Source organism: Triturus cristatus, chromosome 7 (genome assembly GCF_964204655.1).
Source record: "Triturus cristatus chromosome 7, aTriCri1.1, whole genome shotgun sequence".
NCBI classification, from domain to species: Eukaryota; Metazoa; Chordata; class Amphibia; order Caudata; family Salamandridae; genus Triturus; species Triturus cristatus.
Genome location: NC_140590.1, coordinates 217,224,969 through 217,297,057, shown reverse-complemented (window position 1 = coordinate 217,297,057; position 72,089 = coordinate 217,224,969). Strand labels below are relative to the sequence as shown.

At 46.0% G+C, this 72,089-nt stretch overlaps 1 protein-coding gene across 1 annotated transcript; it reads left to right on the top strand.

Annotated features, from left to right (window-relative positions):
• Positions 1-54,447: 54,447 nt before the first annotated feature.
• On the top strand, positions 54,448-70,457 carry LOC146809254 (alpha-tectorin-like). Its single transcript, XM_085616078.1, has 4 exons — positions 54,448-54,560; positions 57,440-57,497; positions 57,578-57,628; positions 69,947-70,457. The coding sequence occupies exons 2-4, from the start codon at positions 57,458-57,460 to the stop codon at positions 70,318-70,320; spliced, it is 465 nt and encodes a 154-aa protein (XP_085472204.1). The 5' UTR covers positions 54,448-54,560; positions 57,440-57,457; the 3' UTR covers positions 70,321-70,457.
• The last annotated feature ends 1,632 nt before the right edge of the window (positions 70,458-72,089 follow it).

The window sequence follows — 72,089 nt, the reverse complement described above, 5'->3', positions numbered from 1 at the left end:
ACAGTGCAACACGGAAGGCGCCAATGCATGGCTTGCCACACCTGCCCACTCCACTGCTGACTGCAGTCACAATTGACGCAGCAAGTAAGACTGTGTCACACATAGGTAAAGTCTCAAAAGCTGTGGACAAGGGACATACTCATGCACAAGTGCACTGTGAGTGGAATGCAAGACATATCCAAATACCCAGAGGAAATGTGCAAACTTTGAAACTAATGAAACATGTATGTTGCATGGAACAATAACAACATTGTCTCTAACACACACAGGTCAACGTGGTGGATCACCCCCCAACACTGGGGGGGAAGACTCACAGGACCCGGCTCTGCGGGATGACGACCCCACCGGCAGCGACGACTCTCACCACTCTGTGGACGACCCCGACCAACCTGGCCCCTCTGGTGTCCAACCACCTGCAGCACCTGCGTCAGGTACAACTGGGCCAACCACCACCCCCACTCCTGCCACATCCCAGGAGACACCCAGGATCCCTGCCCCACCACCACAACGCAGCTAGGCTGACCAGGAGGGACACGGTGTACCGGGCACCCAGGAGGAGGCAGGCGACAATGCAAATGCCACCCCTCAGGGGTCCCGGAGACCTGATGTGCCCACAAGGGCAGGCCAGGCGCAAGTGGGCAGGGGTGGTGGGAGTGGAGGACGGCGGAGGCGCGAGCCTGACCAGTTGGCTGCGGAACCGGTATATGCCCATGTCAGAAGCATCATGGACACATACCGGCAGGACACCACGGGCATGGCCCAGGTTGTGTCCATCCTCGAGGAGATCAAGACCCAGCAGGCCCAGCAACATGAGGAGCAACATGCCTGTCTACTGCGACACCAAGGGCGGATGGAGGACAGACAGGCTGAGCTCGTGACGCTGTTCACGGGAATTGACCGTTCACTCCGTCGGATAGCCGACAACATGGGCAACCCTCCCTGTGCCACCAGGCGAAGAACATCACCACCCACAGGGAGGGATCAGGAGGAGGAGGAAACATCCGACAGAGCTTCCCAAGCATCGTCACAGCCTGCTTCTGAGGGTTCCCACAGGAGGGCGGGTCGTCCACGGAAAAGACCGTGAGGGTCGGAGCAACAGCACCATCTCCCAGGACACCTGGCCTGGCACCTGGCCCACTGGAGCAACAGCAGCACAGCAGCAAATGACATTCTCTGCCACATGGACTTGCTGGTCACCATCTGACCAATGTGGCCAAAGACTGTGGCATGTACCCTGAGGATTTTCAATGGCAAGGACACCAACTCCCCCAGTGAACTTTGGATTCCACACACCCGGAAAGCCCCTCTTATCATACCCCCCCCACACCTACCCCAACACAAATAAAAACTAACACGCTTAAGAGATGATGCCTACATCTTGCATTATTACCTTACATGTGTCTTGTAAAGTTTAACCATGCCTGAGTTCTCATTTGACTTCAAACATCCACACCCTGAAGCCTGAGTCTGGCACAGGACACACATGGGTCACATTGTATTAGGCAAGACAGACATGGAGCACCATACACACCCGTGATGGGCCCAACCAGCTGAGGGGGTGGCCGCACAACCGTGCCGACAAACATATTGAGTACAGCGACAGCCATGCGCAGAGGTCAGGGATCATGTGGAGTGTCCTGGGGGGCACCCAGGTATGTGTGGACAGGTGGCAGAACCATGTCCTGTAAGCCTGAGTCAGGTGGATGCAGAGTGGTCTGGCCAACGTTGGATGCATGGGGATGGCACATGTCACAATACCCACACAGTCATGTTATGTTATGTTATGTTAAAAATATTTGTACCGCGCACTTTCACCATCGGTTTCTTGGCGCTGACATCAGTCATGGACATCATGCACAATACACAGTCTAATCCCACACAAACAGCTTGCATCTTGCTACTCGACACATAGACACATAGCCACTATCACGGAAATCCATGCCAGACATGCCGGATGCACCGTGGCAACACACCAGCATTGACTGAGAAGAGGCACCTTGGAGGCATAGGGACACCTTTATTAGTCATGTATTCGGGATTGCAGAGGCAACTCGGAGTACACATGAACGGGTCATGTGGAGTAACATGTGGGTCCAACACTGGCACCCCCCTTCTGCAGCACAAATGCGTGATAGCCATGGAACTGGCACACAAGTGTCGGCTAACAGCTAAACACCCACAGCTGCTCACGGAGAGCCTGCCATACACCATTGATCCGCTGATGTGGAAGTCCCACACCATGTCAAGCCAATGCAAACCGTATGTGTCCGAGGGCAGTGTAACACACATTGATGCCATCATCACATTCCACAATCCCATCACTGATGACTGTCAACAAGTCTGACCATCTATTCAGGTGTACCCAGCTGCATGTCATGTGTACCATGGTGATGCGACATGTCTGCAGAAGAACCAAAAATCGACACTTACCCTAAGGAGACTTCCAAACTTGTCCATGCGTGTAACGCTGAGTCAGCACATGATGACGTGTCCATGAGGACTAGCAGTGCCACAACAATGCAACCAGCAGACGGCATGCGCAAGTACCTGGGGAAGAGAGACACACAAGAAGTCAGCCACAAAAAGCACAGCCACTTGCATGTGCATGTACTCGACACATGTAAGGATGACAACATGCTAGGTCACAATTATGACTGGGGAAATTCACATCACTGGCACCATCACTCCAGTGACACATCCACACACACCTCTGACTCACGTGGCATACATGCAGATGGACACACACATCGCAACACATGCCACACGGGGACCAATGCGTGCACACACAGACACTGGTACTCACCACTAAGCAAAGAAGTCACGTATGAGCCGAGTCCGTATGTCCTCTTGCGGAACCACATCCTCCACATCACTAGCCCCATTGCCAAGACCTTCGTCCTCCACGGGTGGATGGTCCTGATCATCTTGATCCAGGATGAGTGGCACAGCTTTCTCAACTGCCAGCACACCATGAAGATTTTGCAGACCTTTGCCGGGGCATATGGGAGGGTGCCGCCGGTCTTGTGGAGGCATCGGAATCGGCTCTTCAGGAGGCCAAATGTCCTCTCTATCACTCGCCTTGTCCGGCCATGGGCGGTGTTGTAGCGGAGCTGGGCCGGCGTGATGGGGTTGCGGAGAGGTGTGATCAGCCATGGCATGTTGGGATAGCCAGCGTCCCCTACATGGAAAGCACATGGACATAAGTAGGACAGGAGAAGCGGTCGTGCTGGAAGTCTATGCAAAATACAGGACAGACAGAGTGTACCCACCAACAACACATGCTTGTTCGTTGCGCAGCTGCGTCATCATTTCAGGCACCCTGCTACGCCTCATGATGTAGGCATCGTGTGCTGATCCTGGAAAACGAGCACAGACATGTGAAATCACCATGTTGGACAGACACACCACAAGGGCATCGATGGAGTGGTAGTGTTTGCGATTCCTGTACGCTACCTCCTGTGCCTGTGGAGGTTCCAAAGCCACATGTGTCGCATCTATGGACCCAATGACATGGGGCATCCCTCCCAGGGCATAGAATCCACGCTTGACACCAGTCAACATTTCAGGGGTTGGGAAATGGATGAACTCATCCAGGTGAAGCAACATGGCCTCTAAGAAATCATGCAGCACACGACAGAACATGCTCTGGGACATACCACCAACATGAGCAATGGTATTTTGAAAGGTACCCGTGGCAAGAAAATGTAGGGCTGCCATTACCTTCAGCTTGGGTGTCAGTGCCGTAGGATACCTGTGCAGCAGTTGCAGGTGTGGTGCCAGCCTCGCCGTCAACTCCAGAATCAACGGTTGGGGGAAGCGGTAGCACCGGATACAGTCATTCTCCCGCATGTCAGCCAAGTCCGGAATTGCTCTGGGAAGAGGCGGCGCTCTGCAGTAATTTGGAAGTGACAAGGAAGAGTGAGTGCACTACAACAACAATTTTTTGGTGCTGAGCACATGTTAATCTGTCAATACACATATGCGACATACGGAGTCAGGTATGTGCCACATGCCCTGGACACGTATGGCTGCCATGTGACACTCCTACCAAGACCCAGCCACACACGGAGATTGTGAACCTCCACATGCCATGGCATGGGATTAGCTGTGTCCCAGTGTAAGTGAACAGCCAGACGCAACACAGGAGTGACATACATCCACACATCAGCAGAAGTAGGATGTCGATTGCAGAGACTGGTAGCGGAACACTAGAGCCACAGGTCACATGACATTACACTAGGACAGCCCACACACCTTGCCATGAAGGTGTACATGTAATGACTCACCACACATTCATAGAGAGGATGCAGACATGTCCTTGTTACGCTACTCCGTGTCCCGTGCATACATACGCACCTCACATCCGATACCACATGTGGCCTGGTGTGCGTAACAGTGTGCCATGTCCATCTACACACAGACTCATGTTGGTTGCTGCAACAGCTGATGCTTTTGAGGGAGCTTCAACATCAAGCTAATGGTAACCCCCGACACATACATGACATAGTCACATCGTGCACCGTGGGTAGTGACATGTCTGGTGTGGTAACCCCTGTAGCAGGCATCAGGGGACACTTGCGTGTGTTGTTGACCGTGCCATGCCAGTGACGCTCATCCCAAGTGTGCAGTACGACATGCACACATGTCAAAGGAGTCAAGGGCATGCCTGGCACACATTGCACCGTCACACATAACATCTGTACACATCTCATCATACATCTGGTGCCTTCTCGACTCAGGAGTAATGTGCCACATCACAGCCTTCCACACCTGTGCCCCACACATGTAGTGCTGCCCAGACAATGCCTTGATCTCCATCCATGGACAAGTATGTCAGCCCTATTCCTTCCTGTGTGCTGCCTGTCACCACTGTGATGTTTGAAAGGCACCGTACTTTCGCTAAGAGGGCCTGTGTACGTTCCCTATCACTATGGGAGTGCTGCCGTATGTGTACCCATAGTGATAGTGAGCGTACGCACGTGTGTACGGTCCGTATCACTATGGGAACGCATACGCGAGAACACCCATAGTGAAAGTGAGCGTACAGGCGTGTACGGTCCGTACCACTATGGGTGTTCTCGCGTATGCGTACTCATAGTGATAGTGAGCGTACAGGCGTGTGTACGGTCAGTACCACTATGAGTACGCATACGCGAGAACACCCATAGTGATAGTGAGCGTACAGGCGTGTGTACGGTCCGTACCACTATGAGTACGCATACGCGAGAACACCCATAGTGATAGTGAGCGTACAGGCGTGTGTACGGTCCGTACCACTATGGGTGTTCTCGCGTATGCGTACTCATAGTGATAGTGAGCGTACAGGCGTGTGTACGGTCCGTACCACTATGAGTACGCATACGCGAGAACACCCATAGTGATAGTGAGCGTACAGGCGTGTGTACGGTCCGTACCACTATGGGTGTTCTCACGTATGCGTACTCATAGTGATAGTGAGCGTACAGGCGTGTGTACGGTCCGTACCACTATGAGTACGCATACGCGAGAACACCCATAGTGATAGTGAGCATACACGCGTGTGTACGGTCCATACCACTAGGGGTGTTCTCGCTTATGCGTACTCATAGTGATAGTGAGCGTACAGGCGTGTGTACAGTCCGTCTCACTATGGGTGTTATCGCGTATGCGTACTCATAGTGGTACGGACCGTACACACGCCTGTACGGGCCGTTGATATGCATTTGGGGTGCCCTAGGGCCCCGGGACACACCGTACTTGTGTGTGAAGCTCCAAATGACATAGGGGACACATGAGGGACAAGTATAAAGGCCTACATGCATGCTGGTTGTCATGGAGACCAAGTTTAAAGTTTGAATTTTTTAAAGCAGGTGCACAGCAGTAGTCAGTTTGAATGAATCTACTTTGTTGCAATGTGGTTCTGAAGTTGACATCATGCTCAAGAAAAAAACACAATAAGAACACACTGACTGTGCTAGGTTTGAAGGGATTGGAGGAAACATAGGATGCAAATGTGAGTGACCAATCACTCTGTACTCCTGTGCATGAAACAGGCCAGCAAGGCAGATATAAGGCAGCCAGGTCCCATGAGGGAGCACTTGCCTGCACATCTTTGTATTCGACGACCCAGCTGCTGCTACTGATTCCCTGGAACCATGTCATGGTCTGTGGAGAGGTCACAGCCTTTCACCCTGGAGGAGAACCTGGCTTTGCTGGATGTGATCCTCCCACAGTACCCCCTGCTGTATGGGCGACCAGGGTATCAGGCGAGTGCAGAGTCCACTAGCACAGACTGTGTCCCTTTTTTGTGACTGTGACTTCTGCCATTGTGTCCAGGTGTGACACACATGCTATGTACTGTAGGGGGGGTCCCAGGGGGGGAATGTGTGATGTCTCCCAGCCAGAGCATGCTGTGGTGCATGTCTGCCGTCCTCACTTGCATTGTGTTTACTGTGACAATCACTGCATGGTGAATGCCACATTCTGCCTGTCTTGTCCTCCTGGGAATGTAGCCTCTACAGTCCTCATGTGATTTTGTGCTCACACCAGTGTGACAGGTGACTGTACCCACAGATGTGTGTTTGTTCAGTGTACCTGTGCTGAGGGTGTCCACATGATGTGTTCGTACCCTGGACATCAGTGTGTGTGTAAGTCCCCTGTCATGTGGGTGGGTGCATATGTGGAGTGTGGCACCCGGGCTGCATGAGGGATGGATATACCCTGCCCATGTGATGTGAGCAGGGAGCAGTGCTGTGTGTCTGATGTGCAGTGCCAGCCCCACACCTGTGAGCCCCCCCCCGTCTAGTGGCACATGTACAGAGTGAGGTTTATTGCTGCATTTGGCAATGGCAGGTGAATGTCCTGTGCCTGTGTGTGTCTGTGTACTCTGCTGCGGTAGCGTCAGTGGCCTGTGGCATGTGACTGCTTAGATGTGCTGCACATTATCCTGGTGTAGCTTGTGATGCACAGTGTGAGCCTGGATCATTGATTGTGTAGTTGCCCTCATTCCACCTGTGTACTTTCAATGGCACGTACTGCTTTTGCCCTTCCCCAGAGGATCATGTCCCTATGACAAAGGTGCAATGCGTTGGATGTATACTATGCCTTGTTGTAAACAGCAAATTTGTTCTAATATGTCTCTCTGTGACATGTGCCTGGTGTATTGATGAAGTGTCACTTGTTCATCCTCACAGGTAGGCGCCTCTGCCAAGGAGCAGATATGGCTGACCGCCGTCAGTGCCGTGAGGAGTGCGGATGGTCGCAAGCGGCGCCTGGCCCAGGTGAGGAAACGCTGGCAGGATATCCGGTGCTGGACGCAGAGGATCGCACGGGTCCTGCTGGGGGACTCACCTGAGACCCATAAGAACCGCGGGCGCCGCCGTCTGACCCACATCCACAAGCGTGTGCTGGCGGTGGTACTTCCAGACTTGGAGAGGCGCTTACAGGAGAAGCAGCAGCAGGAAGGGGGTAGGTACATGTGTGTTTGTTGTGTGTCACCAGCATTTGTAAGTGCACAGTTGCATGGATACACTGCCAGGGTTTAAAGGTGCTGTGCAGATCCTGTTACCCACAGTATAGCGGTGCTCTCCTGCCTCCCTTGCCCTCCTTGCAATGTGTTCCCTGGTCTGTGTGTAGTCACTCCTTCACAAGGTAATGTAGGCTGGTGCTTTCTCCACGTGAACTATGCCTGTAGCATCATGTGTGGGGGTGGTGTGTAACAGGTTTTGGGACCTTGCCTGTGCCCTGTCCAGTTCACTGCATGTGGGTTCCATGTCAGTTGGCACTGATGCTGAGTCCAGACATGGGAGTTAGTCTCTCAAGTGTCATGCCTTACAGCGTGCATGTCCTATGTTGTGGCCTGTGACATGATGTGCATGAGTGTGCGATACGCATAGTGCAGGGATGGTGGCGTGTGTTGCAGTCATTCCCATTCAGGACCATGGAGTTGTGTGGCCACTACTGTCCCCGGGGGCATATTTTCCTAGGTGTCATGTGTGTCATCACAAAACGTGGACACTCTCAGTGTCTACAGCATAGGTTGTGCTCTGTGCCATTGTCCCCTGGCACCATGTATATTGACGTGAAATGTAGTACAATTGTCCACTGTACAGCCTGACCTGATTTTCCTTGTTCATACTCACAGTGGCCAGTGCCTGTGTGTCTTGTTACAATCATCTGATGCTGGCCATTTGTACATGATTATTTGGACAGGCGCACCTTGGGTATTTGGCGTCCAATCGTGCATTTATGCAGCCCCTGTGTATTTCACCCAGACTAAGAGATGTAAGTGCCACCTGTGTCTCAACAAATTGTCTCATGTAGGGGGTGGTTGGTGCAGGCCAAGCCTACATGTCAAAACCAGAATTCTCCTTGCTAGGTCTGGCCAGTGTGTGATGTTTGTCTGGACATACACTCAAGGTGCAGTGAGCCAGTCATGGTGGGCATGTTTTCAGTATTACCTATGCAGCATGTGCCTCAAGTTCATGGATATGGTCCCTGCTCATCTCTCTTTTCAGCACCGCTGTGTGGTGCAGATGCAGTGCTGGATTGTCCCCAGGGCCTGGCTCCTATGTCAAACTCCATTTCATGTCATTTGCTATTGTGTCATGCTCTCCATGGATTTTCAGTGGCATGGTGGGTCAACCAACTGTGTGTTGCATGCCCTACATCTGTACCTTGTTTTGTAGATGTTACTGATCTCTCTTTGCAGGCTATGCACTGTAACCTATGTAGATTGGACTCATGTGACATATGTATACAGGTGTGTGATTAATTGCTGTCTCTTCACCTTGCCCACAGCATCGTCGGGGGACACGGAGGGAGACATGAGCACAGACAGAGCGGAGGGACCGAGCACCAGTGCCAGCGTTGACATCGTGGCTGGCACATTGAGTGGTACTGAGGCGGAGGAGAGTGAGGCCGTGGACCTGTCCACTGGCACGACAGAATATGAAGCTGACGGGTCCGAGGATGATCTCTCCGAGTGGGCGGAGGCTGCACCAGCAGCTGACAGTGGCACAACATCTCACCCCGCCCCCTCCATTGCCATCAGCCGCCTCCCACTTGCTCGTGTCCCTTCCCAGCGTGCCCGGTCACCACATGTCTCCTTCCTGCCAGGCACCGCACCCCCTGCCCCTGTCTCCACTGCTGCCGCCAATGCCGAGTCTGTGGACATCCAGCGGCAGTTGCAGGTTGGTCAGGCTGCGATCCTTAATGTCCTCCATGGCCACCGCCAAGTGCTGCACATCATGGAGGCATACTTGGAGGGCATTTTTTCATCGCAGACTGACCAACGCAACTTGCTGAGGTCCATTGACTCGACACTGACTACAGCAGTGGGTCTCCTGCAGCGCTACGTCCAACCCCCTACCCCTGCCCCATCCACACTTCCCACTCCCATGCCTGTCCCACGTACACCCAGACGTCAGCATGCACCCACCACAACAGACACAGGCACCACACCAGCAGGGAAGGTCATATGCACACCTCCTGGCACGCACACACAGGGTGAAGTAGGCACACCCACTGGGTCGGGGGGCAAACGTAAGTCACGCAGCCAGAGTGGGAGTCCGCATTCCACCAAATCCACTCCCTCCAAATCCCCTCCCCTCAGCTCTCCTGGCCACATATCCGGCAAGGACTCCTTCATGGCTGCTCTGTCCCTGAGCCCCACTGTGACACCACCCCGCAAGCGGTCAAGGGAGTCCCCGGTCAGGGTGGTTGAGTCCCCCCCCCCTGTCCACACCCTCCCCCAGTGGCGCTGCGACCCATCCCTCCGCCCCCCCCCCCCTCCTTGGGGCCTGTGGTTCCTTCGGGTGCAGGGGAGTCTCTGGAGGACCTTGCTAAGGTGTGCAGCGACATCCTGGCCTCCGCCTTTGGCCCTGCCCCACCCCCTGTGGTGGAGTCCTCCATCCCTGCACCCACGACGCCTACCCTTCGCCCTCATGTCTCTGCGGTGCCTGGTCCTTCCCCCCCACATGATGCCCTCCCCGCTGTGGAAGACGAATGAGTCTGACTGTGCAGGCAAGCTAGGGGACACGCGTCCCACTGTGTCCCCCATCCAGCTGTGACTCATGGACTGCCCTATTGGCTTTGTAAATATTGAACTTTATCCACACACACTTTATTTGGAAATGCTGAATAAAGCCTTTTTTTCTCCTTAGAACACTACTGCTTTTGTGGTGTTGCTGTTGGTGGGGCTCCTCCATGATTTTGGGTGGTGATCATGTGTTGGGTGTGTGGGAAATGTAGTATTGTGCTGGTCATAGGGGGTACCCTGGTATCTGTGTGCCATCACAAGGTGTTAGCTAGGTTTCTCTGTTCATGTAAGCAGTTACTGCATGGTGAAATTGTCCCAAGGTGTATTCCTTCCTCTGTGTACCCTGACATCTTCCCTGCAGGGTGTTCCCAATATTTAGCGCTGAGCTGTGTCTACATTAGCTGGGTGTGTGACGGATCCCTTCAACTTTGGCCATGCATGCAGAGCGATGTCTCCACCTGCATCATTCGTGGCATCCTTGGTGATCACTGTACTTGTGTATGTAGTCCCTTGACATGACTTCATGTGGACATGTTCCCTTTTCGGCTGTATGCATGTGTGTACTCCCAGCCTCGCACACATGTGTTACATGTACTGCAGGGTCTTTGTGCACCTGACTGACAATTGTGGCAATTGGATCTGTGGGTACTCCAGCCTTTTTTTTCCATGGGCACTGATGGGGGCCTCTGCACCCACCCCTCCTGTGTCTGGGCACTGCTGGGAGGACTCTGCACCCACCCCTCCTGTCTCTGGGCACTGCTGGGAGTGATAGGCACACACCCCTCCTGTGTTTGGGCACTGCTGGGAGGACACTGCACCCACCCCTCCTGTCTCTGGGCACTGCTGGGAGTGATAGGCACACACCCCTCCTGTGTCTGGGCACTGCTGGGAGGACTCTGCACCCACCCCTCCTGTGTCTGGGCACTGCTGGGAGGACTCTGCACCCACCCCTCCTGTGTCTGGGCACTGCTGGGAGGACTCTGCACCCACCCCTCCTGTGTCTGGGCACTGCTGGGAGGACTCTGCACCCACCCCTCCTGTCTCTGGGCACTGCTGGGAGTGATAGGCACACACCCCTCCTGTGTCTGGGCACTGCTGGGAGGACTCTGCACCCACCCCTCCTGTCTCTGGGCACTGCTGGGAGTGATAGGCACACACCCCTCCTGTGTCTGGGCACTGCTGGGAGGTCTCTGCACCACCCCTCCTGTGTCTGGGCACTGCTGGGAGGACTCTGCACCCACCCCTCCTGTGTCTGGGCACTGCTGGGAGGACTCTGCACCCACCCCTCCTGTGTCTGAGCACTGCTGGGAGGACTCTGCACCCACCCCTCCTGTGTCTGGGCACTGCTGGGAGTGATAGGCACCCACCCCTCCTGTGTCCGGGCACTGCTGGGAGGACTCTGCACCCACCCCTCCTGTCTCTGGGCACTGCTGGGAGGACTCTGCACCCACCCCTCCTGTCTCTGGGCACTGCTGGGAGGACTCTGCACTCACCCCTCCTGTGTCTGGGCACTGCTGGGAGGACTCTGCACCCACCCCTCCTATTTCAGGATATGTACGCTTAGAACATACACGGGTGTGGGTTCGCTCCATGCATACGAGGTGGGGGTAGGGTCCGTACATACACTGTTGGGGAGGGGGTACGCTCCATACGTCCGCGGGTGAGGGTACGGGTCATACTTACACTGTTGGGGTGGGGGTACGCTCCATGCATACACGGGTGGGGGTACATGTCGTACATAAACTGTTGGGGTGGGGGTACGCTCCATACGTCCGCAGGTGGGGGTACGTGTCGTACTTACACTGTTGGGGTGGGGGTACAGTCCGTACATACACAGTTGGGGTGGGGGTACGCTCCATACATCCGCGGGTGAGGGTACGGGTCGTACTTACACTGTTGGGGTGGGGGTACGCTCCATACGTCCGCGGGTGGGGGTACGTGTCGTACTTACACTGTTGGGGTGGGGGTACGGTCCGTACGTACACGGTTGGGGTGGGGGTATGCTCCATACGTCCGCGGGTGAGGGTACGGGTCGTACTTACACGGTTGGGGTGGGGGTACGCTCCATACGTCCGCGGGTGAGGGTACGGGTCGTACTTACACTGTTGGGGTGGGGGTACGCTCCATGCATACGGGGGTGGGGGTACGGTCCGTACATATGCGTCCCCACGCTATGTGATGCTTGTGCGGGCCGTACCCAGGCCTTTGTCACGTGGGTACAGCCGTCCCGCCATTGTTGGGATGACGTAGGTGTGGGCGGGGTACGACTCGTACCCACGCTCTTAAGGCGTGGGTACGGGACGTACCTGTATGGTTGTGTTGCCAGTTCGTGTCGTCAAGCACTTCCGTTGTGGCGGACGCTGGCTTTGCTAGACACGCCCCCACCCCCTCGTAGTGACCAGGGCCTGGGGGTCAGGTATGTCCAGGGCATGTGTGCTGTGTGACTTTGGTGGGGGTTTTGTGGCCTGCCCCTGGTCCTGCCCCCCCCTTTCCCCTCTCCCTTTGTTGTTCTGACCTTCTGCGGCGTCTGCGTCGTAACCTGTGGAGGAGGTCGACTGCTATGAGGGCCGGGATGACACGTAGGTTCGGGTCCATGTCTGTATGTCGCGTACAGGTACTCCTTGTTCGCGGCGTCCTGATTTCCCAGCAGTTTTTGGCTGCCGGAAAATATTCACCGTGCGGGATGACGTCGGTGCGCATCGTGATTCCTGGTTCGTGAATGGCAGGCTGCGTGCGTCCCGACGTCGCGTCGGTGCTTTCCCGGATCACATTTGTATGGTTTTTTTAGTCGGTCGGGCTTTTGTACGATTCGTACGGAACTGTTGCGTCCGTGCGAATCGTACTTCCATGTTTGTATTTTGTTACGACCGGGTACGCGTCGGACGGAGAATATGCTCTGTCCCACGGTTCGTACCCGGTTTTTACCGGATCGTAATTGGCACCTCTATGTTAGTAATTCTTGTGCATGCGTGAGAGTTTCCTCTCTCAAAAAGGGTGACTATAAGAACTCCCCTCTTCAACCAGACACTTGGACTGTTACACATCTCCTTTTCTTCTCCCCCCCTACGGAATGGAAACCCTAACAATAAAACACTTCCTTTGAATTGCCTGAAGTGTCTGTTGATTACTGAAGACAGCAAGCCTCCCCTCGTTCCCCTGTCGAATCGTGACACAAGATTTACATGAAGGTTCTTACTCCATGTAACCTCTGGAGGAGAGGAAACAAAACAGGTCCTACAGGGCCCCCTCTACTTTTCTGGATTCGCACAGGGGGCATAACATACGCCCCCTTGTGTAAATGCACAACAGTTCCTGAATGGCATGGATGTTCAAGTCCATCCTATGCAGGAACCTTGTGAGACATTCCCATTCCAGTGCCTTTTTCAAAGCTACCACCACCTTTAAATGAGGTACCACCATGGGACTGCCATTCTGCCAGCCCGGCAGATCACTTTAAAGTCGTAATCTGTTAGTCGGGCAGCGGCACGTCTCGGGGGTGCAGGGATGAGAGGGTGCAGCAGTGCGTACCACCCACCCCACACTGCCAAAACTCATAAACAGAAGCCTATGTCTTTACCACAGAGGTAGTCAACCACTACAATTTGCTAACAGGAAGCCCTTTAAACCAACAAAAAGAAAACAAACCCAATCCCCTAATAAACTATTTCAAAGACACATGAGTTAGCAGACTGCATTGCTCTGGACACAGAGTCCAACAACAATTTCAAATACCATGGTGGAATGTCTATGACAGCACCTTAGCACAGGAATCTAAAACAAACAATGTAGTGGAAGGATGACACAATGCTTTCCAATCCACATTGGGCAGAACCCAACCTGCACCTTACAAATTTGTGGCGGCATTACAAAATGAAAAAAAGCTACAAAGAAATGCAACTGGAGCAATCTGTTAACCAAATGTGTCCTAAAATTAAAGAATGTGCAAAATGCACAATTTCAAGTAAAACTCATCATAAATTATTTAGAAATGATAACCAAAAGCATAGTATAACAATAATACTAATCTACCAATGTCCTTTAGAAGTATGAAAAATTGTAAACCAACATACCAGATTTTTGAACTTTAAAATAATAAATATATTATTTTATTACACTAGTTCAAAAATAATTAAAATTCTAATGTTTATGAATACTGATGTAATAAAATTATATATATATTCTCTTTTTAAAAATGTACCAATAGCTCCCTGCCTGTGAGGGGACGTTCAGTTGAGAGATGGCTGAAACAGGTGCCTGTCGCTTGGAGTTAGCAGTACAAGGCCTGATGGTAATTGTGGTCAGTGCAAAGAGTTCTCCTCCCACCCCCCAGCTCGACCAATGGCTCCCTTCCTGTGAAGGGAAGTTCAGTTGAGAGATGGCTGACACAGGTGCCTGTAGTTTAGAGTTGGAGTACACAGCCTGAAGTTAGTTGTGGTCGGTGCAAAGACTCCTCCTCCCACCCACCCCCTCAACCAATAACTCTCCGCCTTTGAGGGGAAGTTCTGTTTAGAGACGGCTGACACAGGTGCCTGTTGTTTGGATCTAGGATTATAAGGCCGGATGGTAGTTGTGGTCAGTGCAAAGACTCCTCCTCCTACCCCCACAGCCAATAGCTCCCTGCTTGTGAGGCAAATATTCAGTTGAGAGATGGCTGACACAGGTGTCTGTTAGTTTAGAGTTAGGAGTACTAGGCCTGATGGTAGTTGTGGTCAGTGCAAAGACTACTCCTTCCACCCCTGACCAATAACTTTCTGCTTGTGAAGGGAAATTCGGTTGAGAGCTGGCTTATACCGGTGCCTCTAGTTTGTAGTTAGGAGTACAAGGCCTGGTGGTAGTTGTAGTCAGAGAAAAGCCTCCTCCTCCCTCCCACCCACTTGACCAATTGCTCCCTGCTTGTGAGGACAAATTCAGTTGAGAGATGGCTGACCCAGTTGTCTGTTAGCTAGTTCAGAGTTAGGAGTACAAGACCTGATAGTACTTGTAGTCAGTGAAAAGACTCCTCCTCCCACCCTGACCAATAACTTCCTGTCTTTGAGGTGAAGTTCTGTTTAGAGATGCCTGACAAAGGTGCCCATAGTTTGGAGTTAGGAGTACAAGGCCTGATAGTAGTTGTGATCAGTGCAAAGACTTCCCTTCCTACCACCCTTCTCCAATAGCTCCCTTCCTGTGAGGGAAAGTTCAGTTGAGAGATGGCTGAAACTTGTGCCTCTAGTTTGGAGTTAGGAGTACAGGCCTGTTGATCGTTAAAGTCAGAGCAAAGCCCCCTCCTCCTACCCACCCTCTAGACTAATAGGTCCCTGCCTGTAAGGGGAAGTTTAGTGGAGAGATGGATGACACGGATGCCTGTAGTTTGAAGTTCAGAATACAAGGCCTGAAGGTAGGTGTGGTCTGTGCAAAGACACCGCCTCCCACCCCTCTCGACCAATAGCTTCTGCCTGTGAGGGGAGGTTCTGTTGAGACATCGCTCACAGAGGTGCCTGCAGTTTGAGTTGGAGTACAAGATCTGATGGTAGTTGTGGTCACTGCCAAACTCCTCCACCCAAATCCCCACTCGATCAATAGCTCCCAGCCTGTGAGGGGAAGTACAGTTGAATGATGGCTGATTCAGGTGCCAGTTTGGAGTTAGGAATATAAGGCCTGTTGGACCCGGCCTCGTGGCGTGGCCCTTACCCCCGTGGATTGTGCCCGTTACCCGCCCCGGCCTTCACGGGCCACCCTTCTGAACTGCACCGAGACCCCTCATCCTGAGCTGCACGAGGTCGCGTACCCCTCGCGGCTCCGCCATCTTGTTGGCCTCCACGTGACACTGTGCACCAGCCAGTGCAACCCCGGTCAACCCGGCCCCGTCCCCAGCGAGGCCCCGACATCGAGGCACCACGAACTGGCCAGGGGGTGCCGCAGGAACCATTCATCGCCCCCGGCGGAGGACAGTATCGATGGGACCCCCAACTGTCCTCCCCTCTCTAGGTGTGATCGCCCTGCACCTCTCGTGGGCCTGGCGCCTCTCATGCTGGGCGTCTGGCCACCTCCACCCGGCTCCTCCGCCCCCACCGGGCGCCTGGGTCCGGACATCAAAGGGCTCCAGACCTATATCTGGGGCGACCCCGCCACAGACCGGCAGTTGTATCCCGGAGTCGAGAGCCCTGCTGATTGACTCGCGGCTGACCCCACGGAGAAGAACTTTTGTCGGAACCATCACGAGCCCTGCTGACTGCGTCGCGGCTCCTTCTTGTGAACACTTTGAAGCCACCCGGAACATCGGAGCCCTGCTGACGCTGTCGCGGCCCAACCTCGCTGAAGCCTCCCTCGGAGCCCTGCTGACGACGTCGCGGCTCGAGCTGAGCAGAAACCATCTTGAGAGCCCTGCTGATGTGATCGCGGCTCTCCACGAGCCATACGCCAGAGCCCTGCTGACGCCGTCGCGGCTCGACCCCTCCGAGATCTAGAGGTCCTCCAGCTTGAGGATAAGAACTGGGCCCCAGGTACCCTCGTACCGCACCCCTGCTAAAGACTGTCCCGCTACCCCTACCCTTCCAAAGAGACACTGAGACTTTTGGTGGATCCCTCGATCCCTTCGTGTAAATATTGACCTCGTAACCTTTTTATTGCTGATAAAGAATTGCTTGTCTTGAGACAACCTCCTCGAGTCCTGTGTGGTGGTGTTACTGTGCTAGTACGTGATAGGAGAAGGATCTCTCAGGAGACTTCTCGGCAGCGCTCGGCTACTTCGTACAGAGGGAGGGCCCCCCCTTGGTGGTCTCGCCGACTCCTCGGGGTCCGCCTTCCAACATTTGGTGGCCAGCGACGGGATCCGAGCCGAACGCAGTACGTACCAGCCAGTACCCACTAGCTACCCATCCAAACGAACAGTAAATCATGAGCAGCCAGGAAAACGACGCGACAATGGAGTTCCAGCCCGAACGGCTGGAAGAATATACGCACAAAGAGTTAAAACAGTTCTGCAAAGCCAAAGGCATTACAACCACCGTCCTAGGTACCAAAGAGGAGATGCAGAAAGCTCTGAGGACATGGCTGGAGGCCGGGGCGGGCCCCTCCCAGGAAGAGGGTCCCTTGCCCCTGACTGAGACCACATCAACCGCACTGACTCCGGCAACCGGATGAAGAAAGAGCCTAGAAACCGGCCTCTCCGAAGAAGAAATACGAGAGCGGGAGAAGGTCCGGAACCACGAGCTAGAGCTCGCACGACTGCGGCTGGACGGCGAACTCCAGCTGGCGGAAAAGAAACTGGCCCTAGAGCAGTTACGGCTTCAAGAGGAGATAGAGGAGAAGAGGCGACACCGGGAGTTGGAGGAAAAGAAACTGACCCTTGAGCACGAGCGCAGTCTCAAGGAGCTCGAAATCAAGGCCAAGAACGGAGAGACCAACGCCCCCAGTACTAGAGACACCCTACCGCCTTCCGAGACCAAGGTACATATCCCGAAAGAGGTCGTCAGGGAGTACTACAAGAATGACGACATCCAACAATGGTTCAAGGCCTACGAGGTGGCCATGACCTCTCATCGGGTGCCCCGAAAAGACTGGGGCGCGGGCCTGTGGGGGCGGTTCCTGAGTGAGGGTCGAGACACACTGCTCCAGCTGCCGGAGGAGGTGATGACCTCCTACGATCACATGAAGGAGGCCCTGCTCACCCGCTACGGGCTAACAGCGGAGATGTACCGCCAGCGGTTCAGGGACTGCAAGAAAATCCCGGGTACCACCTGGGTGGAGTATGTGGACTTTTTCAGTCGGGCCCTAGAAGGATGGATCAAAGGCAGCAAAGTAACAACCTACGGGCAGCTGGTCGACCTCATCGTGTGGGAACATCTCTCCAACAATTGCTTCGTGGAACTGAGGCAGCACCTCCTCGACAGCAAGATGACCGACCCGCGAAAACTCGCCGTCGAGGCCGATCGATGGGTCAACTCCCGGGTCCCCCGGAACTCAATGGGGGAGTACCAGAGGAACCCCACCGGACCCCCCCGCCAACGCGGTGGAGGGGGAGGGCCGAACAGGAACCGAGACCCTCCCGCCGGGGCCCCCAGGAGCCCCCCTCGAGGGCCACCGCAGCAACAACTCTCCCCGAGCCTAGCCCGAAGGGGGGCGCCCCCGGCCAGACCCGGACCTCGACCACCAGTAACGTGCTACGGCTGCCAACAAACCGGACACTATGCCAGCGATCCGGTGTGCCCCCTGAACCGACAAAACGGGGCCGGCAGGCCCCCGCCCCGACAGCTGGCGGCCGCCGCCCTGGGAGAAGAAGAAGAGGAAGAGGAGACCCTCGACAGAGGGACCACTGAATGGGAGCCGGCAGCCATGTCCCTGGTCTGCCTGGGTAGCCGAGAAATGGTACCCTGCACCCCCATCCCAAGCAACACCCAGAAGTACCGGCAGCAGGTCACGGTCAATGGACAACGGGCCGAAGCCCTTCGTGACACCGGCGCCAGTGTCACCGCTGTCCGCTGCCACCTGGTGACCCCCGAACAGATCCTACCGAATGTGCTGTGCCCCATCCGGACGGCCGACAACAGCGAAAGCCTGTGCCAGATGACCCTGGTCCCCTTCGAATGGGGAGGGGTGACGGGCCTGCTGAAGGTGACGGTACGCGACGACGCCCCCGTTGACTGCCTCCTGGGGAACGACTTGGAGAGTTCCCCCTGGGCTCAAGTGGAGCGACGAGAGCACCTCCGAATGCTAGGACTATCCGACTGGGCCTGCGCCATCACCCGGTCCATGACCGCCCGGGCCCCCCGCTCCTCCTCGGCCTCCGGGGCCGCCCAGCCCGAGGGGCTCGCACCCCCTCCCGCCATCGGCGAGGGGGAGGCGGACACCGACCCTGGACCTAGTGAATCCTCCCCCGAGGAGATGGCTTCCCCGTGCGCCCTACCAGAGCTGACACAATGGCGACACGAAGGGGGCCCCACCCGGGAGCAGTTCCAACAAGAACAGCAGTCCTGCCCCACTCTCGAAGGGGTCCGCCAACAAGCGTCCGCCCAAGCCAACGGGGACCAGACCGGCACCCACTGGGTCTACTGGGCCGAGGGCCTGCTATACAGTGAGCAGAAAGTGGCAGAACTCGGGGCCAGCCGAGTGTTGGTGGTCCCCCTCCGCTTCCGGGAGTTCCTGCTCAACCTGGCACATGATGTGCCCCTCGCCGGACACTTGGGGCAAGACAAAACGTACAGCCGTCTGGTGACCCACTTCTACTGGCCCCGGATGCGGAGAGACGTGGACAACCACTGCCGGTCCTGCCAGACCTGCCAAGCCAGCGGGAAGACGGGGGGTCGGGTCAAGGCCCCCCTCCAACCGTTTCCAGCCATCAGCACCCCGTTCGAACGGGTCGGGATCGATATCGTGGGGCCCCTGGACCCCCAGACCGCCCTGGGCCACCGCTTCATCCTGGTCCTCGTGGACCACGCCACCAGGTACCCGGAGGCGGTCCCGCTGAGAACTATAACGGCCCCCGTGGTAGGCCGGGCCTTAATGGGGATCTTCTCCCGAGTGGGATTTCCCCGCGAAGTGGTGAGCGACAGAGGCACGAACTTTATTTCCAGGTACATGCGGTCCCTGTGGCAGCAGTGCGGGGTCACGTACAAATTCACGACCCCCTATCACCCTCAGGGGAACGGACTGGTTGAGCGGTTCAACAGAACATTAAAGGGAATGATCCAGGGCCTGGAAGAGCCCCTCAGGCGGAGATGGGATGTTCTGCTGCCGTGCCTCCTGTTTGCCTATCGGGAGGTCCGGCAGAAGTCCCTGGGGTTCAGCCCGTTTGAACTATTGTACGGACACCTGGTCCGCGGACCGCTCAGCCTGGTCAAGGAGGGCTGGGAGAGGAAGCCCCAAGGCGCCCCTCCTGACGTCTACCGATACCTCCTGACCCTCCGAAACCAGACCTGCAAGTTCCGAGCCATGGCCGAAGCCAACCTCGAGGCCAGCCAGGAGGACATGAAGCGGTGGTACGACCGGAACTCCTCTACCATCGAATTCGAGCCAGGTCAAAAAGTATGGGTCATGGCCCCGGTTGAACCCGGCGCCCTCCAGGACAAGTGGACGGGGCCCTTCAAGGTAGTGGAGAAGAAAAGTCCCGTCACCTACCTGGTCGACCTGGAGTCCCCCCGGAACCCCCTCCGGGTCCTACATGCTAACAGACTAAAACCCCATTTTGCCCGGACCGAACTGAGCCTGCTGCTGGCAACCGACGAGGGGGGCGAGGACGACTCCGAGCCCCTGCCCGACCTCTTGCAGTCCAACGTCCATGATGGATCAATCGAAGGTGTCCAACTGGCCTCTTCCCTGACTCCGGAACAGCGCAACGACTGCCAGCAACTGCTGCAGGACTACGCAGCCCTCTTCTCCCTCACCCCGGGGGTGACCCACTGGTGCGTCCACGACGTCGACACCGGGGAGAGCCCTCCCGTGCGACACAGAGCCTACCGGGTACCCGACCGAGTGCGGGCATGCATCCAGGCCGAAGTAGCAAAGATGCTGGCCCTGGGGGTCATCGAACCCTCCGACAGCCCGCGGGCCAGCCCCGTCGTCCTGGTGCCAAAGGCCGCAGCTCCCGGTCACCCCCCGGAGTTGCGATTCTGCGTGGACTACCGAGCCCTGAATGCAGTGACCAAGACGGACGCCCACCCTATACCCCGGGCCGACGAGCTCATCGACCGCTTAGGGGCCGCTCGCTACCTGAGCACGCTGGACCTCACCGCCGGGTACTGGCAGATCCAGCTCACCCCCGGCGCCCAAGAAAGATCAGCCTTTTCTACCCCGGATGGGCATTACCACTTTCGGGTGATGCCCTTCGGAATGAAGAACGCCCCGGCCACCTTCCAAAGACTGGTGAACAAGGTTTTGGCCGGGCTTGAGGCCTTCAGCGCGGCCTACCTAGATGACATTGCCGTGTACAGCAACCACTGGGCAGAGCACCTCCTTCACATCAAAGCCGTCCTGGCCGCCCTCCAGCGGGCCGGGCTCACGATCAAGGCCAGCAAATGCCAGATCGGCCACGGATCCGTGACCTACCTGGGCCATCAAGTGGGGAGCGGGCAGGTGGCCCCTCTCCAACCAAAAATAGATGCCATCCAGGCCTGGGAACCCCCCACTACCCAGACCGCTGTCCGGGCCTTCCTGGGTCTCACCGGATACTACCGGCGGTTTATCCGGGACTATGGGAGCATTGTTGGCCCCCTCACAGAACTAACGTCCAAAAAGCAGCCCAAGAAGGTGCACTGGACACCCCGCTGCCAAGCAGCCTTCGACACCCTAAAGACAGCAATGTGTACTGCCCCGGTGCTGCAGGCCCCTGACTACAATAAGGAGTTCGTGGTGCAGACGGACGCCTCCGAATATGGGATCGGGCCGTCCTGTCCCAGGCCGACGAAAAGGGGACCGACCGACCAGTGGCCTTCATCAGCAGACGGCTACTGCCCCGGGAGCAACTATGGAGCACCATCGAGCGTGAGGCCTTTGCTGTAGTGTGGGCCCTCAAGAAGCTCCGGCCCTACCTCTTCGGTACCCACTTCCGGGTCCAGACCGACCACCGGCCCCTGCGGTGGTTAATGCAAATGCGGGGCGAGAACCCCAAGCTGCTGCGGTGGTCCATCTAGCTACAAGGGATGGACTTTGACGTTGAACACCGGCCCGGCAATGACCACGCCAACGCCGACGGCCTGTCCCGCTTCTTCCGCCTCGACGAGGAGAATCCCCAAGGAGATGGGTGACTCTCCATGCCTTCGGCTCGGGGGGACGCCTGTTGGACCCAGCCTCGTGGCGTGGCCCTTACCCCCGTGGATTGTGCCCGTTACCCGCCCCGGCCTTCACGGGCCACCCTTCTGAACTGCACCGAGACCCCTCATCCTGAGCTGCACGAGGTCGCGTACCCCTCGCGGCTCCGCCATCTTGTTGGCCTCCACGTGACACTGTGCACCAGCCAGTGCAACCCCGGTCAACCCGGCCCCGTCCCCAGCGAGGCCCCGACATCGAGGCACCACGAACTGGCCAGGGGGTGCCGCAGGAACCATTCATCGCCCCCGGCGGAGGACAGTATCGATGGGACCCCCAACTGTCCTCCCCTCTCTAGGTGTGATCGCCCTGCACCTCTCGTGGGCCTGGCGCCTCTCATGCTGGGCGTCTGGCCACCTCCACCCGGCTCCTCCGCCCCCACCGGGCGCCTGGGTCCGGACATCAAAGGGCTCCAGACCTATATCTGGGGCGACCCCGCCACAGACCGGCAGTTGTATCCCGGAGTCGAGAGCCCTGCTGATTGAATCGCGGCTGACCCCACGGAGAAGAACTTTTGTCGGAACCATCACGAGCCCTTCTGACTGCGTCGCGGCTCCTTCTTGTGAACACTTTGAAGCCACCCGGAACATCGGAGCCCTGCTGACGCTGTCGCGGCCCAACCTCGCTGAAGCCTCCCTCGGAGCCCTGCTGACGACGTCGCGGCTCGAGCTGAGCAGAAACCATCTTGAGAGCCCTGCTGATGTGATCGCGGCTCTCCACGAGCCATACGCCAGAGCCCTGCTGACGCCGTCGCGGCACGACCCCTCCGAGATCTAGAGGTCCTCCAGCTTGAGGATAAGAACTGGGCCCCAGGTACCCTCGTACCGCACCCCTGCTAAAGACTGTCCCGCTACCCCTACCCTTCCAAAGAGACACTGAGACTTTTGGTGGATCCCTCGATCCCTTCGTGTAAATATTGACCTCGTAACCTTTTTATTGCTGATAAAGAATTGCTTGTCTTGAGACAACCTCCTCGAGTCCTGTGTGGTGGTGTTACTGTGCTAGTACGTGATAGGAGAAGGATCTCTCAGGAGACTTCTCGGCAGCGCTCGGCTACTTCGTAAAGAGGGAGGGCCCCCCCTTGGTGGTCTCGCCGACTCCTCGGGGTCCGCCTTCCAACAAGGCCTGATGGCAGTTGTGGTCAGTGCAAAGACTCTACCTCGCACCCATCTACCCCCTTGTTCAATAGCTCCCTGCCTGTGAGGAAAAAGGAAAAATACAGTTGAGACATGACTGACAAGGGGGTATGGAGACACAACATAGGTGCCTGTTGTTATAAGTTGGTGTTTAAGTGGCTGATGGTAAGTGTAGTCCTTTCAATTTGGTAGATCTGATTACTTAACTGTTTAGCATTACATACTTGGTAACTGCGCACCCTATTTATGGGCCATAGTTTAGGATGTTTACAGATATTAATGTTGCTTGGATGGTGGGTATACACTTACAGCCTACATGTACACATGTGAAATTGTCATTGCTTTTGATATTTCATCTTATGTGCAGGTGTACATATTGTCAGCATTCCTTATACATACTATATACTTTGCCTACTACACATTTTGCAAATGGATTAACAAGTCTTTGGCTATTGCTGAAATGTGTGCTAAGGTGAAATAGATAACTGAAGGCAAATGAGGAGGTGTAACTTACCAGACTCCCTTCCCTCAGGTATTCCAAAGAAGCCCTCCGGTGTCAGGGTGGCGTGCACCTTCTCCTCCTGGGCAGTGAGTTGTAATGGTGGCCCGGTAGGGCCACCTGTCTACACAGAAGACTACCAGCACTGCAACTCGGTGCCAGAAAAACGTGTTTGTTCCTTTTTTGACATTGTGTGATTGAGTGAGAGTGAGCAATCAAAGGGGTGTACAGGAAAGTAATTACAAATAATATGTGCTGTGAATGATGCTATGGTCAGTCCTGCTCTGCTGAAGGATGGCTGCAAAGGATCCTGATCTGGTACATTGTGTTTATATAGTTGGATTGGTAGGTGTGTTTAGTCTTTAAATTGACATAAGCTGTGTGGTTTTGTCAACGCATACTATGGGTGGTGTTGTGCTTACCGTAAATTGCTCAGAGGCACACTTGCCATGAGGCCTACAAACTGCCATGGAACCGCCAAGGCATCAGAAGTATCATAATCTGCTTAGCGGTACAACAGATGAATTAGCGGAGTTGAAATTCCTATCTACAGCCTTTCCAACCAACGTGGTCCAAGCAAAGTTGACGTTGACCACCGCGGTCAGTGAATAGGCGTGTATACATCATAATACGGCAAAGGGAGACACCGCGGATGGGTGGTCAGAATCTCACAGAGCCCACGTCGGTCAGACGGTCAATCCCACCAACATCGTAATGAGGCCCATACTGTTTACACAACAGATATATTATCACATTTTCCACACAAAAGAAAATAAATAAATAAAACGTTCTATTATATAGCTGCAGATCTTCCTCTGTATCCACGTAATAGAAAATAGAACACAATGTGAAAAATATTTAACAAAAATCTCTAAAAAAATGAAAGATCAAACAAATCCAAATTAAAGTAAAAAGCAAAGGTTTATTATAAACCAAAAATAATTTCCCTAAAAAAATAGCGCAAATTCGCAATGGCCTTAGAACACAATCGTTGACAAAACCACGTAAAGTAAATAAAACATCCCACCTTCAAAACACATTACATTTCCATAAATGCATATACATAACAGTTATATATATCTAACATATCACAATTTAACAAAACAGATAAATATTTATTTTTTCTTGAAGTATATATGATTCAAAATGTAAAAATAAACATAAATAAACTTTGCAAACACTAACACAATTGGAAAAATGTGTCACCTGTCTTAATAATACAAAAACAATTAATTAATAAAATGATTGGTTACAAACATGCAAGATTTTTTTCTAATATTTCTAATCACCAAAGATACTACTAAAAAAGCACAAGGCCTCTTATTATGTCAGTTGTAAGGTCTCCGATCTCAGGTAGGAGTACTTACGACCGACCTTGTTGGTTTCAATTTCGACAGACTGCTTTTTATTTAGCCGGCCAGTATTGAAACGGGCCGGTCAATCCAGCTGGCTTCCGATACGCTCAAGGAGCCCGTCAACCTGTCAAAAGTGGCCCGTAATCCAAATGGACGGCGGTTTACGCTGTTCGGATTACAATGCACGGGTCCCCGCAGGTTTTCCATATCAGCCTTTCTGAAAACCCTGTTGGAAAGTGTGTCTGGGGGCAATTAGCAGGGCAACTAGCAGGGCTCCCTTCAATTAAGGCCTCTAGTTGGTAACAGAGGGGGGCACCTATGGTGCGCCCTGTTAATCCCTGCATCCCGTGGCAGGCACCTTGACATGGGGTGTAAGGATGAACACCACCTCACATTTCCATATGGGAGCATGTATTACTGACGGTTTATGGCTGTAATACCTGCTCCCAATAGGAAATGACGGAATGCCACCGCACCATGTGCAGTCGCATCATAATGAGGCGTTCAGGACTGCCAATCGGAGGTAGGTCGGTCGGGTGACGGAAACGGTGTCAGGCGGACGCAAGTCTGCCCCACATCGTAATATGCCCCAATGTATTTCAACCACATATTATAAAAGTCTAAACTTAAAGATTTTCACTCTTCAAATTTGTGGACACTAAAGGGTGACATTTACTATTCCTACTCAAATCTAACCATATTGGGGAAAGGTGTAGGACATTAAAGGGGTAACATTTACTACTTCCACTCCAAAATAAAACCAATTTGCGAAAGGCTTTGGACACTAAAGGTGTGACATTTACTATTCCTACTCCAATCTAAACCAATTTGGGGAAAGTGTTAGACACTGAAAGGGTGACATTTAATATTCCCACTCCAAATAAATTCTATTTTGGGAAGGTGTTAGACATTTACTATTTCCACACCAATCTAAACCAAGGGGGTGATTAAGATGGCAGGCGGATCGCCGGCCCGGTGGTGGTGATCCACCCGCCATCCCAACCAGATTTACCCCTGCTATATTATAATGGCAGGGGTATTGCTGCGGACACAAAGTGCGTCCACATGCTTTTCCGCCGTTCGACAAACATTACAATTGCCGGCCGGGCAGACTTGGACCTTAATATGGTGGCGGTGTTTAACAGGCACCACCCTCCATATTAGGATGTGTGCTTTTCACATATGTAGTTACTGACACATGTGCTACTGAGATATACATTCAATCACTAACACACCCTTACATACAGTCACCCAACCACACAGTACATCACAGTTGCACTCTTAAAACCATGCACCCATAGAATCACCTACGCACACATCTATGCACAGAGTCACACACACCCTACCCACACAAACACTCAGGCACCCATACAGATACTCAGACAACCAATCAATAACCAATATAGACACTCATATAGCTATTAACAAAACCATGCAGCCACTTATACACCAACACACAGACACATACAGACACAGTTTAGTCAATAGTCTGCAGTAAGATACATTTAATGACTCACTTATAGAGTCAGTTACGCACCTAGAAAATCATCCATTCACACACTTGTACACCCACTCATTCTTCAACAGGCCTTTCCCTATATATATTAAACATATTAAAACTTTACAGAAACACATACTCACTGGATGATGTCATCGGTGATGTCATCAGTGATGTTATTTGAGATGTCATCAGTGATGTCATCAGTGATGTCACTGACCATGTCATGAGTGATGTAATATGTGACGTCATCAGCAGTGCATTGCGGGGGCACCAGTTATAGTTAGCTGAACTAACTATAACAGGGGAATTTCTAGGGTTTTGTACGAGGGAAATGTCCAGCTAACTATAACGCCCCTGAAACCTATGGTTTTTTTAGTGAATTTCTAAGGTTTTTTAAATACCAATTCCTAACTATAACGCCCCTGAAACCTTTGGTTTTTTCAGTGAATTTCAAAGGTTTTTTAAATGCAAAATCCTAACTATAACGTGCATGAAACCTATGGTTTTTTCAGTGAATTTCAAATGTGTTTTAAATGCTAATTCCTATCTATAACTTATCTCTAAAGATATCATGTTCAATGATTTTTATTGAATTTCTATATTTTTCAAATTCAGTGTGTCAATTTCATTAATTATGTTTTTTTTAAATTCTTTTTATCACCATTTTTGTAAATTTATTTTTTTAATTAATTCTTTTAAAAATTAAAAAATATTATTTGTTTTTATTGGTTTTTTCAAACATATTTTTTTATATTTTTAAAAATATTTCTTTAACTATATGTTCAAAACTTTATTTTATATATTTTTTTCCATGTTTTTTGGATCCGCGCACCCTATGCGCACCGTTCTTGCTCCCTACGTGTTAGCATCCGCGCATGGTATGCGTTGGGTACGTGTTTAGTGCGCGATCGCAATGCGACCGGTACGCGACTCCCAGCCTATACGCGACACGTTCGATGTACGTAACGCGACGTTTACGCGCTTCCGTGATGCGTCATCTGCGTCTATGACGCAGTAGGTGTGCGGATCCCGCGAAATATTTAACATTTAAAAAAACATATATATATGTATTTCATGTAAATATTAATTGAAGACAAACTCTAAACTAGTCTTAAAACGAATATATTTTTACATATAATCCTATAAAAAATGTTAATTCACTTTCGCGCATGCGCGCTGGGTGCGTGCTGCGTAAGTGCAGGGTGCGCGGATCCCATATGACCTGCAAAAAAAGAGATTTGATTGGTTCATTACACTTCCTGTTCTAACTATTGAAAGACCCCACCCAATTCAATCATTCTTCTTTGACCGTCTTTGGAGGAGCATCTCTTTGCAGAGAAGAAGATTTTTTAGACTAAGTTTACACTTAGCTCTAACTTTTTTCACCTAAAAATGGCTTCAGGACAGCAGGCATCACCTGCATCTCCTAATTCATCTGGGAATGAAATTTTGGAGGAGGCACCACGCAAAGAACATTTTCTTCAGTGGTGTGGAAGTTTTTTACTTTTCCCGAGGGGCAGAATAAGACCAATGCCACCTTGGTCACATGCAAGATTTGCAAAAGAGTGCTGTCGCGAGGGGCTCCTAACAAGAAATACTTGTGCGGCACGGCTAGTATGATGAAGCACCTAAGGACCCTTCATCCAAACAATCTTGCACTAGAAGAGTGCAAACGGATGAGAAACACTCCTGCTCCAGCGCCTTCCACCTCATCGCAGCCGAGCACTTCAAGAGTGCATCCATCAGCCCAAAACTTGGACATCCGTCCTCAATTTCAATTTTTAAAAGTGCTCTGCACTAAGTGCAATGCGACTTTGTGCTACGGTGAGCAGTCGATCGATCTGATCTGCCGCCGGCAAGAAAGTCACATTTGCTAGTTTTTTTGTTTTTTGTTTTTTTTGTTCCCTGAAGTTCATTGTTTGGTTCCTCCTGTTTTTTTTAATGTTTTTTGTTTTTCCAGAAAAACCAAAAAAATCGCAAAATTGTTAGAAAACCCACCAAAAAAATATAAAAGAAGAAAGAAGAAAAAACAAAGTTCTTCTAAGAACTAACTTTCCTGGTTTAAAAAAAGAGCTAAATTTCTTGGTTAGTGTGTGAAAGTTTAGATGAATGTATGTGTAGTACGTAATTGACTGAATGAATGCATTAGTAGCGTATGGTGAATATATAAGTGCAGAACTATGAGGAAGTGCTGCAGCATCACACAGTAACCTCTTTAACTGCAGTGTGCTGTAGTACTTCCGAAGTACAGGGATGCAACATATGTACATAAATATGTTGCAAATCTATACTTCTCTCTGCACGGCTGCTTAAACTGCAGCCATGTGGTGACACAGGCACCCTTGCACCATAGTGCAAGGATATCTGTGTCATGTGCTGTTTGTTTTTGTGCAGGAAGACACACCTTCCTGCACAAAAACAATGAGAAAATGCATTTTTCTCCTTCAATGTATGCTGAACATTTCAGCATGCATTGAAAATATAAAAATGTGGAGAAATGAAAACAATTCTCCTTGTTGTGCTTTCCTACACCAATTTTAGAATGGTGCAGCATTCACACACATATCGAGATTTATGATTTCTGATAAATCTAGATATGTGTCTTGTTCTATGAGTATTCAGTGCAATCATGCACAACAAAAATTATAGAACACCCTTTCAACGCAAACTTGTGTACATAATGAGGTTGTATTTACATGGAGTATAAAAAGTGCACAGAGTGCCTTTTCCTCTCTTTGTAAATATGAAAGAGTGTCTTGTGCAATAACTATGTTACAAAAAGTGACATATTTCCAGTTTTAAAATTCCTTGCGAATGATAGAAGGTAAGCACAGAGTTTTGTCTGTAAAGATGTTCAAAGAAGAATGATTGAAATGATTGCGGTCCTTCAATAGGTACAATGGGAAATATTATGAACCCCTCAAATCTTTTTTTTTGCAGGTCACATGAAATCTGATTATGGTCAGATTTCAAAACTACATAGGTATAAATAGAGTGTTTTTAGAAACGTGTTTCAACTTTGTAGCATATTGAGACTTAGTTAAACTTACCTTCACAGTAATAGCAATAAAAAATGGTATACATTTTTTTCAGATTTTTATTGCAATCTAAATTCATATAAATTGCTTATTTAAAAATTTGGATCTGTGAAAGAAAATAAAAATAAAATTATAACATGTAAAAATACATTTTTAACAACACAGCATAATTTCCACAAAGTAATTTGTTTACCTTTTTTGCTGTTCTCAGAATATATTGAATTTCACTAGAAATAGTGATTTCAATCGTACTCATCACTTAACAGCGGGCAAAAAAAAAACAATCATAAAGATTGTTAAAAAAAAAACAACATGCTATTCTCAGTAAATTACCAGAAAATACAAATCACACATATATGAAATGCTTACAGCTTACAAAATTTTATAACTTTAACTTATAAAAACTGTAAATATTGCCGCATTAAAATATTCACCGAATCAATGACCACCAAAAAGTCCATAATTCAAAAATATACCTTTCCTTGAGGCCAAATGGTATTTTTGCACTCCTTCTTTATGTAAATTGTCCAATGGTAGTCCTATTAAATTATAATAATAAATTCCTCTGTGAATTGTCTTCCTAAAACTTTGACTTTAAAAATATTAGGTACGAATTTTGTAATTCCCTAGGCAAACGTTGTTTAAAAACCAACTGGGAATCTTTACAAAGTGTCCAGCCTTTCTCACATTTTAGATCGGCAGTGTAATGTCCAGATGTGGTGGAAGGACCATCATGGAAAATTATTGCAATTGCTACAAAATTCCTTCCTGATATTGATATTTGTGCTGCTACAAATTACTTTATTAAAGTATCCAATTTTCTTCCGTCAGCTGTACAACGTTGCATCATTAAAATGATGTATTTTCCATATTTTGTTAAGAATAATGTGGATAACATTTCTGATTTACATTGGCTACACTCCATGTTTTGATTTGCACCTTTAACTAATTTATTGAAAGACACTGATTTACAGTCTGGTAATGTTAAATACAGAAATCTCATTGGGCCCGATTCACAGAACTAACTTAAGACAAAATCCTAAACTTACTACTTTTGGTATTCACAGAAGTTAGGATTTTGTCTTAAGTTTGTCTTAAGACAAACTTAAGACAAACTTAAGACAAACTTAAGATAGACTTAAGACAGACTTAAGAGAGACTTAAGACAGACTTAAAACAAACTTAAGCCAGACTTAAGCCAGACTTAAGTTAGGATTTTGTCTTAAGTTTGTCTTAAGTTTGTCTTAAGTCTGTCTTAAGTCTGTCTTAAGTCTGTCTTAAGTCTGTCTTAAGTCTGTCTTAAGTCTGTCTTAAGTTTGTCTTAAGTTTATCTTAAGTGTGTCTTAAGTTTGTCTTAAGTCAAACTTAGGACAAAATCCTAACTTCTGTGAATACCAAAAGTAGCAAGTTTAGGATTTTGTCTTAAGTTAGTTCTGTGAATGGGGCCCTCAGTGTCTACATTGGTGCTACATGTATACATGCAATTTTCACAATGATGTTCCCATTTGCAAGAAAGGCCAAAAATATTTTCTATTTCTACACCTTCATTTTAAAAAATAGTAAACATATACATTAAAAATTCCTGAGCATCTTGTTGGATATTTTGTGTAAATTGTGTAGAACCAGAACACACATCCAAAAGACTACGAACATCTGAAACGGATTGTATTTTACTTCTATCTGTTGTCAATTTTTCATAAACAGAATGCAACAGAGAACAAAATCTTTTTTCCTGATTCTGCATAATTTGTTCTTGCAAACCCTCCAGATAAAAAACAACATTGACCACTACATTAGCATAGCAGTTGACACTAGAACTATTTTCAAACTGATAACCAACAATATCTTCAACAGTATCCAATTTCTTTTTACCTGCAATCACAACATTATCTCGTTCTTTTCCCTTGTCAACATCTTCAGAACAGATACTGTCAAACCTTCTTTTTTGACCAACGACACGATTTTCAAATACAGGATATTGACCTAAATTTGGAGCATACACCCTTCTTAACCTATTATACTCTTTTACACAGTTTGCATCTGCAGTAACCTTTGTCTCATCAAAATCAATCAAAAACAAATAAGATAATTTTCTGACTCGCGACAAAGCAACATATGCCATACCCTCTTTAAATACAGTAGATCCAATGTTCACCAATGCACTGTCTACACTTAATCCTTGAGATTTATGAATAGTCACTGCATATTCCAGAGAAAATGGAAATTGTTTCCTACGGACATATAAATCTTTAACAAGCAAAAAACGAACTGAACAACGACCAATTTCTTTAACTTCATCAATCTGATCAAATTTAATTTTTAAAAATTCAATTCCTTCTTTTTTCTGATAATTCACAAAATCCACTACTTTACCCATTGCACCATTAACTAAACCTTTCTCTACATCCAAATTACGCCTTAAAATTACCCGACAGTTTACACATGCATATAGTGTTTTTTCTAAACCAGCAGTTTTAGATATTTTTTTTTCTAAACAATCCAGTTTTGATCTCAACTTTCCCGTCAAAATAATAGTGATTCCTTCATGCAGTATTTTATCGATGGCTTCCATTTTGACAATTTCTTCATTTTCCAGTTTCAATAATTCTTCGTTGAATATGGAACACTCACGCAGTGTTGGCATTAAGCAAATCACTGATTTATTTTTAGCAATTTCCACGTACACTTTTGCAGGAACTGCATTTTCATTTGGAAAGACATTGCAAAGTAATCGACTCTCCAAAGCTTGTTTGCCTTGTTTTGAAAGAATTCCAATTCTTATATCTTGAAGAATACTTCCATATTCAGCATCATTTGCCTGTCGCATATTTGTTGTCAGTTCTTTGTATTCAAAATGAGTCCAAATGTTCACATTACCAACACTGCCAAGAGACTTTCTGGTATCTTCATGGGCTAGTGTTTTAAATACCGGTTGTCCTTTTACCAGAGTCAGTTGCAGTAGATCTCCAAAAACTGTGACGTGTTTTCCTCCAAATAACACGTCATACTCTGTTTTAAGAATTTGCTGCATTCTTAAATGCACAAAGGCAAGCATCAAGTTTGAGACCATGCTCACCTCATCAATAATGAGAAGTTTCATTTTGCTCAGGACTCTTGAAACTTCACAACAAGCTTCTCAAGATATCCTGTGGTATTCCGATTTGTTCTCATGCTCTACTGGCAGCATTTGTAAATGATGTAAAGTAATTCCTTTAATGTTATGTGCTGCCAACCCAGTTGGAGCAGTGACAACACAAGACAAATGCGAATCAGTTTTTTTCTGCAGATAACTTGTAATTACTTTAATTAAGAAACGTATTCCTGTTCCAGCTTGACCACTCACATACATTCGGATAGGTTGAAATGATGTACATGAGCACCCTCTCTTTTCATGAAGTAATCCATGGTCAATCTGCTCTTTCACTTGCTGATATATTTGTTTCTGTTCAACATTTAGTTGTTCTTCCAAGTTTCCTAACTGTATTGCATCTTCTTGAGCTTGATACATTGCTGTTTCCACGTCATTCATTGCAATCGCTGCTTCATTTTCAACAATTGGTTGTCCAGGTGGATCTTGACTCAATGCAGCAGAACTTTGACTGTCTTGAGAACTGTCTCTAGCAATCTCAGCTGCAATTGTAGCTTCTTAATCAATTTCATCATTCAACATTTTGACATAATTTGCGAAAGCACTGCATTGTATGCTATCTTTAGAAGCATTAAATTAATCTTCATGGCTGAGAAAATCTCCAAGTAATTCCAGCTCTGAACTCCATGGTTTGAACATTTGCAAAAGGGCTAAATAGTAAAATTCCCTTTTGTCAGCTGTGTCGCAACTCAGTTTCCTGTGATTAATAAAATTTCCTTTCCTTTGTTTCACCAGACATCCTTCGGAACCAATAACTCCATATTTTCCATCGTTGATTCCGTTTAGTATTCCGTTTAAAAGTGTAGTTTTGCAGCACTTCATAGAGACACATGTTCTCAAGATGATGACTTCTATTTGGGTAGTATGTGTCCAACATATTCGTTTTCAAAATATCTGTACTTTCTGGTTCATTTTCTGCTAAATATTCAATTTCTTGAACAGATTTCAGTACCTGATTTCGCATTCCTGCAAGACCTAGACTCACCCAAATGATTCTTCTACTTTTGGAATATAGACATGCAGATGATAACCGATCTGACCATTCATATGCTCCAATTTCATGATGCGAGAACATCTTCAAACTGAAACTGTATAATTTCTTACTTAGAGTCTTCTCGTGCGAAATCTCTTCCCACATTTCTTTCAATTCAGTCTTTTCTGATTTAGTAATGTGAGACGTTACATATCGAGCAACAGCAATGGAATTGGCCGCAACATACTGAATATCCATGTTAGCGTTCCACATGGATAAAATAACTGGATTGTAGTCATTTATGTATTTCGATTCTTCGCTTCTTCTTAAGTTGTAGGTGTTTTTCGGAGACTTTCTTGTGATGGTATGTCGCATAGCTGACATAAAACTGTTCACTCTTCCTTTGGATAATACAGGACGTGGAAATCCAAAAGGACATTTGGTATAGAACTTATCCTTTGACTTGTACTTTTCGTCGACAGTATTTTCCACACCTGTGGCTTTGAAATCGTAAGACTTGTTGTTTTAAATTTTTATCTTCTCTGCTATTGGGAAGAGCACATGTAGCATAATCTTCAATGAAAGACAAAACAGTTTCATCTGAATCTGTTCCAAATTTGGGGGCGTCCTTGATCCATAACAACATATGTATGTGAGGAGCACCTCTTGCTTGATACTACTTTCTCCAAAAGAAATCCACAACTTCTCCAAGAGGAGGATTATTTTTATTGCAGATGAAAGACATCATAGCTTCAAATCTATGATTGAAATATCTGCATACATTGACAGGATCCAAAGAGCACAATTCTCCAGGTGTCTTGTATTCAATATTTTTTACATTGAAATTCAAGTAAATCATCCCAAGCATACTCAGCACAGCTTAGTGTAACAAACCATGTAGGAGTTCCCAAGTTCTGTAGCATACATTTCAGTTCTCCATGTCGACGGTACCAATATTCATTAGTCCCACGCTGACATGCCATCAGATTAATCAACTGAGATTCTAAATGATCATCTCTCTGATGCACTTAATCCATAAAATCCTTTGCAGTTACATTTTGAAGATGCATTCCAGTTTTTAAAATGTGATTTACTGCATATGAAAGTCCAAACAAGTCACTTTCAAAAAGAAGATGAAACATATAAGGGATACATTGTCGAAATCTTGGATCTTCTGCATATAATCTTGTTGTCCGATATTCAGATGCAGGAATCTGCACAGGATCTTCATCATATCGTCCACCTTTTTCTGTTGGAAACAACTGCGGGAAACAACCAGCTTCCAAGCTCTCTTCCCATACACTTATGGGACTTCCTGTTGCTTTTTTCATTTGAAACAACTCAATTGTATTCCCCATCACCTCTTTGGAATGTAGTGGATGTACACTGAAATGTTCATAGATTTCTTCACATCTGGACATGTCCACTTTTTCTATTTGTCCACTTAATGTTTCAGTATCTTCTGCTAAATCTATTTCTTCTTCTCCTACAAACACATTTCTATAGTACTCATTATTTTTTAACAGATACAATGAGGCCTTTTGCACTTTTCTAACATCCACTAACTTTTGCCAAATTTTCTTATTCTTAGTAGGAACACCATTAACTAGAATGACCAGTGGCTCATTTTCTGCATGGTCTACACCAATAGTTTTAATATTTTTCCTTAAATCTAACGGTAAATACACAACTCTTCCTTTCAATCCTCTTTGCAACTCTGATGGAGGTAATTTACCTGTTTTGGGCTCCATACGAACAATAGCCTGAAACGGGTGAACACATTGTATGAGAATAGACTCATACGTATTTAAATCTATCAGCTCTGGAGGAATAGCAACCGACTCTAGATTATTATGAACAGCTCTAGCAGGCATTTTATTCTCATCTAATTTGTTATAACAATATTTGCAAATACGCTGCTCACATCCCAAATCAAAACAATCCTCTACCAGCAAATAAGTTGCAAATTCCATCCACTTATCATTATCTTCTATTTCACTTTTTAAATACAGATTGAGACCCCTAGTCTGATTTTTATAGTGACTTCGCCGACAACACATACAAGAAACATGTGGTCTTTCACCTGAAATTACCTTAAACTTTGTGATTTCATCCTCAAATTTTTCTGTAATTACGGGTTGTACATTGTCTTCAACATTTTGTTCTACTAATGTGTCAGTTTCTTCACTCTCTTGCTGAGGACCAAAGTAACAAAACTCAATATCATCACAGACCTGCTTCACATCTGATACTGACCCACGCAAAAGAGCACTGTTCAACTCACTTAACTTTAGTGCTGGACGTTTTGCATAATACAACCTTCTCACTAACTTCCGCATTTGAGTATGATGTACTGCCAGCACTCTGAAATGGTGAAAAACACTTTGACAAACTTTCCTAGAAAGACAAGCCAGAGAATGACCTTGCAAACCAGTATGTTTTCTCTCTCTGCAAGGGTCTAGTCCTTGCACCAGCTTAATCATTTGTTTTACACTTTTTTTAGTATAGGCTCGTCAAAAACTACATCATTTTTCAATAGATTCCTGTCGTACACTGCAAACACAACTGCAATCCCAAGTGTACACAGGGTTTTTAGCACATCTCCCTAAATCTTCATCAGCTATCACTTCTTCTGCATTTCTTTCAACCATTTTCTCTTTCTCAATTGGACAACCGTCGCTAACCTCATAACCTTTACCACTGGTGTCAACTGCATACAATAATTTTTCGCTCAGTGAATAACTCTCTTCATTGAAAAAAGGCTCTGAACTGGAATTGTGTTTCCATTCTCCCAAAAAAAATCACAATTTTTTTATTATTAATAACTCTTTTCCTCCTACTTTTGACCTTCATTAAATTGATTGGTTTATCTAGTGATCAAATTCTGTTTAATACTAAAATAAACAGTTTCCTTTTTACTTCAAAAGCCTTTTCAACAATGTTTTCAATATGCTTCTTCTTTTTATAAAATAAAGCTCTCTTTTTATATTTCTTCACATCTTTCAGCAAATTATGCACTACTCTCTTGTAAAATATTTTTTTTGCGTAATTCCTTATACTGATTTTGCCTTCTTTTACCATACTTTATATCCTTTGACTGACCATTTGCTTTTTTACTTTTCCTCTTATTTTGAATTTTTTTCTCACTTGAGGAATTCTCAGTAGTTCCAGCATTATCTACATTCTCTTTCCACCTACAAACATTTTTAATAAATTGCTTTGTGATGTTACCAGAAGATTTTTTCCTTTTAGCCACATTATCTTGTCAATCAATCAACAAAGCTTTATTTCGATATAAAATATCATAAAAGCAAATGTACACATTAAAGCACAATTCATAAAAATACATTGAAGAAAAATTAATGTAAAAACCTTTTTGTTACAATAAATATTTTAGAAGTATATTAAACTTTAACAGCTTTGTGAATATTAAGAGACATTTAATAAAATTCATCATATAGCCTTCTGCCTAATCAACCATGCCCAACTAAGAAATTTAGCCACCCCGCACACTATGGTGGTACTAACATCGGCCTTAAGGATTCTAAGTGCAACAGAGTGGTCCCTAGTTCCAAGCTGCAGGCACACAGGTTTTAGCCATTTCAATATAGGTTTCAAATAGGCTAGGCATACAAAGAGAAAATGAGGGATATTTTCAATAACACCTGAACAGATTGGACAGTCGACGGGGGTCTGGTACGAGGGGTTCCACTTGTACGATCACGAAGAGGAAGGGTGCCCAACCTAAACTGGATAAAGTGGGATCTATCCCTAAGCTTCGTAATAAAGTCTAGATAGGGCTCCAGGCGGGGCGTGGGCTTATGCTGACGAAATTCCTCAGTCAACCTGCCTTGATTTGGGTCCCTCTGCTCCTGGTGATCGACCCATGCCCAAAACGCTCTTTTAATTTCTGCCTTAGGTAACAGTGCCCCAGACGTCCAAGCAGTTGAAAGGCCTATTGCCAAAAGAAGCTTCTTTATGTTAACTAGCCATCCAATTTTATGAGCTCCTTGGAGATTCATGACCTCTCTTAGGCCATCAGCGTATCTAAAAAGCTCTGGGGTACGCCATAACCGCGCCCAATATAAAAGAGGACGCAAAGTGACTAGGTCTTTAATAGATCGCCGGCCCAAATCACTCAAAAGTGGCTTGGTTGGGGTGCCCCTCGGGAGCGATACAAGCTCCCTGAAGAACTTGTTTTCTGAGGTAACTAGCACATCCACACAACCAAAGCCCCATAGTTCCGCGCCATAAAGGGCACAGCCCACAGCTTTTGCAGCATATATTTCCAGAGCTGGTGCAATGGGCTTGGTAATAGAAGCACGAAGTTCCCTCCCTAGTGCTCCTACTACCCGCTATGGTTTAGCGCCATTTTGTCAATGTGAGGCTGCCAGTCAAACTCTTTGACGCGCTCCAATGGCATCCCATCGAGAGTCAGGGTAGATCGGGATGATCTACTCAGGTTAAAATAAAGAAGTTTAGTTTTAGAAGTATTAATGGCAAGGCCCCTCAGCTTGCAAAACAAAGAGAAGCGATCCAATAGCTTCTGCAATCCTGCCGGTGTTTTTGATACTAATAACGTATCATCCGCGAAGAGTAATGCAGGGACTTTATCACCCGCCAGAACAGGGGCGTCGGCATTGACTTCAAGCGAAAAAGAAACTACACCGTTCACTAAAAGCGTGAAAAGTGTGGGAGCCAATACGCAACCTTGGCGAACCCCTCTATTCACGGGAATTTTATCAGTTTTTTGCTCCTGTGACCCCCATCTAATGCGGGCATAATTGCCATCATGCATACGAACCAAAAGATTCAAAATAGGCGGAGGAATCCCCATCTCCTGCTGGACCAGCCATAGGCGGTCACGAGGGACCAGGTCAAAGGCTGTCTTCAGGTCAATAAATGCCAGGTAGAGACCGCCCTTGCCAATGGTGACCACCTTCCAATATAAAAGCGCCAGCCTGAATGCCTGGTCAATCGTGCTTGTACAGGTCCTGAAGCCCGCCTGAAACTGTGAAATAATATTGTTTTCATCCGCCCATGAGAGGACCCTCTCCAGGAGGACCCTGCCAACCAACTTCTGTCCAGTGTCTATAAGGCTAATTGGACGATAGTTAGCAGGGTCCCCCCTTGTACCCCTCTTGTAAATAGGAATTACCTCGACCCCCTTCCAGGAATTTGGGACCGGCAAGCCTTCCAGCAAAGCATTAATAAAAATCACAAAATAAGAGGCCAATCCCTCAATGTTGGCTTTAAATAGGTCACTCGGAATGCCATCTTGTCCCGGGGCCTTAGCGGATACAATCCTCTTAATAGCGGCCTCCACCTCTATCTTCTCAATCCTATTAAATGAAACCTGATCAGGGTCAATGGCTGCGGTCCCAGCTCGGGCCATAGATCACTCAATTGCTCGTCCCCTACATACAATTTCCTGAAGTGCTCAAACCACTCTCTATCCGTTATATGATTGGGATTTTGGTCCAGATCACGGCTATTGGATCTTCTCACTAAAGTCCAAAAAAGCTCGCCGTTCTTAGAGCGGCTCGCAGTTTTTAGACTATCCCAATACGACTCTTCCCATTCCTTCTTTGCAACTACAATGGCCTGCCTATACTGCAGTCTTGACAGCCGGACCTCACCCGGGTTATTGGATTTAATAGCAAGGACCAAACTGTCTTTTTTCAATCTGCAATTTTTGTTTAACCACTTCTGTGCTGGCTTAGCGCTCAACTGGCGCTTTTTACTACGATCTAGAAACATAAATTTTTGCTGCAGCAACAGGCCCAACCCCATCCTTACAAGCTGCAGAAAGCCTGAGAGTCTGATCAATAAGAATTTCTTCAAGGGTAGTTAATTTTAGATCACTCAGAATAAACTTGGGCCATTTAAGGAACCTATTACAATTAGATGGTAAGACTGTCTTAGTCAACATTCGCAGTCCAGTGGTAGGAGTATGCTCCTTCCTATGCCACATTTCCAACATTGTGAGGGACAGAGGATTGTGATCACTATTTACTGTTGGTATAATGACCATATCATCAACAAACTTCCATGGCCTCCTGTCAACCAGTATATAATCAATTCTACTTTGGCAGGGGACCCTGTTATATGTAGTTGCTCCCATTACATCAGAAGTCGTGCGCCCATTTACAGCTCTTAACCCAAATTCTAGCGTTAGAGCATTTATTTGGATGACAACCGGTAACCATCTCTTCACTGGCTTAAGCGACAGAGAGGGAATGCCCCATCTAGCATCCTCATCATATATTCCCAGGATGTCATCCGTTGCTAGGGGCTCAAATGAGCAAATAAGGTCACCAGCGACCAAAAGAAAAGAATCAGAGGGACAAGAAAGGAGCATATCAGAGAGAGCTGAAATGATAGGGGATTTTGCACCCCCTTGGGTACCTCTAGCATATACGTTGAAGAGTTCCCAAATATGATTACTCTTTGTACCCTTAAGAGAGAGTCTCATTACATCTAATGTAGAACTAGAATGATGAGTGATCTTAAGATTAAGTTCTACCCTGACCCATACCATGAGCCTACCAGATGGACAACCTCGACCTACCGAGGTAGCTGGTACAAAAAAACAGGAAAAGCCAGGCTTGTACAGCGGTTCAAGGCTCCAGGTTTCCTGAAATAAACACAGGTCATACCCGTCAATAAAATCATTCCAATCTGGAAGAGAAAGTTTATTACGCAAACCCGCCACATTCCACGAAACAAGCTTAAGATGTCTGGGGAGAACATCGCAGGAGATTAAAGCACTTGGAGAATAATCCACATGTAGATCAGTAGTGTTATTAACCCTCTGTGGTGATATAACAGGAATTGATAATTCAGGATCCGGAAGCTGGTATGATATAAAAGGACCAGAAGTACAGCAACCCAGGGGGAGCGGGGGACTAGTCAATACTCCGGCTCTACCCTGAAGTCAATCAACAGCCTCCAAACTGCTAAATCGATTTTGAATAGAGGTAGGATCTAAGGATGGTAAAGGTCTAAGCCAACCCCCTTGCGACAACCCCCTCCCATTATGCTGTACTAATGTCCACCCATCCGTTAAAGATGTAAAATGACCAGGGGGATAAAAGTAGGTCAATGGGAGAGAGCGAATAGTTGCTCCTGGGCTAGGGTGTCTCCAATTACAGATATACTCAAATATTTGAGGGTCATTGAAGTTGATCAAAATACAATCCCCCCTTATATTCTTAGCCAGGTGACCTACCCAAGACACCCTCCTAACCATGAGTATCTTGCACACTGTTTGCAGTGGCAATGGTCTGTTTTTATTTAACCAGTGGACAACCCTGTTCCTCAAGGTTGTAGGAGATTCAACTTCGTGCTTGCCCAATTCGGGGACCCCTGCTAAAATTACCACAAATGGACAGACTTCCTGAGGAAGATTTGGAACATTATCTTGTACATTCAATACTTGTGGTTGAGGTTTCTTCAAATAATCCTCCTGTCTCTGTTCTTTTCTTTTACTTTTTTTTTCTGGCATGATTTTTCTACTTTAATGTTGAAAAACAGTATCTGTAAAAAAGAATCACAAATATATGTATATTAATAACTTTCACATTTATACTATTACATTACTGTACAAACACATTTTATATAAAAAATGACTAAGAAACTATAGCCCTGAACCACAAGTGTGATGATGTTTAAAACACTACATGCATAGTGCATACTACTTTGAAGCAGTTCATGCCCTAAAGCCTACCTCACTAAAAGACTACATGCTAACTGAATGAATGATTACAGTACTATAAGGAGACACACTGGGTGAGTAACAGAGTGTTTGCTAGAAGTGTATAAATACTGATTTGGGAATTGAAGGTGTGAAAGACAACTGTGTAGGTGGTTAGAGGACTGCATGCATACTGGATAGGCATTTGAAGCAGTCCGTGTGCTAAGGCCTGGCTCTCTGCATGAGTACTTGGGTACTGACTGAATGATTAGACTACAGCAAGGAGAGTGCCTGGGTGAATTTATAAGTGGTTGGCTTTTGGCGCAGTGAATGGATTAGTACTTGGTACTGAATGGGTCACTAGAGGAGTGCAAAGGGAGTGACAGGATGTTTGCTGGACTGTATGGATACTGACTAGGGAATTGAAGGTGTGAAAGACAAGTGTGTAGGTGGCTAGAAGACTGCATGCATAATGGATAGGGATTTGAAGCAGTCCATGTGCTAAGACCTGGGTCGCTGAATGAGTACTTGGGTACTGACTGAATGATTACAGTAATGCAAGGAGAGTGCATGGGTGAATTTATAAGTGTTTGGGTTTTGGTGAAGTGAATGGATTAGTACATGGTACTGAATGGGTCACTAGAGAAGTGCAAGGGGAGTGACAGGGTGTTTGCTGGAGTGTATATATACTGACTGGGGAATAGAAGGTATGAAAAACAAGTATGTAGGTGGTTAGAGGACTGCATGCATAGTGAATACGTGTTTGAAGCAGTCCATGTGCTAAGGCCTGGCTCAGTGCATGAATACTTGGGCACTGACTGAATGATTAGAGTACTGCAAGGAGAGTGCCTTGGTGAATTTATAAGTGTTTTGGCACAGTGAATGGATTAGTACATGGTGCTGAATGGGTCACTAGAGGAGTACAAAAGGAGTAACAGGGTGTTTCCCGGAAGTGAATGAATACTGACTGGGGAATTGAAGGTGTGAAAAACAACTGTGTAGGTGATTAGAGGACTGCATCCATAGTGAATAGGTGTTTGAAGCAGTCTATGTGCTAAGGCCTGGCTCACTGCTTTTGTGCTTGGGTACTGACTGAATGATTAGAGTACAGCAAGGAGAGTGCCTGGGTGAATTTATAAGTGGTTGGCTTTTGACACAGTGAATGGATTAGTACTTGGTACTGAATGGGTCACTAGAGGAGTGCAAAGGGAGTAACAGGATGTTTGCTGGACTGTATGGATACTGACTAGGGAATTGAAGGTGTGAAAGACAAGTGTATAGTATGTTAGAAGACTGCATGCATACTGCATAGACTTTTGAAGCAGTCTATGTGGTAATGTATGGTTCACAACATGAGTACTTGGTATCTGACTAAATCATCAGACTACTGCTAGGACAGTGCCTGGGTAAAACTTTTAAATTTTCAGTTCTGGCGCAGTGAAGAGAATAGTACATGGTACTGCACTTTAGTGTCAAACCCTGACTCATTTAATCAATGCATAAGCAAAGACTAGCTTCTAATGCTACTAAAACTTGACAACATGACCGGTTTTAAAACAGTTATCTGTCAGCAAATACACGATGTTACCAAATACTTCTCTCAAAATCCTTACCCAAATGCACACAGACTCACACTGTGATTTTAGACAAGCAACACTATCCTAAGAGTTTACCAAAACTCATTCACTAGTCTAGAAGAGGTAAGGGTACCTTACACAATCTACATATTTAAGTACTGCACTTTAGTGTCAAAGCCTGACTCCTTTTATCAATGCATAAGCAAAGACTGGCTTCTAATGCTACTAAAACTTGACAACAAGACAGGTTTTAAAACAGTTATCTATCAGCAAACACACGATGTTACCAAATGCTTCTCTCACAATCCTTACCCAAATGCACACAGACTCACAGTGTGATTTTAGACAATCAACACTATCCCTAGGAGTTTACCAAAACTCATTCACTACTGTGGAAGTGGTAAGGGAACTGCACACAATCTACATATTTCAGGACTGCACTTTTGTGTCAAAGCCTAACTCATTTAATCAACGCATAAGCAAAGACTGGCTTCTAATGCTACTAAAACTTGACAACATCACAGGTTTTAAAAGAGTTATCTGTCAGAAAATACATGATGTTACCAAATGCTTCTCTCACAGTGGTTCCCAAATGCACACACACTCACAGTGTGATTCTAAACAAGCACCACTATCCCTAGGAGTTTACCAAAACTCATTCACTACTGTGGAAGTGGTAAGGGAACTGCACACAATCTACATATTTCAGGACTGCACTTTTGTGTCAAAGTCTAACTTATTTAATCAACGCATAAGCAAAGACTGGCTTCTAATGCTACTAAAACGTGACACCATCACAGGTTTTAAAAGAGTTATCTGTTAGCAAATACACAATGTTACCAAATGCTTCTCTCACAGTGGTTCCCAAATGCACACAGACTCACAGTGTGATTCTAGACAAGCAACACTATCCCTAAGAGTTTACCAAAACTCATTCACTACAGTGGAAGAGGTAAGGGGAATGCACACAAACTACATATTTCAGAACTGCACTTTAGAGTCAAAAACTGCCTTCTAATGCTACTAAAACTTGACAAAAAAGACAGGTTTTAAAACAGTTATCTTTCAGCAAATACACGATGTTACCAAATGCTTCTCTCACAGTGGTACCCAAATGCACACAGACTCACTGTGTTATTCTAGACAAACAACACCATCCGTTGCACTATACAAAAACACATTTCTTCATCTAGAAGGAGAACTACATTTTAGTGTAGAAACATAACTCATTTCACAATTTCATAAACAATGACTGGTTTCTAATTCTACCAAAATATAAAAACAGCACAGTTATCTATCTGCAACCAGATGAAAAACACAAATGCTTATCACAGAATGGTTTCTACATGCACACACACTGTCAATATGATTGTAGAGAAAAAAAGTACTCCCTACACTTTAGTAGGAGAAATACATTAGTCTGATTCAAATCAAAATAGTCTACATACATCCCCTCAGAATTAAATAACTCACCTTTCAAGTTATTTTGTAGATTAAGAAGTATATCAGTCACACACCAGATATCAGTCACACACCAGATTTTCGTATACAGAATCTCTGCACTGTGCACCTGTCAGCAGAACCAAAGAATGGCAAAGTTTCCCTCTCATTTTCCATACATATACATGTAAACATCAAATCACATTCCTTCCCACATAAATTCAAAAGCAAACACACATTTCTATTTGTTAAGCATTTCAATCCTTTCCAAATGACATAAATTTTAACCCTTCCCCCAATCTGCCTTCTGCCCGTTACCATAGAAACAGGTCATGGAACACTGTACTGAGCACACAGGTCACAAGTTCAGCACACAATGTTGCTAATCAAAACAGCAAGTGTGTTTGACTTTTCAACATATCAGCTTATCATATATAATGTTCCTTTCACGCACTTTTGGTTAACCAATAAGAATCATGCATTTAAAAAACAGAAACATGCAACCTACCTTTCAGTGTAGAAGGTTGTCAAACAACCAATGATTTCTTGTCATTTTTCAAAACATGCCTCTTAGCCACCATTTTAGAAACATCTTACTTTCCAAACTGCCATTTTATTTACAGAGACCATCTGAGTGCATCCAGACCTCCTTTCAAGATGCTTAGAGTGTGGATTGTGGGACACAGCTATATTTTCTGGAGCCAAAGGCATGCAGAAAACAAAGGCATTCACAAAGACTTAGGTTTGCCAAATGTAGACATTAAATGGATTGGACAGAGAGGGTTAAAGTGGCACCAATTGATGCCATTGGTGAAATCCTTCATGCATATCCAACACCCTGACCTCAAAATAGTGCACTGTGGTGGCAATGACCTAGGCATTAAAAATAATAAACATATAAAATCCAACACACTACATTAAATGATATGCTAATTAACACTTTCAAACGATATGACATACAGCAGTATTTTCTGCAATGATATTCATGACGACAATATTAAAAACAACAGGAAAAACAATCCTTTTACCTTTGATATTCATGTATAACATATTTTTGTTATCCCAATATTCTTGAAACAATATTTTTATATCACAATATTTTGTTTCCAATATTTGGTTCAAATACTCCCAGGCCATTCAACTATCTCCATTCACACGTGAACCCTTCACTCTTCACAATAAAATCCTTCACCCTTAAATGCTTCACGATTTCTCTGAAACACTTTATGCATATTTCATTGCACTTCGTGAAACCCATGGCAGCTTGCAAAGTTGTTCCGCTGTTTGCGTGAAAGAGAGAGAGCAGAAATGTGCTCTATCTACTAAAATATGGCTAATTTCTATTGTCTCCCGCTGCAAGTGCACTGTATACAGCCCAGCACCAATGAGGTTATGCTGCAAGGATACTGGCATTACAGGCAGGATTGTTTTTGTGAAGCAAGGGATATTGTCCTGCACAAAACAATCCTTAGAGGCATATTCCTCGTTCTATGTCTGCTCTAGGATGCACTGTTTTGAGTTACTACGCAAAGTGGCTTGCATGAGTTAGTAAATCCCTTTTACTTCTAAATTCTTAAACCCTTCACCCCTAAAAATTCACCCTAACCTCTCACATCAAAAATAAGGCTAAAAATAGTATTTTTATATTATTATTACTTACATTGAAGTTATAAACAATGAAATGGAATACAGCAATTTTCAGTTATTGAGTTATGACTAAAGCAAAGTACAATAACATTCTTTGCACCCACCGCAATATCAAGACTTCACAAGGGCATATCTTTTGCAGACATTGCAAGTGTAAATAGTGCAGTGATTACTGTACAGCATGTGCAGTTTTAACAGTGTAATTTGGGTCACTATTAGGTATCAAATTCAGAGAATGAAAACTAGGGTTGTCCAATTGCTGCTTGATGACAGAACTCCATGTCCTAGGCTTTACTTTAATTTAATAAAATAATGCAATAGGGATTTAACTTACAATATACCAATTATACTGATGTCCTATGACTATAAACTTCCAACACAGAGAGGCACTTGTCCCTTTACAATGACCTGTGTGTGCAGCTTTCATAAGGGAACAGATGTAAACTTTGGAACATGGGTAATCTTGAGTCCTTATTTAGATTTCAATTGACAAAATATGCACCGTTGACATGGCAGAGTACTTTACTCCCTCCAGGGCGAGGGTACTGTTCGGTGTAATAAATTGGGTTATTGGCTGAGAAGGGTGAAAGCTCCACTCAGGCAGCAATCACAGTCCTTGTCAAGGTGAAACACAAAACTGCTGTTTTGCCAAGCTACCAGAGCTGTAGGCACAGATTAATTTAGTGAGTTATGTGGTTCTGCATGGCAAGTATTGTGGCTGTTTCTTGAGAAGGGCTCCCCCTCTGCCTCCATTCAACCAACAGCCCAATTTCTCACAGTATATAATAAGGTAAGCCAGTGTTAGTCAATGGTAGATATAGACCTTTCAACAGTGAGAAATGACATTAGGCTTTCCAACAGTGAAAAATGACTTTAGGAATAACTACATGTCCTATGTTTTAAATTCAAGACACACTACCCTATGAGGCATTACGGCCTACATTAAGGGTGACTTATAAGTATTAAAAAGGAATGTTTAGGCCTGGAAAAAGGTTTAGTTTCCCAGAAGGAAATGGCAGTAACAAATTGCACTACAAGCTTCAGTGGTAGGCCTAGCCATGCTTTAAAAGGATACATTAGTGGTTAGCACAATGAGTACTGCAGGCCTACTAGTAGCATTTCATTTACATGCTCTAGGTATGGGTAGAATAATTTACTAGGAACTTAAAAGTAAATTACATTTGCCAAATAGGGAAAGTCCAATTTTACCATGTTTGAAAGAGCGAGCACATACACTTTAGCACTCGTTAGCAGTGGTAAAATGTACGGAGTCCTCATGACAACAAAAACAAATTCAGCAAAACAGGAGGGATGAAGGCAATATTTTTGCGGGAGCACCGCACCAAGGATGTAAGGTTTAACATTAAGTATTCTGAATTGAGGAAGACAAGGAAGGGCATTTCAAACTTTCCTTTGTCAGACCATGTTCTTCCACAGAACAGACAAGAGATACTGGTCCACAACTATGGTGGATGAGGTCATACACCACTGGTATCATCACGTCTTTCCTACTGTGGTTATGCAAACATATATGCTCTTGACATTAAGGGTTGTATGGCTGAGCAGATTTAGGCTTCTCAAGGAGGTAATGTGAAGGCATCAAGTCAGAACTCAACAGTCAGTTAGCAAACACATCAAAGTATTAGTACTTTAAGCACACAGCAAGACTAAATTCTACGCATCCCAAAAGTGGTTAACCCTATAGTGCCCGCTTCACCCCCCTTTCTCCCACTCTATGGTGACTCACTCAAATATATCAGCATTGACTAGACACAGGTTCACATTTCTAATATTTGCCCTAATTCTGAGCCGGGAAGGTTTATTGTTAGCAACGATAAACAGCAGTTTCTTTCTTAAGTTTAGGCCCTTCAGCATTTGAGTTTATTCTGACTCAGTGTCACATTACATTCTCAGTGATATTTGTGAGTCATTGGTGTGGACCTGTAAGATCAGCATTTTCACACTCTTGAATGTATGCACTGTGGCAGGAGACCATGGACTGTGGTCTAGCCCCCATAAGATACATTGGTACACAGCAATATTGTCTGTAGGCTAGTCAGGGGTTGCAGCCTTTAATCCAATACAAGCGTCTTTTCACCTTCGGAAATTGTGGGTGGCTGATGCAGGAGGGTGCTTATAATCAGTAATTGTTGACCTGGAGCTCAATGAAGGTGGATGCTTGTCTTCATCGGTTTCAGTCCTGGAGGTTGATGTAGGTATATGTTGGTTTCCAGCAGCTGCAGCCCTGGAGGCAACAGCAGCATCTCATCTCAGGTGGGCATCTTGAGTGGCAGGAGCAGCACTAGGCTCTTGGGGGTGAAGAGAAGAACACAAGGCTTCAAGATGATCACTTGGCAAATATGTTTTTACACAGCCCACAGCTGGAAGTCCAAAAGGACACCAAAGGACTCTACAGACTTCAGGTCAGTAGCAGCTTTGCTTTGTCTCAGCAGTCAGCCACACTCTAGCAGCACGCTGAGCTCCTCCTCTTTGAAAGAATCTCCTTTTACAAGGTCAGGCACTGCCCTTCACATTCTGAGCACGCAAGACAGCTTCTAGGGCACTTATTTAAATCTTCAGCTTCGCGTACAAGTTGCAGACTTCAGTTGATGTCTTATCATACCTGCAAAGCTGGCTGTCGTACAGACATTTGCCCTGGTTACACAGCAATCATTACATTTACTCCAGCTGTATTATTATTGTGTAACAGTTGCCTGATACACACGCGCTGCAGCCTAATTTGAAATTGTATTGGTTTGAAGATCACTATACCACCCATGAGATCTTTTCCTATACCAGTTTGTTTTTGTTTTTATTTGTTTTAATAGAGCGCTGCCTCACGCCCTGAGTTGTTAACAGGAGTGTAGGCGACTATTCCCGATTCAAGACGGGTAATCTGGCCAGTGGTATACCTACTGGCACTGACTGTCTAAAGTTACTAATTGTTCTACCCACTATCCCCTTGCTATATTAATATGCTGTTCTTGTGTTTTTCCCTTGTGTCTTGCACAGGTACTTCATAAGAACCCCTGCAGTTCCACTTACCATCAGTTGAGTGGGTATATCTGCCAGAGGTATCGTTCTGATTTTATTCAGGTTTAGATTTCTCACACCTGTTGTTGCAAATGTTGCAGTAGTAACATCTGGTCCTGAAGAAAGCCATGATCACAAGATATGATCGTTAATTGGCTGAAACATGTCGACCACTTTTTTATTGTTTGACATCTAAGGCTATTGAATAAACATATTTTTCGTTAGATAGTCAATTTTAACCGAGTATTCACTTACACTGCACTTTTCACGTTACTTCACCACACGTTAGGCAGCTTTAGCCTCTGCTTAATTAGGCCTTATTAGGGTGTTAAGGTCAAGAAAACATCCGTGAGGTCCTCCTTCCTTATCCTTCCAGAAGTTGTAGCTCCTTAATCACACCAGGTTGTGGTTAAGAGGAGGCCCCAGATGATGAAGCATGCCACTTCGGTGGGTGATGGGACTTCATCCTCTTTATGAGGACTTATGTTTTCTTATAGCATTCGGTTCTGTGGCTTTGAACAATTAGTATAGCCTTTTCAGACCCACGGATTTCTTGTTGTGTTTAGTGCTACACAGCAATCTCCCCAGTACTCTGCTGATCGCTCAGTTTCTCCAATATTTAAGGCATAGACAGTGGATGCTCCTCCATGGGAGTCCTGCCTCCACTGCTGTGTAGAATGCTGGAAAAATAAAATGTTAATAGAACAATTTTATTACCATTTTATTTTTCTGGCTTTTGATGGCAGCAATGACGAGTGGCCCTTTCAGTGTGAATTGCTCCAGCCAAACCAACATGAGCATTTCACACTGGATGTGAGAGCAGGCATAGTCCCCGAGTGTTCTTCAGAGGGCTGAGGCAACCTGCCCTAGTTAATCCAGACACTTCTCTTGCAGCATGAGTGCAGTGTCTGGATTGGATAAAGACATGTGGGAGCTGTGATACCTCACACTCGAAGGGTTCTGGACCCAGGGTCTTGAGAACAGCAAGGAGGTGCACGAGTTCAGGTCTGTGAAACTTTTTGTTTCTATATTGAACCCCTTCTTTGCTGAGGACGCAATGGTTATGTCCTTGGCTGTGGTGCTGCTCTGCCAAGGATATAACCATTACGTCCTCGGCACAGCAGTAAGAAATCCCCATGATTTAAAAACCAGAGGGATTTCTTTCCACCTCAGGATCTGGGGAAGCTGTCTGAGGCATTATTTTGTCAGAGTAATGATGATCGGTGCGCATGGCATGCCTATGTCATTACACTGAAAGTGAAAGTGAAATGAGATGATCGGCCCATTTCACTTTTATTGCCTACGTGCTCCTGGGGCTATCTCAGCCCCCCGAGCACATAGGCAAATTGGAGAGGTATCATTAGAAAGGGGAGAATTTCCCTCTCAACAGTGGATCCCTGCTTGGGGATCGCCAACAGGAAGGCGGTCCCCAAGCAGGGATTCACCCACTAGACACAAGGGAGGAGGAAGCAGCTGTTGGGCAAGGTCATTTGCTCCCCCCTTATAATTTTGGGTATATTCAATCTTTCTGCCCCCACAGGGGAGAAGATGGGGGCAGTAGCCACAATCTGCCTCCGGGGGGGGGGCAGAAAGTACAGTAGACCTAAGGGATTCTTTTTTTGCTTCAGAACTTTGTGGTGGGGGCTGCCCTAAATGGAGATTATAATGCTCCCACCCCTAAAAAATTGGCACAGTCTTCATGAGGAGGTCCAGATGGGAGCAATATCCCCAGATCAGCCCACTCTGGGGCAGAAAGTCCACTAGCCACCAGGGACGATTACATTTTTTTTTGTAAAAGAGGGGTGGGGTCTGCCTACATCAGGCATGTCAATTTCCCCACCCCCAACATACAAGGAAAAGTCTTTCTGCCCCCCCCAGAGGCAGATGGCTGTCATCACCCCGATCTGCTGCCTGGGGGGTGCAGAGAGCACACTAGACCCCAGGGATTCTTTTGTTCAAACTTAGGAGTTGGTGATGCCATAAATGGGCATGATAATGCCCCCATTCCTCAGAAATTGGTCGTCTTTCTGCCCGCCAGGGGTGCAGTTAGGGGCAACAGCACTTTATCTTCCCCCCAGGATGCAGAAAGCCCACTAGCTACCAGGGAAGATTTTTTTTTTTAAAGAGAGGTGGGAGCTGCCCACAATGGGCATGCCAATGTCCCCACCTTAACACAAACCCGGGGGCAGAAAGCCAACTGGCCACCTGGGATGATTGGTTGTGTTTTACAAAAGAGGAATGGGTGCTGCCCACAATGGGAACGGCAATGCCCCCACCCCAACATAAAAGGGACAGCCTTTTTGCCCCCCTGGGGTGCAGATGGAGGAAAGTTGTGAAAATGTAGGGGTGGGGTCTGCCCAAAATAGACATTATAATGCCACCAACTCTCCAAACAATTGACACAGTCTTTCTGCCCTCCTGTAGGCAGATGGGGGCAGAAAGCCCACTAGGCACCAGAGAAATGTTGATGGGCATCTCAGTGAGTGGCCCCTTAGGCAAGGGTTTCTCCCTTTTTTGTGAATACATTTTGGCTGTGTCTGTCCCCCTTGGGGCAGATCAGCACTATTTTTAGGTACACCTGCTCAGAAGTGGGCAGAAAACCCGTAGTTTCTCTGTGTGTGTGAACTAGAGTTCGGCTGACGGTCTGTGCTTACTGGTGTTTGGCTGGCTGTGTGTGAACCTGCTTTTTGCTGGAGGAGTGTGTGGTCTTGTGCTTAGCTGGCAGTGTTTGTGGACCAGCACTTGGTTCGCAGTGTGTGTGGACTGTCGCTTGGCTAGCATTCTGCGTGGATGGCACATGTCTGGCAGTGTGCATGGACTGTTGCTTGGCTGGTGATGTGCTTGGATGGTGCTTGGCTGTCGGTGTGCGTGGATGAAACTTGGCTGGTAGTATGCATGAATGATGCTTGGCTGATGGTATGCATGGATAGTGCTTCGGCTTATGGTGTGGCTTGTGTGTACCCTCCAGTGTTTTATTACCCCAAACCCCCTCAAACCTCAAATTTAGCTAACAATTCATACTTTTCACACATTTCAGTGTGAAAAAGTTATCAGATCACTGCACCGGCACAAATTTCCCATCACCCATCATTTCCCTCAGTCTCCTGAAAAAAAGATACCTGACTTGTATGGGTGCCAAAAGCAGAGAACCTACAAACTTATCAAATAAAAAACTGAGGGGCAACTAAAGTGGGTCCAGAAGGGCAGTTTTTTTTCATATGTTTTGAGACTGACACTGCTTTGGGCAGCACATGAGTCAGGTATCATTTTTATCGAGAGACTGAGGGAAAGGCTGGGTGGTGGGGAATTTGTGCTGGTGCAGTGATCTCCAAACTATCCAACACAGAAATGTGAGGAAAATTTTACTTTTAAATGTGAGGTTTGCAGGGGATTCTAGTTAAGAAAACAGTGGGGGTTTCTACACAAGCCACACATCCTTGAGTGTCTAATTTTCAGAAATGTTGGGGTTTGGTAGGTTTCCCTAGATGACCGCCTAGCATGGGACAAGAACGCAGGTTCCCTTTGCAAAACCAGGTCATTTTGTGACACATAATTTTGATGCCTCCACAATATGTTTTGGGCCCTTCCCTGTTGCGGGTACTTGGCCCACTCACACAAGTGACATACCATTTTTATCGGGCGACCTAGGAGAATGCTTGGTGGTCTGCAAATCCCACAATTTTACTACACAGAAATGTGAGGAAAATATAATTCTTTAAGCTAAATTTGGGTTTTGAAGGAGATTCTGGGTGAGAAAATATTGGGGGATCCATACAAGCTACACCTTCCTGGACTCCCCTGGTGTCTAGTTTTCATAAATGACTGGGGTTGGTAGGTTTCCCTAGAAGGCCGTTGAGCCTGGGACCAAAACCTTGGGTGACTCCCCTACAAAACCAGGTTAATTCATGATAAATCATTTTGATGTCTCTACAATACGTTTTGGGCCATTTGCTAGAACTAAGCCTACCCACACAAGTGAGGTACCATTTTTATCAGCAGACCTGGTGAAATGCTGGGTCGGTGCTGTGGCTCCCGTCAGATTCCAGTACTTTCCATCACAGAAATGTGAGGAAAATGTTTTTTGGACAAGGCTTGCAAGGGATTCTGGGTAAAAGAACCTGGTGAGAGCCACACACACCACCCTATCCTTGATTCCCCTGGGTGTCTAGTTTTAAAAAATGTACAGGTTTGCTAGGTTTCCCTAGATGCCAGCTGAGCTAGGGCCCTAAATCCACAGCAATGTACATTATAAAAAGGTGTCAGTTTTCATTGGAAAATTGTGAAAATGTCCATGTTGTGTTTTGGGCAGTTTCCTTTTGCAGACAGTAGGCTTACCCACATAAGTGAGGTACCATTTTTATTGGGAGACTTAGGGAAATACAGAATAGTAGAACAAGTGTTATTACTATTCGACTTTTTTGTGCCTTTCTGCCCTCCAAATGTAAGAAGTGTTTGTGTAAAAAGAAGTCATTTTGAAAAATACCCTCTAATTCACGTGCTAATATGTGTACCCACAAATTCAGAGATTCAAAAATAACCAATGCTTCTAAACTCCATTTATTGTTTCAATTTCAGAAATACATAGGTTTCCTTGATATCTATTTTTCACTCTTTATATTTTACTAAATGAATTACTGTATTCCTGGTACACAATGAAAACATATTCCAGGGTGCAACTCAGTTATTATTTCTGGGTACCTCAGGTTCTTGGTAAACCTACATGCATCCTGTGACCCTGTAACCAGAAGGGTCCCACGGACGTGATGGTATATAGCTTCAAAAATCTATCATAATGGGAAGAAGTTACAGCTGCAAATGTAGGCACAAATGACTGTTTTGTTCAACTAAATTCAATATTCTTTTATTTCAACTTTTACTTTCTATAGGAAAACCTTGAAGGACCTACACAAATGAACCCTTGCTATATTCTGAATTTTGGCTACTTTTCAGAAATATATAGCTTTGCAGGATCCATTATTGGTTTTATAACCATTTCTACCACTAACTGGAAGGAGGTTGAAAGCTCAAAAAATAGGAAAAATGGGCAATGTCCAGTAAAATGCCAAAACTGTGTAGAAATATGTGGTTTTCTGACAAACGGAAAATGATAACTTTAGCACCATCGACCCTTTGTTGATACCATTTGCAGAGGAGAAACCAGATGCTTTCTTCTGCAGCACTTTTATCCCATTTATCCCCCAAAAAACAAAATGTAGCTGTATTTTGCCTAATTTCTCAGTCCGTTACGATAGAATCCACAAACCCCTGGTATGTTTAGAATCCGCAGGATGCTGGAAGAAAAGGACGCAAATTCGGTGTAGGTACCTTATGGGGGCCTGAGCACAAACTACCCCAAATAGTCAAAAAAGGGCGTTTGTATGTATGTTTTTGAACATATTTTATTCATGTTAACCCATAATTGTTGTGGGTCACCAACCATCACTTGGTATAAACCGTCAATAGCACTTCAGAATAAACCTACCTGCAATAAGCTTGGGGCAAGAACACCTGTGATTCATGCTTTAATTATCCTTGGGAAGTTCCCGTTGCTCTGTTAGGTAATACTGTTGCAAAATGTTGTTTCTCAAACAATATTATTTGCATGCAGAGAGCTTGCCCAATGACTTGCTATTAGATATAAAAGCAAGCAGGTGGCCGGTTAGAATCACCCGGAAAAGGAGGTGCAGAACAGTCTGTCCACAATATAAGGAGACAGAGGTATGTTTCCAAGGAGAAATTATTTATAAATCTTAATGTTTCTTTTAAGGGAACTAAAAAGCATGATTCCTTCTTGTGTTGATGAATATGCTGCGACTTTGTTACTTTATTCTTATCTGTGTGTCAAATTAGGCTAATTGCTTTGAAAAAGAAAGGTAAGGCTCTTAACGTTTTACAGACCAGTGTGGAGCTGCCATTGCTACTCTTAAATGTTAATGTCGAACTTGTAAAGCGCGAACAATTAACCGAAGGTGTCAAGGCGCTGGGGGCCCTCGGGAAGATTAAGCAATATACAGCCCAGGGTCACATGGTGCTGGGTTGATTTGCTGCTGGTGCCTGGGATCGAACCGTGAGACCCAGGGTTCAGGAATCAGACGCCCTGGCTGCTGCGCCACACCGCTTCCAAAACTACTCCTATATAAAAACGACAGTGCGCTGCTGCCTTCTGGCTAGGTACAAGGTAAAGAGATGCTGCATACATAAAGGAGACAGGCATGCAGCCTAATGATACATTTTATAGTCAATTAATGCTTCGATCAAGTTTCTGAAGTAAGGGATGACAAATCTTATGAAATATTAATTGTGGACTTTGCAGGCGTTGCTTAAGGGGGGACGGAAGTTTCTCTAAAATGTAAACACCCGTGCTGCCGGTACTTCAAACGCTTCAGCGTTTGGAGATTTCCGCGGCGGGGAAATAAGTTAACCTCGACATTTAGATGGAGAAAGACCCGCTCTTTTTAGAAGAACTGCAGGTTTCCGCAAGGTGGCTTTAACAGACACGGAGGCAACTGCCTCGGGAAAGCCTTGGGATGCATTTACGACCAATTGACATGCAGAAATGTTGTGTCCCAAATATCTCAACTAGAATTTTGTGACGGTAAGAATATTTTGCTCTGTATAGAATGACCATGTGTAACTCCACACCTATATGCTAGGAAGATATGAGGGAGGGGAATCATGTATGACCCATTCCACTCAAGGCTTCACCTCTTGTGAGCCACTCCACCTCCGCATTCCATCCTGAAAACACACACACACACACAGGCACGCACGGCACGCGCACGCACGCACACACACACACACACACATACATATATATATCTCCACAAGAAAAGATCGTCCTCTGACGAAGGTGCACTCATAGAAAGGGTTTTAATTTCTTTATTGTGGACTGCAGCAAAGCCAATAACATATATAGAATTCTTTTTTCAAGAGGCCTAACGCATTTTGCTCTTCCCTAGCCCTTGCTCACAGGCCAAATGCTTGCCAGTCCAGCAAGATGATTGCAGGCACGTGTTCACCAGGTTAAATACTAATGCTACTCTTTAGGGGGTCTCCTAAGTGAGTTCAAAACGAGTGCATGTAGGTAATTGTGGTTCTGCACTGTACACTTTACCCAAATGGGTTTGCTCTAGCCAAACATAAATTTAAAACAAAGTTCATCACCCTCCAGTGGGCAAATCCGATGTTACATTATCGAGATTGCTGAATTTAAAATCTCCTGAACCTGGTTCTATGCCTCAATGCCAACTTCCGCAGGGGACAAGGAGCTGCCAGGGACTGCAGGTGCCTTGAGCCTCCCCCGGGGTCCCATAGCACATTGAATTCTGGTTGGAGCAGTAGAGAATTGTGAGGAGCATAAAACAGGCCACTGCACCCCCTTCAGCGCAGGGGCCTGTGTTGTGTCCCTTTAAAAAGCATACACTTCACAGCTCGGCTGGTAACCCAATCAGGCACTCCTGCACCCACTCACAGACCCACTCAGAGACTCACTCTTCCAGTCACAGATCCACTCAGACACTCATGCACCCAGTCACAGACCCACTTGGACACTGAAGTGCCCACTCACAGACCCACTCAGAGACTCACTCACCCACTCACAGACTCATACCTCCACTCACATACCTACTGGGAGAGTCATGTACCAACTCACACGGCCACTCAGACACTCACACACTACTCACAGACATACTTAGAGACTCATGCACCCACTCACTGACCCACTCACAGATTCACACACCCACTGACAGACCCACTGAGACACTCATACACCAACTCACAGACCCACTTATACACTCAGGCACCCGCTCACAGACCCACACAAAGACTCAGGCAACCAATCGCTGACCCACTTGTACTCACACGCACACACTCACTTTGATGTCATCAGTGATGTCATTAGAAATGTCATCAGGTATGTCCCTGACCATTTCATGAGTGATGTTATCTTTGAGGTCATAAGCAGTGCTTTGCGGGGGCGTACGTTATAGTTAGCTCAGGTGACTATAAGTGCTGCATTTCATTGACTTTGTACCAGTAAACTCTGAGCCTAAAAATAACATCCCTTTAACCTTTGTTTTTTTCAGTAAATATGTATATGCACTAAATTTACAAAGTGAAATACAGTAAACCTAGAATTACCTATTTACGTATATAAGCTTATCTTCGCAATATTCTTTTTGATGGTCAAAAATTTATATTCTGGTAGGTATGCTCCAATATGTGCTGCTGCTCTTTACTGTGCTCACACCACCACAATTTTTGTGCGTGTGTCAGTGTGTATGTATATGTATGCATCTGTGTGCACTGTGTTTGTGTATGAATGTGTTTGTGTGCCCATGTATCTGCATGTGTAGTCATTTCATGTCTCTATAAGTCTACTGTAGCTTTTCTTTGGTCACTTCATTGTTCGCAGTGTTTCATCATTGACCTCAAGACTATCCCAACTGCTTCCCATTTGCCCAACTGCGATCTTTAGGCTGTATGTCACATCACTCTACTCACAAGGTTTTTGTTCTAGTGCATTCCTGCATTTATGATTTTAAAGCTTCCTTTATATATTTACTTAATCATTGTGCTCTGTCGCTGATTGTTTCTAGAAACAAGGCGAGGACAACATGAAGCTACCCAGCTCATACCGTCAGCTACTGATGTTAGGTGAGTAAAAGAATAGGGTGATATGGTACTGTTGCAGCCACAACCCAGTCCGCTCATTAACACACTATATATCTTTTCAGGTCTATTGATGATCTTTCTAAACCCACTTCTGGCTGCTTCTACACCAAAAGGTATGGCATTTTACCCCTAAAGAATATAGACATTTGCTGAAGTCTGGACTTTTTTAATACATTGCACAGTGCGAACACGCGTAGCGTAGTGTTGCGTAGTGCTGCGGTCATTTTTTGCTTGCTCGCGGTCCTCAACGTCAAGTTGGCGACCGCGAGCAAGCAAAATGACATCCCGGCGAGACTTTTTCCTTGTTCGCGATCGCGAGCATGGAAAATAAACCTCCCGGCGAGATTCCCAACGCGAGGAGGTCAGGTTTCTCATTGCGAGGGCTCGCGTATGCTCGCGACCGCTCGCGATGAGAAACTACCAGTTCGCGTTGAGAAAGCTGCCGCTCGAGTAAAAATCTACTCGAGCAGCAGAAAACTACAGCTCGCACTGTGCAAGATGCCATTTTCAATGATTGCACAGTGCCGGTTGCTTGTCCGCACTGTGCAATCATTGAAAACAACATCTTGCACAGTGCGAACATGTTACTACGCAGTTCGCGAAGTGCTACGCGTAGCTCGCGTAGTGAGAACTTCACTTTGCGTAGCTTCGCGAAGTGCTACTTCGCGAACTACGCCCACCCTTAGTTAAAATGAAATGTACTAATGTCTTTCAGACACATAAGTGATTCGCAAATGGGTTGATTTTGACCTACCTCATCAATATTCCTGAGGCAGATCACACTTTGATTGATTTTATTTGTGAATTTATAAAGCGCACAATTGCCCATGGGCGTCTTGGCGCTAAGTCGATGTAATGTGATGTAATGTCAAGGTCTGCCGGGGGATAGTGCTCGACCTAAGAAGTAAACAGCCAGGTTTTTACCTCTTTCCTGAATGTGAGCAGAGATGTGCTGTTTTTGATTGTAATAGGGAGAAGGTTCCAGGTCTTGGCTGCCTGATGCAGGAAGCTTCTCCCCCCACCTAACTTGCTTAAATTTGGGAACTTGAATCAGCTTTGTCTGGCTCGATCTCAGGTTTCTGGAAGGCTCGCAACCCTTTGAGAATGGCCAATATAACAGGGATGGTGGTATGCTGTTGATATCTGTGTTTGCTTTTTTTTAAAACTACTTTTTTTTAAAATTCAGCCTGTTTTGTTTCAGAAATAAAAATAAAATGTACTGTTTCAGTAGGCACTGGTCTGTGAGGCAAGAGGCCTGCTAGTAAAAAATATTTTTATTGCCAGTCACAAAGACCTGGGGACCCCTTCCCCTTTGTGACTGACTTACTACCTACTTGGAGTAGGTGGTACACTGCGATTGATTTGCGACTGCATTCCGTTCATAAAACAATCATACATTCCCGTGCAACTCGCTATTAGGAAGAGACGCCCTTGGCATGCCCCTTCATATTAGTGACTCGCAAACTCTACTTTGCGAGTGGGTCAACTCTCAAAATATAAGATACATGTTACTGGTCCCAAACAGCCCGATGGTCCATTTGCGACCTGCTAAATGCTCTGGACATCTGGCCCTTTATCACTACTGCATCCATTCAGCACTCCCACCAAAACCTCCTCTGAAACTTCAATGTTCTGAACATCTTTAGAACCAAAGCAGTGAAAGAATCTGTCAATACACTTGTCAAGTATCTGAAACAAAGGAACTAACCATCGAACCTATTCACTCTCAAAGCAGCACCCTGCCTTATAACAAGGCAATGCCCCTTTACCACTGAACTGAAATACAATGCTACACTCCACACTACATTTAAGCATCACACCCAACCAAAAAGAGAAAATCAGAAACATTTTCCTTTAAGACTTTGGCAAGGATGATTTTTAAATGAAACTAATTAAAGTTTCAAACACCATAAGACGTCATCAGATGTTAACAAACATCAACACAAATACAACCTCATGGGAACAGTCCAGACCGAACTGCCAAGCCAGGTCCTCCCTGGACTGGAAACAAGCATCCTTGGACCGGTTTCGGGGTTTCAATCTTCTTCAGCCAGGATAGCTTGATTCCATTGGCATGGAGAACACGGGACCCACATCTGGGCATACCCGTCCCACTCGGGGTGACAAATGCAAAACTACAGTTGAGCCACAGAATGTAAATGTAAATGTTGTAGACTTGTAAAGCGCACAGCTGCCCCAGCAACGGGGCGTCCCGGCGCTGTAGAACACGTCCTGGCTATCCCTGTGAGATGGTCCCTTTCTGGGTATCTCCACGGTGAAACCAGGCATCCCCGGCGTCTGTGGGGGGGCTGTTGTAGAGATGAGGCAAGCTTAATGCCCAGAGTTGCCAAGTGTGTTCCTGGTTAGAGTAGGTACCGAGGCGAGAATTATCGAGTCCGTTTTGACCCTGGTCCACGACCCTGCTGTGTCGGGAATTGAACCCTGGTCCCTGGCTGATTCTCTGCTTACGGGTCTGCCGCCTCTAACCAGTGAGCCACACCTCTCCACCAGAATGCAGAACAATGTCATACAATCACCCCAGTGCAGAGATCTAGGCCTAAATCCATCATTGTTTTGCTCACCATGCCATTCCAGTTTGAACCCAGCCATATGCAAATCAGTCTTGACCCTGTGCCTCATGGGAACAGTCCAGCCCGAACTGCCAAGCCAGGTCCTCCCTGGACTGTAAACAAGCATCCTAGGACTGGTTTCGGGGTTTCAATCCTCTTCAGCCAGGATAGATTGATTCCATTGGCATGGAAAGCACGGGACCCACATCTGGGCATACCCGTCCACTCGGGGTGACAAATGCAAAACTACAGTTGATGGACAGAATCCAGAACAATGTCATACATTCACCCCAGTGCAGGGATCTAGGCCTAAATCCATCGTTTTTTTGCTCACCATGCCATTCCAGTTTGAACCCAGCCATATGCAAATTAGTCTTGACCCTGTCTCTCAAGGAAAAAGTCCAGCCCAAACTGCAAAGCCAGGTCCTCCCTGGACTGGAAAGAAGCACCCTAGGACCGGTTTCAGGGTTTCACCCCTCTTCAGCCAGGATGATTGATTCCAGTGGCATGGAGAGCACAGGACCCACGTCTTGGCATACCAGTCCCACTCGGGGTGACAAATGCAAAAACATCAGTTGATGGACAGAGTGTAGAACAATGTCATACATTCACCCCAGTGCAGAGATCTGGGCCTAAATCCATCATTTTCTTGCTCACCATGCCATTCCAGTTTGAACCCAACCATATGCAAATCAGTCTTGACCATGTGCCTCATGGGAACAGTCGATCCTGAACTGCCAAGCCAGGTCCTCCCTGGACTAGAAACAAGCATCCTGGGGTGACATGGTGAGCAAAAAAATTGTGTATTTAACCCAGATGTTATGCATTCTAACCATCACTTGTGTTTCTTTTGCTTTCTCGCCCTAAGTGCGCCTAGTATGCCTAGACGTGGGTCCTGGGCTCACTGTGCAACTGGAATCAAGCTATCCTGGCTGAAAAGGAGTAAAACCCTGAAACCGGTCCTAGGATGCTTGTTTCCAGTCCAGGGAGGACCTGGTTTGGCAGTTCGGGCTGGACTGTTCCCATGATGCAGAGGGTCAAGACTGATTTGCATATGGCCAGGTCTAAACTGGGGTGGCATGGTGAGCAAAAGAATGATGGATTCAATCCAGATCTCTTGACTGAGGGTGAATATTTTGATTTGTTCTGCATTCCGTCCATCACTTGTGTGTCTTTTGCTTTCTCGCCCTAAGTGCGCCAGTTATTGCCCAGACGTGGGTCCTGGGATCACTGTGCCACTGGAATCAAGCTATCCTGGCTGAAAAAGGGGTGGAACCCCAAAACCAGTCCTAAGATGCTTGTTTCCGTTACAGGGAGGACCTGGCTTGGCAGTTCGGGCTGGATTGTTCCCATGAGAAACAGGGTCAAGACTGATTTGCATATGGCCAGGTCTAAACTGGGGTGGCATAGTGAGCAAAAGAAGGATGGATTTAACCCAGATCTCTTGACTTGGGGGGAATATTTTGATTTGTTCTGCATTCCGTCCATCACTTGTGTGTCTTTTTTTTTCTGCCCTAAGTGCGCCAGGTATGCCCAGACGTGTATCCTGGGCTCTCGGTGCCACTGGAATCAAGCTATCCTGGCTGAAGAGGGGTGAAACCCCGAAACCGGTTCTAGGATGCTTGTTTCCAATCCAGGGAGGACCTGGCTTGGCAATTCGGTCTGGACTTTTCCCATGAGGCACAGGGTCAAGACTGATTTGCATATGGCCATGTCTGAACTGGGGTGACATGGTGAGCAAAAGAATGATGGATTTAACCCAGATCTCTTGACTGGGGGTCAATGTTTTGATTTGTTCTGCATTCCGTCCATCACTTGTGTGTCTTTTGCTTTCTCGCCCTAAGAGTGCCAGTTATGCCCAGACGTGGGTCCTGGGCTCACTGTGCCACTTGAATCAAGCTATCCTGGCTCAAGAGGGTTGAAACCCCAAGACCGATCCTAGGATGCTTATTTCCGGTCCAGGGAGGACCTGGCTTGGCAGTTCGGGCTGGACTGTTCCCATGAGGCACAAGGTCAAAACTGATTTGCATATGGCCAGGTCTAAACTGGGGTGGCATGGTGAGCAAAAGAATGATGGATTTAACCCAGACCTCTTTACTGGGGGTGAATGTTTTGATTTGTTCTGCATTCAGTCCATCACTTGTGTGTCTTTTGCTTTCTTGCCCTAAGTGCGCCAGGCATGCCCAGACATGGGTCCTGGGCTCACTGTGCCACTTGAATCAAGCTATCCTAGCTGAAGAGGGGTGAAACCCCGAAACCGGTCCAGGGATGCTTATTTCCAGTCCTGGGAGTACCTGGCATGGCAGTTCAGGCTGGACTGTTCCCATGAGGCACAGGGTCAAGACTGATTTGTATATGGCCAGGTCTAAACTGGGGTGGCATTGTTAGCAAAAGAATGATGGATTTATCCCAGATTACTTGACTGGGGGTGAAAGTTTTGATTTGTTCTGCATTCCGTCCATCACTTGTGTGTCTTTTGACTAAGTTAATTAATAGCTGAATGCCAAGTCCGGACCTAAATCTCAACCTGATAAATACAGAATCTTTACTGTTCTCCAACAATGTCAACCAACCCTTTATGCAAGCTTGGCTAGCAGGCACAAGCCTAGACTTCTTGACCCTCTACCTGACACCAAATGCAAAATCATTATGATTTATACTTAACATGATTGCATGGTGCCAGACCTTTTTCCCTACAAAATGCAAATCTTTCCTACTTAAATCAGATTTCCATTCAACAGTGACCAGTTCTCTCCTAACTAGATAGAGGCAATGCTCTAGTCTAACACATCACTGACTGCATTGACTCCTGTCAAATGAATGCCCAACTAGGAAGTTCGCCTTATCTAGGACCAGGAGCAATTTGATCAGTTAACCTGCTACCCCTATCAGCCTGCATCATTTTCAATACCACCAGCATCACCTACAAAACCTTCAAAAGCAACATTTAAGTATACCTGGCAGAGAAACCGGTCAATGTCATAGTTAGAGCAAGGTTATTGACAGATTATAAACAAGCTAATGCAGGAAGGAAAAGATCTGTCCTTTTCAGTCTATGCACCCAGGATATGGAAGCATATCCACAAATACATCACACCTGTTTAACTCGACTGTGATTCAGAAGGCCACTAAAGAGAAATATCTTCACAGAATAGCATCACCTCACCCGCAAGTTGCCACCTTCTCTGGGAGAGACCAGAGGAGACTTTTCTATGATATTCAGGAAAGTGTGAGCCCTTACTGAAACGGCAATCAGGAGGAAGGTGCTCTGTCATACTCTTTGAAATTCTACTTGAGTCCTGCAATAGAGCTTCAGGAAAATTGAAAGCATTGGAGTGTACCAGCCTGGAAGGCAACCTGTTGTGCCTCTGAGGTTCTGGTCTCTCTCAGTTAGAATAGATTGCTTGTAATTCTTGTTACCTTTCTACTGGCTGTTTTTAAACAGTGACGTTAACAGCCCCATTGTTGCAAAGGATTTTTTTTTACATTCACTTCATGAGTTCATATCTCTTGCTCCCTTAACCGTCCTTTAAGCATTTTGTCCCATTTAGCATAATATATTTTTCTAGGATTTCCTAATTTGGTTTGAAAATATTATAGTGTTCTTGACTTGAATTATATTTGGTATTTCTTGAATGTAGCCAGCATTTCTCTTGAAAATAAGGCTGGAACTTTGTGCTCGACCGACTCGGGGGTCACCAGCCATTTCACAGTGAACTGTGTTGTAACCTAGCAAAATTGCCATATTTGGTTGATGGGCCACCCCATTCCTCATTAATAAATCACTTTCTGACACCTACATATGTGAGTGTACTCTTTTGCTCCATCCCTTTTGAGGTGGTTATATCTCCTTCGTAGACAAAGAAAAATGTAAATCAGGACAGACTGCTGTAGGAGGGAAAACTCTTTTGAAGTACTGCTAAATTGTTTTGAGGTGTATATTAGTAAAGCTTGAAAAATAACTATCACCCGTGAATTTGTCGGATGGCTTATGTATTGGTGAAGGTGCTTGATGTTTCTTCTTAGCACACACTGCTTAACTAAATTGATTCCAGGTGCTTTAGGTTGCCCTTTTGGAAAAGGGAGGTTTGGTTAAAAATTTGACTCGACCTGAGCAAAATGTCTGTAATTTCCTTTGTGAAAATATTATAAAATTGCCAAAGAACTATACTACATTATAAATGACTGAACAATATGTTGTCTTTTACTGACATCTTAGAGGAGGTGATTGGCTAATGCATACAAAAAAAGGAAAGGGTCCCCTATAAAAATAAAAATAATTAAAAATTGTCCACCTTTATTGTTAACTGCAACCCTGTTTCCTTTAAGAAAAATGGGTGTCATTTAAAAAAAAGCTTACCTTATTGAAAGGCAGCCACAGACATGATGGTCTGCTGGCCCCCACAGGCCACCTTCCCTGTGATGCAATCCAATTATAGTGAACTACCTTATTAATATTCATGAGGTAGGACTGATTGTCACCCACTACGATTCAGACATTTGAGAATCCACCTTCATAAAGAACAGATGAGATGACGGTGGTCAAATATCTGAATGGACTGGACAAGTTGCAGCTATGTTTTTCACACATAGAGAGTGAGAGAATAAACAACATAGTTGCGTTCTCCCGGATAAACTTTTTTTCACAATTTGCAACTACTGTTAGACTGGTAGAATAACCCGATCTAAGGATGTATTAGGGTGTTATTCAACTACCTACTTATCAGGTGGAATATCAAAGATATTGAAGTAAAAGCCTCACTCACATAATAGTGACATGCTTCATCATAGGCAAATACTCCACACCCAGAGAAGATGGTACTCTCTGGGCGGACTCAACCAAAGAGGTATTGGGAGTGCTTAGATAAATGAATAACTGGTTAAGCAGGGAACCAGATTAGGTTAAAAATACCTATGAGTGTACCCTTTCCTGAGTCCTTTATTCACGGGCACTCATGGTATCACTAAACACTTTGGGGCAGATTTATGTTGCACTTGCGCCACTTTTGCGCCGCCGTTGCGTCACTTTTGTGATGCAGCAGCGGCGCAAATCCTGCGCCATGGTGCGGGGTATTTACAACGTGACGCATCTGGGAGATGCGTCACGTTGTAAAGCCCTGCGCCACATGTAGGCGTTCCAGGGCAGGTGGGGGCGTTCCGGCGCAGGAACGCCTCCTAAAAGTGGCTGAGTGAAATCTACAAGATTTCACTCAGTCACTTTTAGGCCCATGCTGCGTCAAAACCCTGCGCCTGCTTGAAGCAGGCGTAAGGATTGACGCAGCATTGTACAGATAGGGCCCCCCAGAACATTGCTGGAGCTGCGTCGCGCTTGCGACGCAACTCCAGCAATGCGCCACTTTCACGGCACAGATGCGTCACGCATCTGTGCCGTTTTTGCCCCATGGTGCGCCGCATTATAAATGCGGCGCATCCATGGTGGCGCAGCTGTGGCGCATAATAATTGGCGCATCCCTGCTGATATGCAGGGATGCGCCAGTTAACATAAATCTGCCCCTTTGTCTTGGGGTTATTTTGAACTTAATTCTGTTCAAATATACCCTCAATTGTGTGCCAACATGTTTCGGCCCACATGGGTAGCCCAATCGGGTCTGAGGGCCTTCGTCAGGGCGTTATGTTTCTGTGCCTTATTCTTAAAGGTCCCTGCCGTGTAGCAGTGCATGTGTTACATGCAACCCAAAAACGTGAGGCCTAATGCACTCACCTGTCCGTATATTAACTCCAACTTCAGTAGATTTTCTATGGGACATGGGAAAGACAATATAATATATTTCCTTTAAGTACATTAAATGATCCTGTCTACAGCCCATCTCGTGCTCATATTCACTGAATTACAGTTGGAGTGTTGGTGCACCACCTGACTATGTGCTCACTAATTAGGGCTTAGTGGATTTCACTACTCAATCCATTTTAAAAAACATTTGCCATTACACTGAAATATAATCACCACACGGCGTGATCACAATTAAGAAGGTGTTGTCTTAAGTAGAAAGACTGTGACTATACAATTGTGTTTGCCACCAATTCTAGCATTCTATGTCGTACAAGACCCTTTCTTTAGCGTGTTGTTTTAAGATTTATTAGTTGGGGAGGGTATTTTTATAAAACATATATTTTAGTCAGTCTAGGGAATCATGGTGACGCTCACCTACTGATTGATGCCTACTAGCATTATGCAGCTCTCATGTGTTCAGGTGCTGTCCTGTAGTCAAACACTGAATAAAAAATATATATGTAAAAACATTTTTTGGGTGTTCGTTCAGCACCACCCCCTGTCACTGGGAACTCTTGTCGCCGTGGTTATTGTGAGTGTAACATCTCGTGATCCTACTTCCAAGGTAATACTGTACTAGTGCTCCATCTTATTCCCAAAGCACTTAGCCCACGACATCGGTTTAATAATGTTTAACCTGTATGTTAATCTGCTTTAAAAATTCCACATTTCTAATATCCCTTTATGCTCTATATCGCGTCCCTCATAGGTGCACTATTTGTTGAAGAAACATCTGCCTCAGGACAGTCTGCTCAAGTACCACTCCGGCTTATTACTCTACTGTGTGCAAAAAGTAGAACAATGTGTAGTCTCCAGCAATGAGGATTTGTATCTATGTCTACGCTGCATGCAGCGTGTCTCAGATCGTTATATCTCATCCTCCCTGGTGAGCGCAGCCCCCATCCAACTTACTTCGTCAAGGACACCGCACCGCCATTACACCTCGTAAAACACATCGTCTGCCGTCGGAGATGTGTACGCGACTGCCGTGTCACTTAAGTAGGGCTTTTCATTCTCATTACTGGGTTGTTCTATCCCATTACGTGTATTCTCTATGATTAGAATACGGAATGCTGGGTTATTTAATGACGTATGTGACGTTGAACTACAGGAATTCTGGGTAGTGTAGTCCAATTCGATCATGTTGTCGGTGTTCTTGTCCCCTCGTGTTTGTTAACTTTTTTTGTTTATTTTTTAAAATTATATTTATCACTTATGCCCAACTTCATAGATTTTTTCATGTAGGTACGAGACAATCCTTCGACTGATAATGCTACAGTGTAGAAAGGCAGCGATTAAGTCGCTTACTGCACGTGCTATTGGACCGTGCTAGAGAGTCATGTACATGGAGTCCTATTGGTTCAACCAGAATATGCAACACAATGGTGAATTTTATTAGATCCTATTGTCTGTGCATTTGTTTACTGTTTTGACCGACTCTCCAAGCTGATCGTCTATTCCCCACCCTTTAAAATCATTCAGTGTGTTTTCAGGGCTTCTATATATAATACCACATGTTCATATAGTGTATAGGTTCTTCTTTGGTAGGGGCTGTATTCGTACAAATACTCCTAATTTCTCAGCCTCCTTATTTGGTCATACTGTTACTGGCTGACACACCTTCCTTTCCCTTCAGTTGTGAGAAACTTCTATAGGAATGGCATATTTAGAGCTTACTTGATGTCAATGTTTGGTATATATTTATTTACTGTTCGTCATATTTTCGGCTTTTTATATTTGCACTGACTGAACTACGAGGGTAGTTCTTCTTGTATTCAGGTTAGGTCATAGAACACCACGGGATTTCTTCGTTGAGACCTAACGTTGTGCTTGACAACCGGTAAATCCATCTCTGCTCAAGTTTTAGTAGTTGTCTTTCATTGCAACTATCCGGTAGTTTTTCAATCACCGTCCAAGTGAAGTCATTCTCATTGTGTTTCTGTGTTTGAAAGTGTCGCATCATTTTGGTAATTGTTTTACCGCATCTGAATGTGCTACGATGCTCGTTAATTCTGATCTTCACTTTTCGTGTGGTCATGCCAATGTATATCTTCTTGCAGATACACGTGATTAAGTAAACTACATTGTGGCTGTTGCAGTTACTGAAGGATAGTTGTTCCCAAGGGGTTCTCAAGCCCACGTCGATCACTTTGCTAGGTGTTGTTAATCTGCATACACTGCACGATCCACATGGGAAGTGTCCAACTACCTCTGGTAGATTCCATAATGTGTTTTGTTGGCCTGCTTTGCCTTGTTTCTTTTTTGGGCGAGTGTGAACGACGGAGTCCTTGATTGATTTTCCTCTCTTGAAAGCGAATAACGGTTTCTCCAGTTTCAAGCCGCCAGAGTTTAATGTTCTCCAATGTCGTAAAACGATGTTTTTTACTTTATTAGAGTCTGTTCCGTAGGTAGAGACACAAACCATTCTTTTGTTGTCAGGTTTCTTTGTGGGTTCCAATAGTCCTTCTCGATTGCTGTTCTTAGCCCTTTTATATGCTTGTTTAATCAGTTTTGTTGGGTAGGATTTTGTCTTCAATTTTTGTGTTAGCTTCTCAGCATGGGTTTCGTAATTTGCTTTGTCAGTACAATTCCTTCTCAACCTTAGGAATTGGCCGACTGGCAAGTTGTCTCGTAAGGCTTTGGGGTGGAAGCTATCGTACCTGAGTAGATTGTTGGCATCAGTGGGTTTATAGAACACTTCAGTTTTTAGTGTCCCATCTGCTGGCCAAATCTTTAGATCCAAGAACGTAATTGAATCTCTCTCTAAAGTCATTGTGAACTTCAGGTATTCATCCCTGCTGTTTAACCAAGCCAGGAACTATTTTGCTCTGTCGGCATCTCCTTTCCAGATTATAAAGATATCGTCTATAAAACGCTTCCATACCCCCAGATTGGATTGGTACGGGTTTGTCTCATTGTAGATGAAGCGTATTTCGAAGTCATGTACGTACAGGCATGCTACGCTCGGTGCGCAGGTCATGCCCATAGAAGTACCATGGGTTTGTAGAAAGTACTCCCCTTCGAATTCAAAATAATTCCTAGTTAGGGCTAGTCGTACACACTGGACAATGAATTTTATTGGTGTTATTGATGTCCAATTTTCCAATCCCAGCAGTTTTTCAATCACTGTGAGGGAAGCTTCTTGGGGAATACTAGTGTACAGTGCTTCCACATCTAGAGTCATCAAGTAATCAGTGGTTGGATCAAAACTCAGCGGTTGGAGTTTCAACAAGATATCTTGTGTATCTTTTAGATAGGAAGGCATTTTTTGTACCATTGGTCGTAGGAAATGGTCTGCAAATTTTGAGAGTGGTTCGAGTGCCGAACCGATGCCTGATACGATCGGTCTACCTGGTGGTGGATGCATATTCTTATGTACTTTAGGGAGGATATAAAAGTATGGGATCTTTGGATCCGTTTCTTTTAAAAAAAAATCCTCTGCGTTGGTGATCCATCCTTCTTCTGCTGCTTCCGAAACCATCTCATGTATTTCTAGTTTCAAATTCCCAGTTGGATCTCTTTGCAGTCGTGAGTAATTACGAGGGTCATTGAGTAGTTTCAGGCATTCGTTCTTATACATTTCAATAGGTAGGATCACTGTTGCTCCTCCCCCAATATATGTAAACAACAGATGAGATGACGGTGGTAACATATCTGGATAAACTGGACAAGTTGCAGCTATGCCTGCAGACTCACCAGTGCAGCAACTCGGGGAGCGCAATTGCAAAAATATTAGGGGAACTCCGCACAGGGACATAGACGCAATCATGATGCCATTTCCCAGCCGCAGGATTTGAAGTAGGCAGAGGAATTAGAAGTAGTTGGTCCTATAAATGCAATGTGGATAGGATACTTCAGGTAAATAATAGCTGGTGTTATTACAGGATGTATTTACATATATTTTACGGTAATAATTTAGACTGCATGATTTTTATTACTGATTTCTCACTTATTTCTTTCATAGTTCATTTTTAAGGTGCATACTTGTTAGTGTGTGTAATATTTTTATGCAAATGATGCTGGAATTAAAACTAGAATATGACTAACACAATTTTGTCTCCCTATATTAGTGTGCCAACCCAACGCCACAAATAGATGCATGAGGACCTGTCGAGAAAACTGCGACAAGCTAAGCGATATCACAGTCCCTATGTGTACTAGGGAATGCAAATACGGGTGTGAATGTGAATCTGGTTACATCTTCAAGTCCAGCAGCTCTCATGAATGTGTAAAATACGAAACTTGCCCAGTGAGGTGCCCGGCGAACATGCATTATGAGCCTTGTATGAAGTCCGATCATGCAACCTGTGCAAAACCGGATACCAAACCTGTCGACGGAAGTTCCTGCAAGCCCTGGTGTGTGTGCAATGAGGGCTATGCGTTCCGCTCTAATAATGATCGCATATGCGTGCCCATCTCTGAGTGTCCCAAAAAGGATAAGTAGCGAAGAAAAATAGCTCTCTTTTAATGCAAATTCTCTTGAATTATCTTATTGTCCACCGGATCTTCTGTCGATGATGCATGTTTTTTGTAAAACTGTTCTGGTTTATGTGCATCATTAAATTCATACGTGAGTCTAAACATTCCTGTCAACTCCCTTTTTCAGGCTCTAAGATCTGCAATGAAAGTTAGAATGATAGATTTGTTGTTACGCATGTGTGCGTTAAAAACGTTTGTGTCAGTGGCGTAACGAAACTTGAGGGGGCCCTTCCTGCAGTGGCGGGTGGTGACAGTAGAAAGTGGTGGCGGAAAATGAGTTTTGTAATGCACCACAGCCAGCGAGCAATGCGAGCGAGCCCGAAAAACTTAAGGGGGGTCCAGCGTTCTCCCCCCGAGAAAATTTTGAAAAAAGAGTGGGCAAATGTTGCATTTTCAAGCAAATTTGAGAAAGCAAGAAGGTTAATAAAGCAATTGTTTAAGTGCAGTTATTACATTAATAAAGAGATATCATATAATAACTTGGGTAGTTGCTTAGTCAGTATAACCACAGCGCTTCATAACAGACTTCGGGATACAGTGCTGAGTACCTCACAGATTTTTTTATTTAACAAATTAACAAACAACCAACTAAACAGGTCACAAACTAGCAGCATTCAAGAAGAAATTTTAGGATTAACGTATTGCCTGCCTGGAGATGATGGTGATATGATATTATAGCTGGCAAATCCCATGCCATGGGGGGGGGGGGGGTGGAATAAGAGAAGATATGCATATTGTGGACTCATTTAGTTCACCATTCAAAAGACCACAGCAGGAGTCACACATCCAAACCAGAAATATAAAAGTGTAGAAAACTGATGCAACGACTTGAACATCTAAGCATTAAAACCATTGTTGTGGGCTTTTAGAGTCTGGGTACTGTAATGATTGTGACAGCAGGATATGCATAGGTTAACGTACCATCGGTCTTCACCTCTACTTCACTTTGAAATATAGAACGCCTTAGCAGATCCCTTAGCCTACTCTACAACTACAGTGTACACACAACACACAGCAGTATAAAAGAGAATTGCATGAGAGAAGGGCTATGGAGAGATAAGGGGCAATGTTGGAGTGTTAGTGTGATAGTGGGGGGAATCTGTGGAGAATGGTTTTTGGGGGGCGGACCATGGGGGGGAGGGTTCCACCAAACAATATTGCCCCAGGCACCATCAGTGCTAAAGCAGGTACTCTCTCTGATCTTGTCTCCTAACTCGTGCCCAATGCCCAGTTGATTCATACCAGAAAAATCTAAAATCCCTTCATAAAGCACCAAGCTGGCTTGTAATTTTACAGTTACTTTACAGGTAGAAAAATGTGTATCAAACATTTTCCATTGACCTAATGTTACAATTGGATTCCATAACTTCCGCTTAGCTTGCTTCACATGTGGATTTGTGAAAACTGCAGTTAAAATCAACAAGCATTTGCAATGCAATAGGTCTCCCATTTGCAAGAGTTAGAGCTATTGGCGTTGTAAATTACAATGTCTTTTACCTATGTGTTTTGGCATGGAACGTGATGGGTGCATGTAAGGTTGTGACTAAGTCAGTTACCTATAAAATAGTTTACTTAGAAACAACCAGTTAGGGTGAAACAGCCAGTGTAAAGGTCATACATCACTGTGTCTGCAAGAGTAGTTAACCATGTGCTAGATGTTAATGGTAGACTGATATATGATGGGCTTGGTTGGGGGAGATAATTATACCTGAAACTGCAGCGTAAGAACCTTAT

Coding starts and splice junctions, on each gene's coding strand:
- LOC146809254 (XM_085616078.1), top strand. CDS start 57,458: ATGAAGCTACCCAGCTCATACCGTCAGCTACTGATGTTAG. Junction 57,498..57,577: donor CCGTCAGCTACTGATGTTAG/GTGAGTAAAAGA, acceptor ATATCTTTTCAG/GTCTATTGATGATCTTTCTA. Junction 57,629..69,946: donor GGCTGCTTCTACACCAAAAG/GTATGGCATTTT, acceptor TCCCTATATTAG/TGTGCCAACCCAACGCCACA.